At 47.6% G+C, this 68,433-nt stretch overlaps 1 protein-coding gene across 1 annotated transcript; it reads left to right on the top strand.

Moving 5' to 3' along the window:
- The first annotated feature begins 9,473 nt into the window (after positions 1 to 9,473).
- Positions 9,474 to 63,658, top strand: SLC15A1 (solute carrier family 15 member 1). The gene is made up of 23 exons (XM_060191785.1): positions 9,474 to 9,596; positions 25,393 to 25,409; positions 27,310 to 27,391; positions 27,487 to 27,628; positions 28,903 to 29,022; positions 33,190 to 33,289; positions 33,443 to 33,533; positions 36,501 to 36,584; positions 38,811 to 38,893; positions 40,994 to 41,080; positions 44,045 to 44,134; positions 45,391 to 45,435; positions 45,581 to 45,613; positions 45,696 to 45,784; positions 47,400 to 47,481; positions 49,262 to 49,381; positions 51,175 to 51,321; positions 53,554 to 53,603; positions 56,275 to 56,379; positions 57,413 to 57,518; positions 59,062 to 59,205; positions 60,819 to 60,926; positions 62,554 to 63,658. The coding sequence occupies exons 1-23, from the start codon at positions 9,593 to 9,595 to the stop codon at positions 62,764 to 62,766; spliced, it is 2,142 nt and encodes a 713-aa protein (XP_060047768.1). The 5' UTR covers positions 9,474 to 9,592; the 3' UTR covers positions 62,767 to 63,658.
- Positions 63,659 to 68,433: the final 4,775 nt, after the last annotated feature.

Below are 68,433 nucleotides of genomic sequence, written 5' to 3'. Positions count from 1 at the left end.
TGTGGCATCAATCTGTTGCCGCAAAAAGGCCATGAGCTTTTAAGAATTATAGGACCGTGGTCTGGGAGGTGTCGCAGTGGATAAGGCGTTAGACTCTCAAGTGTGAGGTCCCAAGTTCGATCCCCGGCAGCACATGTACCAGAAAGATATCTGGTTCCTTCTCTTTCCTCCTCTTTCTCATTAATAAATAAATTTAAAATGTTGAAAAAAAAGAATTATAGGACCTATTGTGAGCAGAAGAAGTAAAACAAGCTAGGGTCCCACAACTAAGGGTAGACAGGTAAGGAAGGGGGAATGTATCCATTGGTATGAAGAGGTGGGATCATATCTTAAGTCTAAGGAAAGCAGTCAGTGGATGTGATGTCCAGGGGAACAGCCATTTGTCTTTGGGGGTAGTAAAGGATGTCCGTGACATGGGTGATGTTATAAAGGGAAACATCTTTAAATTGTTGGCTGACAAAGGCAGGCCTATGGTGGCAAGACAAGATACACCAGTTAAGTTTACAAGAATATGTGAATGTTGTTAATTCACATAGGTTGGATATGGAGGAACTTCTTACAGTTTAATACCTTACCATATGAACAGATGATTTCTCATACGAAGGCTTGATAGTTGTAATCACTTACTTGTGAAAAAAAACAAAACTTGTAACAAGTTAGAGGTTTACTATAATTGACTTTGGACTATAAACAGACTCAGGTTACTTAGAGAGTTAATGCATGTTAGTGACAATGGTTTTAACATTTAGAGTATTTTGAGCAGACGGGTCATGCAAAAAATTTTTGGTCATTCAACACACTCACTCACAAAACACAACTGGCCAGTCATAACATAAGACATTCAGGGAAGGGGTAGGAAAGAGGGCTCTGTGAGCCAACTTTTGTAGGTTCTGCCATGTCATATTATGGATCCTGGTATGTATCCTTTATCTAGTCCTCTTGTAGTATTTCTTGTTCTTAAGGGATAACAGTGCCATCCTGCGGGGTAGGAACCCAGACAGATTTAGAGTAATTTTGAGGGAAAATGCATGCGAAACCCACACCTGAGGGTTTTGTCTATTAGGGGCCACATTTACCGGGAAGGTGTGGATTTGGTTCGATGACACTGGGGAGAGATCTGCAGAAGTGAAAGGTGCTGTAGTGGCAGGGGAAACTGAACACTTATCTACGGGGATGGAGCTCTCGGGGTGGACTGCATATGGTTTAAAGTCCTTAAATGCTGAAAAAATATCCTTTAACTCTCGTATCTCAGCCACAAGGTCTCTTAATGATGAGGTGTCAGCAGGGGGAGGAGTCGAAGGAGAGGAAGCCACAGGGTCTCTTAATGATGAGGTATTAGCAGGGGGAGGAGTCAAAGAAGCGGAAGCCGCAGCAAGAGAAACCGAACCATGTCTGTGAGGACAGCTGGGGAAGGGGTCAAAGGAGTGGCCGAACACGTGTCTGTGGGGACAGCTGGGGGAGGGATCAAAGGAGTGGCAGAACATGTGTCTGTGGGGCAGTGGAGGGAGGGGTCAAAGGTCGAACACCTGTCTGCAGGGGCAGTGGAGGGAGGGGTCGTGGAAGCGGAAGCTGCCACAGGAGAAACGAACACGTGTCTCCGGAGGCAGCATTTTTGGGGCTGACTGCAGATTGCTTAGGGTGTTTAAGTCTTAAGCAAATATCCTTTAACTCCCGTATCTCAGCCTCAAGGTCACTTAACCTTTTGGCAGGAGGCCTTGTACATATCCTGAAAATACTAAATATAGCCATGAGAACCCACGGTGTAGCGAAAATTAAAGCGTCTCTGAGATCGAAAGCCTGTCCCAGGAGAGAAGGATAGAATGTCTGGGACACCTCCTCATAAAACGGAAAAAATCCCATGGTGCAGGGAAATGCGGGGCCACAGAGTCAGGTGGCTGCCACTTACCTGTGTCTGGGCGGCTTTTCTGGACCTCAGGCTGGGTGTGAGTGCGGGACACGTCGGGCGCCAGATGTTGTTGAGCACGGGCCACGGAGAAGAGAGAGAGGGGGTCCGGAGCGAAGAGGAAACACAAGTCTTTATTTGCGCTGGCACCTCAGAGTTGGGTGCTAGAGAGGCAGGTTGGGCCACGTGGAGGTAGCAAAAATGGCCGCCTCACACAGTAACCTTTCCTGCGTCTGAACACCGGAGTGAAGCGCTGGCAAGAGAGCGAGGTGTGGAAGAAGAAGGGCTTTTATAGGAGCAGCTTTCGTGAGAATGGGAAGGGGGAGGAGTAACCATAGCACTCCAGGATAGGATAATGACTCTCGTGAGAATGGGAGGGGGGAGGAGTAACCAAAGCACTCCAGATATCGCGGGGATATAGACAATGCCCTGAGGGCACAACATGGCTGAACAGGCGCTCTGAGAATGTCCCAACTCTGGAGGGAACCAGCAGTAGCCTGAGGGGACAACATGGCAGATGTGACTGCGTCGGCACAATTTCCCAGCACTTACTTACTTACTTACTTACTTACTTCCTCTTTTTTCTTTGTTTCTCTTCTTTTTTTAATATTTATTTATTCCCTTTTGTTACCCTTGTTGTTTTTATTGCTGTAGTTATTATTGTTGTTGTTGGATAGGACAAAGAGAAATGGAGAGAGGAGGGGAAGACAGAGAGGGGGAGAGAAAGGTTGACACCTGCAGACCTGCTTCACCGCCTGTGAAGCGACTCCCCTGCAGGTGGGGAGCAGGGTGGCGGGGGGGGGGGGGGGGGGCTCCAACCGGGATCTTTACGCTGGTCCTTAAGCTTTGCACCACCTGTGCTTAACCCGCTGCACTATTGCCCGACTCCCTCCCTCTTTCTTTCTTTCTTCCTTTCTTTCTTTCTTTCTTTCTTTCTTTCTTTCTTTCTTTCTTTCTTTCCTCCCTCCCTTCCACCTTTCCTTCCTTCCATCCTCCCTTCCTTCCTTCCTCCTCCCTTTTCCTTTTCTTTCCCTTCATTTCTTCCTTTCCTTTCCCTCCTTTCTTTGTTTCCAAGTCACTTTACTGGGTGCACAGTGATTTACAAGATAGCTGTTGCGTAAGTTTCTCATCTTTTTGTGATAGATACACCACACCACACCCACCACCAGCTGAAGCCCTCCTCCCCCGCAGTGTCCTGGACCCCCTTTCAACCCCAGGCCCTTCCCCCTTCAGAGTCTCTTACTGCAACAGAGCACAGCTAGTCTAAGTTTCATCTTCATGTACTCTCTTGCATTTTCTCTCTCTTCCTTAATGTGGTTCCTTCAATGCCCATCCAAGACATAGCAGAGAAGACTTCATTCTCTTGTTTCCATTTGTTTACACAGTGGAGTAGTTTTCCACTGTACATATGCACCACAACCTTCTTTTTAGAAATATTTTTTAAAAGATATTTTTAAGGGACCAGGTAGTGGTGCACACATGCTACTATGCTCAAGGACCTGGGTTCGAACCCCTGGTCCCCATCTGCAGGGGAGAAGCTTCATGAGCAGTGAAGCAGTGCTGCAGGTGTCTCTGTCTTTCTCTTATCTCTCAATTTCTCTCTGGCCTATCAAATATGAGGGGAATTTTTAAAAATTTATTAAAGAGGGCAAAGGAAAGATAGAGCCTTGAATCAAAATTGGGACCTCATGCTTTCAAGTCCAGTGTTTTATCCCAGGCACTATTACAGCTTTCTTAACCACTCACCTGTCATTGGACATCTGGGTTGTTTCTGAGTTTGGGCTGCTACAAATAATGCATCTTGGGATAGGTGTTTCACAGTCATCTTTTGGAGACTTTCTGTCTCTCTGTCTCTCTCTGTCTCTCTCTGTATGTTTAAAATAGAGGCAGAGAAAGACTGAAAGAGTCCACAGCACTGAAGCTTCCTTCCATAGAAGGGAGGCTGGGCTCAAACCCAGGTCATATACATGACAAAGAAGCTCACTATCCAAGTGAGCTACCCCGCCTGCTCTGACAAGCCTCTCCAGCCTGGGGTCTGGGTTCTTATCAGCAAAGTGGTATTTGTGAGGCTGCGGTGTTGTTCACTCAAAGTTGAAAGAATGTACATTGTGGCTTCCTGATGTGTGTGGAGTTGACACACCCTCAAATTAGCCTCAGGTCACTTGCATCTTGCTTTCCCAGGAAGAATCCCCCTGACAATTAGAAAGATGTATTATTGTACTTATTGAGAAAGAGAATCCCCCTGACAATTAAAAAGACGTATTACTGTATTTATTGAGAAAGGGGAGAAAGAATTAGAACATCACTGTAGCACATGTGATGTTAGGGCTCCAACTTGGACCTCATGCTTGCGAGTCTAACACTCTATCCACTATGCCACCTCCTTGGTTGTTGCTTGGTTTTTTTTTAAATGTTTTATTTATTTATTGAATATAGAGACAAAAATTGAGAGGGAAGGCAAACATAGAGACACCTATAGCACTGTTTTACTACTTGTGAAATTTGCTTTCTGCAGGTGGGAACTTTTTTTTTTAATTATTTAATTATTGGAGACAGCCAGAAATTAAGAGGAAGGGGGAGGCAGAGAGACAGAGAGAGAGACAGAGAAACACTTGTAGCTCTGTTTTACTGCTTGTGAAACTTCCTTCTGCAGGTGAGAACTATTTTTTAATACTTTGTTGATTGATTGGACAGAGAGAGCCAGAGATTGAGATGAAGGGGTAATTAAGAGACAGAGAGATGCCTGCAGCACTGCTTCACCACTTGTGAAGCTTCCTGCCTTCAGGTAGGGACCAGGGACTTGAACTCTGTTGTTTTTTTAATAAAATGGAAACACCAACAAGACAATAGGATACATAGGGTACAATTCCACCCAGTTCCCACCACCAGAATTCCATATCCCATCCTCTCCCTTGATAGCTTTCCTATTCTTTATCCTATCCCTATTCTTTATTCCTATTCATTATGGGGTGCAGGAGGTGGAAGGTCTGGCTTCGTAATTGCTTCCCTGCTGAACATGTCTCTCTCTTTCCCTGGTGGGACGGGGCTCTAGGGAAGCAGGGCTCCAGGACACATTGGTGGGGTCGTCTGCCCAGGGAAATCTGGTTGGCATCATGGTAGCATCTGGAACTTGTTGGTTGAAAAAGAGTTAAGATATAAAGCAGAACAAATTGTTTACTAATCATGAACCTAAAGGCTGGAATATTGCAGATAAAGATTTGAGGGTCTCTGGGAGTCGGGCAGTAGCGCAATGGGCTAGGTGCAGGTGGCGCAAAGCTCAAGGACCGGTGTAAGGATCCTGGTTCAAGCCCCAGGCTTCCTACCTGCAGGGGAGTCACTTCACAAGTGGTGAAGCAGTTTGCAGGTGTCTGTCTTTCTCTCCCCCTCTGTCTTCCCCTCCTCTCTCCATTTCTGTCCTATCTAACAACTACAATATTAATAATAACTATAGCAACAAAAAACAACAAGGGAAACAAAAGGAAATAAATAAATAAATAAAGATTTTTTAAAAAGATTTGAGGGTCTCTGTTTTAGAAATAGCTAGTAGGTCTATTTTAGGTATATTTCAAGGAGCTGTGACTCTACTAGTTTTTGCCTGAGCCTGACATCTGATATGCAGTTATCTGATCAAAGTTACTGTCAGGTGTGCTCTGGTTCTTGCGCTCAACCAGGTACGTCACCACCTGGTGCCAGGGACAGTCTTATTTATTTATTTATTTTTCTTTAATAGGAGAGAGAGAGAGAGAGAGCGCCACCCTATAGCACTGAAGCTTCCTTCAATGCAGTGGAGGCTGTGCTTAAACCTGCACTGGATGAAGCAGGGCACTAGCCAAGTGAGCTACTCTGCAACCTGTTCTTTCCTTCTCCTTTGCCTTTCCCCTCCTTTTCGTCTTTCTCCCCTCCCCTTCCCTCTCCTCTCTCTCTCTTTTGATTTTTAGCTTGAACCTGGATCCTCATACATGATAATGTGTGTGTTCTACTGGGTATGACACCACACAACACCCTCCCTTTTATAAAAATTGTCAAGTAAGGGAGTCGGGCGGTAGCGTAGCCGGTTAAGCGGAAGGACTGGCGTAAGGATCCCGGTTCGAACCCCCGACTCCCCACCTGCAGGGGACTCGCTTCACAGGCCGTGAAGCAGGTCTGCTGGTGTCTATCTTTCTCTTCCCCTTCTCTCTCCATTTCTCTCTGTCCTATCTAACAACGATGACATCAATAACAACAATAATAACTACTACAACAATGAAAAACAACAAGGGCAACAAAAGGGAAAATAAATAAATATTTAAAAAAATTGTCAAGTATATATGACAGATAGTTTATAAGAGAGAGAACCAGAGGGAAATGTTAGCACACTACACTGAGTGGTACTGTTAGGTTCGGTAATCCAAAAAATTCACCAAGAGACCAGGGCGATGTAAAGACAAAGAGCTTTATTTACTAGCCCGGGATAGGGGGTAGGGCCGAGACCCCACAGCTGTTTTGGGTGCTTGACCCCTTATCTAAGTCTTACTAGGGTTTATATACAGTTCAGAATACATGGCTTACGTGACAAGGCACATGACAATGTTACAATTATGGTTATCTATTACATATGTATGGGGGAAGTGAGGGTCCTTTTTCTTTTTACAGCCTCTTATCTCTTTTCCTGCCTCCGGAGGTGTCTTCTTTTCTTGTGATCTCTCACCTTGCCTCAGGGGTCTGCAGCTGCAGTCTATCTTGAAACCCGAGATTGTTTGTGTAGCCTTCAGGTTGCTGGAGTCCAGGCCTGCCTATCTTTTAATTACCAATTTACATTTGTTAATTCTAGCTCAATTCCTACAGTACGTAGGATGAGGAGAAATTGAGAGGATAGAGCAAGAGAGAGAGAGGCGGGGGGCCAGCAGTGGCGCTCTCATTTAAGCACACATATCACGATGTGCAAGGACCAGGGTTCAAGGCACCCCCACACACACCTGCAGGGCAGTTGCTTCACGAGTGGTGAAGCAGGCGTGCAGCGCTCTTTCTCTCTCTCTCTTCCTCTCTATCTCCCTCCCCCCTCTCAATTTCTCTGTCCTAACCAATAAAATGGAAAATAAAAAGGAAAAAAGTGGCTGCTGAGAGCAGTGGATTTGAAGTGCCAGCACTGAATGCCAACAATAACCCTGGGAGAGAGAGAGAGGGAAATGGATGTCTGTAGTATTACGTCACCACATGTGAAGCTTCCTCTTCATAGCTGGGGACCGGGGCTTGAACCCAGGTCCTGGCGCATAGTAATGAGTGCTCAGTCACGTGTGCCACCACACGGCCCCTTTGCATTTCTCCTTAAATTCCTTTTATGATGAATGAGTTATTCCATAGGAGAGTTTCATGAAAGAGAGATGGAAGGAGGAATCAGGGCACCACTTAGGTACACGTGGCACTGGGATTAAACCAGGAACCTCAGGAGCGCAAGAGCTACTGCGCCGTCCCCACAAAGAGATCTTCCCCTCACCAGGCACAGTGACAGAGCAGGCCAAGAGCAGCCCCAGACAACTCTGGGGAGCACTGCCTCAGTTTCTCCCAGGGCAGTGAGTCAGGGGAATGACTGAGGGGGGCACCCACATGATGATGCTTTTTCACCCGGCCTGGGGAGATAGCATCATGGTTCTGCAAAAAGCCCCACGAGGTCCCAGGTTCAATCCCCAGTGCCAACATAAGCCAGAGCTGAGCAGTGTCTGGGCTAAAAAGGAACCTTCTGGAAGAAAAAAGAAAAAAAAAAATCACTCTGGGCACGGGAGACAGTATAATGTTATGCAAACAGACTCTCATGCCTGAGGCATCCAAGGTCCCAGGTTCAATCCCTGCACTACCTTAAGCCAGAGCCAAGCAGTGCTTTGGTTAAAAAAAAAAAAAAGTAAAAAAACAGTAACAAAACAAATAATACCTAAAAAGAAGGGGAGCCAGAAGGCGGCACACCTGCTTAAGCACACACATTACAGTGTGTAAGGACCTGAGTTAAGCCCCTGGTACACTTGCAGGGGAAAAGTTTCAGGAGTGGTGAAGCAGGGCTGCAGGTGTCTCTGTCTCTCTCCCTCTCTATCTCTTCCTCCCCTCTCAATTTCTTTGTCTCTAACCAATAAAAAATATATATATATGAAAACTACATGTCTTAAAATAAATAAATACATAAATACACCCTTCACTCTTAAAAAGGAGGCACATTGGAAGCCATACATGGCCACACCACTGGGTCTTGAAGACATCATGCCGAGCTAGAGAAACCAGACAGAAGGGAAGGGCGAGTGGTGCAGGCGAGTGAGGTGAGCAGAGCAGGAGGGGCAGGAGGGCTGGTGATCAGGGTTCCCTGTCCAGGAAGACAGAGTCACCCTGGGAGGAGGGTGAGGGAAAGCCATGCCCAGCGTGCCAATATGTGCCTTCCACTCTGTGGTCTAGTTTAATCTTACTGAGGAGCGGAGGCCTTGTGCACTCATGGTCTCACTGCTTTTTCATTCAAGTAGACACAGAGCAGGGGTGGAGAGAAACACCACCACACCCCACTGTGTGGTGCTAGGGCTTGAGTTTCTTAGTGTGACAAGGTGTGTGTTCTACCTGGGGAACTCTCTCCAGCCCTGGTGTGTGTGTGTGTGTGTGTGTGTGTGTGTGTGAGAGAGAGAGAGAGAGATAGAGAGAGAGAGAGAGAGAGAGAGAGAGGAAGCAGATCACTACTCAGCTCTGGCTTACGGTGGTGCCTGGGATTGAACCCTGGACCTCTGGTGCCTCAGGCATGAGAGAGGCTGTTGTGTGACCTCCAGCCCTAGCAAAGTGTACTGAGTACTTGAAGACCCCAGGAGCTCTCCTCCATCAAAAGCCCTGCTGCCTGCACCGCCAATCAGATGGGGGAAACCCTGGAAAGAGCTCAGTGGGTATGCAAAATGACTGCCACGCCTGAGGCCGCCGAGGTCCTGGGTTCAGACCCAGCCTCCATGGTGAGCCAGAGCCGAGTTAAAAAAAAAAAAGTGGGAGGTATTTTCTGCATTGTTGTCCTTTTTAAAAAAAGGAACTGGTTCTCAAACAGTTCTTTCAAAAGGTCTGGGAGGTGGCTCAATGGAGTGTTGTGAGTTCTAGCCCTGGCAGCACATGTACCAGACTTGGTGTCTGGTTCTCTCTCTCTCTCTAGTAATAAATTTAAAAAAATATATTTTAAAACAATTCTTTTTTAAAAAGGGGGGTACTGGAACTCTCCCCACCCCACCCCTCCCCAGAAAGGCCTCCGGGTTCCCTTTCACACAGGGGGACAGATCAGCACCCCACGCCTGCCAGCCACACAGAGTGTGGTGGGGTCCACCGAAAGGCACCGCGAACACCAGCTTGTTAGAAATCCAGATTCTTCAGCCCCACGCAGATCTCCTGAAGGTGGGATGGGAATGTGGGGCGGTTGGTGTTGGGGGGACCTTCGAGGAGGGTGCCTCAAGGTTGGCCCAGATGCTCGCTGGCCCGGGTGCTGGGTGACAGCAGTGCCGGGAGCCCACCCCCAAGCGCCGGGGGAGGATCCCTGGCCCGGAGGGGAACCCGGTGCGGGGCGGGGGGAGGAGCCGGGCGCCGGGCGCCCCGCCCGCACACCTGAGCGGCCAGGTGGCCGGGCTGGCTGGTCGCCGCGCAGACGGGCAACACCTCGGGGAGGCTACACGCTGCCGGTGTCCGTGGGGGAACCAGCACCGAGCCGCCACCATGGGTAGGTGCGCGGGCGCCCGGGACTGGAGGGCTGCGCCCACACGTTCCGCAAAGAGGGGGGCCTCGCCAGGACTGCGCCCAGGGTCCCCGAGGTCTCCGCGGTGGCCGGGGACGAGAGTGGCCGCGGCGGGAAGGGACCCGAGGACTTGACGGCGCGCGGACTCTGCGCTCCGGGGAACCCGGGCGGGGGGGATCTTTGGCCGAGCACCCTCACACCCCACTCGGTGCGAACCCTGAAACTGCAAGAATGTGGGCACTGATCTTGACCTGCCCACTCGGGAACCTGCCCTGCCGCCCTGCGTGCGCGGGGGTGGTGGTGGTGGTGGTGGCGGCCGTGGACTTGAGCTGAGCCGCTGGACGTCCAGGGGCGCTGGTGGCGCACGCGCCCGGCTGGTGGAGGGGCCCTGCCAGGGACCAGTGGAAGGGAGGGGGCAGCCTCACCACTGTCTCCACGTTTCAAGAGAAGACACAGGAGAATGGCATTTCTTTCTTTTTCTTTTTCTTTTTCTTTTTCTTTTTCTTTTTCTTTCTTTCTTTCTTTTCTTTCTTTCTCTTCCTTCCTTCCTCCCTTCCCCTCTCTCTCCTTCTCTTTCTTTTTAAAAAGATATTTATTTATTCTCTTTTGTTGCCCTTGTTGTTTTATTGTTGTAGTTATTGTTGTTGTTGTTATTGATGTTGTTGTTGTTGGATAGGACAGAGAGAAATGGAGAGAGGGGAAGACAGAGAGGGGAAGAGAAAGACAGACACCTGCAGACCTGCTTCACCACCTGTGAAGTGTCTCCCCTGCAGGTGGGGAGCCGGAGGCTCAAACCTGGATCCTTAGGCAGGTCCTTGAGCTTAGTGCCACCTGCGCTTAACCTGCTGTGCTACCACCAGGCTCCCTCTTTCTCTTTCTTTTACTTTCTTTCATTTTTCCCCTCTCAATCCTTCTTTTCTCTCCTCCCCCCCATCTCCCTCCCTCTCTTCATTCTTTCTTCTCCCTCTCTTTCACCCTCTCCCTCTTCCTCACCCCCCCTCCAAGGGCTGAGTGCCATAAAGCCTGGGCATCCCTGGCTAAGCCCTTTGGGTCTGGATTTTTCTCAGCCACTAGACTATTTTCACTGCACATATGAGTGAATTCACTAAGTGATTGTCTTTGGGGCTGGGGAGACAACGTACTGGTTATGATCTTCATGCCTGAGGTTGTAATGTCCCAGGTTTAATCCCCCAGCACCACCACCAAACAGATCTGAGCAGTGCTCTGCTATCCATCTCTCTCTCTCTCTCTCTTTGTGTTTGTGTGTACTCTCTGTCACTAAAATATAATGAATATAAATGTTAAAAAGTGGCCCTCAATGGGGGGGGGGCCACTGGCTGTGACCATGCCCCACGTGCACCCTGCTGGCTGTGTCAGCTGCGCCCATTCCAGAGGGTGCTCCTGAGCAGCTGCTGTCACTAATGGGTGCCCAGGGGGCTGGCTCCCCTCCCACCTCACTACGTCACTGTCACTAGTTTGCTCCTCCTGTTCCTTATGGGGGGGGACTCTGGAGCATGTATTCAGGCTTATGTCAAAGATGAGTCACTCTCCACTGTTCAGCTTGACCTTTTTCTTTCTATTCTTTCTTCTTAAAAAGTTTTTATTTATTATTGATTTATTTATATTAGATAGAGACAGAGAGAAATTGAGAAGGGAGGGGGGAGAGAGAGGGAGAGAGACAGAGACACACCTGCAGCCCTGCTTCACCACTTGTGACGCTTTCCCCCTGCAGGTGGGGACCAGGGGCTTGAACCCGGGTCCTTGTGCACTGTAATGTGTGCGCTTAGCCAGGTGTGCCACTGCCTGGCCTCTCTTTCTTTCTTTCACCAGGCCTCAGCTCTGGCTTATGGTGGTGCAGGGGACTGAACCTGGGGACTTTCAAGCCTCAGGCATGAAAGTCTCTTTGTAAAACTATTATGTTATCTACTCCTGCTTCTCTCTCTCTTTTTCTTTCTTTCTTTCTCTTTTTAAAAATTTTTTTAGTGTGAGTGTAGCAGGAGCCACACATTAGCAATGCCACTTTCCCGCGACATTCTTTTGTCCGTTTCTGTAGAGTGGCAGAGAAAGACCCCAGCACTCTGGTGCCACAGTACTTCCTCCGGGTACAGCCAGGCACCCAGGGCCAGGCCGGTCCTCTGTGTGGCGAGCCATTTTTCCAGCCCCTGTATTTCCCAGTATTCCTAAGGCAGCTCTACTCCCAGCCTCTGCTGTTGCCTAGTTATAATGATTAAACCCAAAGTTAACTTCAGAAATTTGGGAGTGAATGGGTGCTTTTTAGTTTGCAGATTAACCCTTCAGTAGTTTGTTGTTGTTATTGTTATTGTTGCCAGTGATTGTTGCCAGTTATTGTTATTGTTGCCTCCTCATTCTAGTAGAGATGGAAAATGCGTATTTCAACACGTTTTATTTTTAAACAAAAAATAATAATCCCTTCCTAATTGTTCAACTTCTCTTTAGTTTACTAAGTACAAAAAGAGAGAGGGTGGGGGTACATAGCATAATGGTTATACAAAGAAACTCTCATTTCTGAGGCTCCAAAATCCCAGGTTCAATCCCCCACACCACCATGAGCCAGAGCTGAGCAGTGCTCTGGTAAAAAAAAAAAAAAAAAAGAGAGAGAGAGAGCTCACCAGGTAGTGGTTCACCTGGTTGAGGACACATGTTACAATGCTCAAGGACCTGGGTTCAAGCCCCCCGGTCCCCACCTGCAGGGTGAAAGCTTTGTAAGTGGTGAAACAGGGCTGCAGGTGTCTTTCTTTCTCTCCATTCCTCTCAATTTCTCGCCGTCTCTATCAGTCAATCAATAAATAAATATAATAAATTTCTTAAAAGGAAACTTATTTTTTAAAGAGAGAGAGAGAAAAAAAGATTTGGAAAGTAGAAAAGACGCACTATTTATTATATTATTAATAGAGACAGAAATTGAGAGGGGAGGGGAGATAGAGAGGGAGAAAGACAGAGAGACACCTGCAGCCCTGCATCACCACTCCTGAAGCTTTCCCACTGCAGGTGGGGACCAGGGGCTTTGAACCTGGGTCCTTGTGCACTGTAATGTGTGTGCTTAACCAGGTGCGTCACCCCACAGTCCCTATAGTTGCACTATTGTCACCTTATGAGGACAGATCTTTAGATTGTCCCTTGAGATTGAAAGACAAACACTCAAAAACCTGGTGGCTACAAGGAGAGTCGCAAGGAGACAGCTCTTCACTCTTAGGTTGGCAAACCTCTCTGAAAGAGGGTCAGATAGTAAATATCTCAACTTTGGAGACCGTACTTTTTTTTACCAGAGCACTGCTCACCTCTGGTTTATGGTGGTGCAGGGGATTGAACCTGAGACTTCAGAACCTCAGCCATGAGAGCCTCTTTGCATAATCATTATGCTGTCTCCCCCGCCCTGGACCATACCTTCTCTGTGCCAGCAATTCAAACCCAACCTCGTAGTTGGAAAGATGTGAACAAATAGGCAGAGCTGTGTCCCAAGAAAATGTGATCTGTGGGGAAACAGAAAGAGCCCTTTCCTCAGTTCTGTCTGGGGATGGAGGGCTCAGGACAGCCAGGACTCTCCTGGTACTGAGAGACAGAACTGGGGGAAGGGCTCCTTCTCTTGTGACCCAAGAGGACACAACAGCCAGTGCTGAAGCCTCCCCAAGGACCGGAGTAGAGCCACCTCTGAGGCCAGTTAGGGCTGGGGACGCTTTTACTGAAGGTTTGGGGACATTTCTGTATTTCCCCTCATCCTGAACTTAGCCAGAGTCCATGCAATTTTTTTGACAGATATATTTATTATTATTTTAAAAATATTTATTTATTCCCTTTTGTTTCCCTTGTTTTTATTGTTGTAGTTATTTTTGTTGTTGTCGTTGTTGGATAGGACAGAGAGAAATGGAGAGAGGAGGGGAAGACAAAGATAGACACCTGCAAACCTGCTTCACCAGCTGTGAAGCGACCCCCCTGCAGGTGGGGAGCCAGGGACTCGAACCGGGATCCTTATCTGGTCCTTGTGCTTTCCACCACGTGCGCTTAACCCACTGCGCTACTGCCTGGCCTCTAATCACTGCTGTTCTTAACACCACCTTTGGGAGATCATTCTCAAACTCCTGACACTAATTTACCCAAAACATGGCCACCATCGGCAAGCCAAAGACTAGACTGTGCCAGTTCTTCCCGCCACCGTCTCATTTGGGGACTCTGTAGCAAGACGGGTGAGAGGAGGGATAAAGAGAGTCAGCCTGGGCCAGGTGGGGGTGCACAGGGTTCAAGCCCTGGGTCCCCACTCACAAGGGAGAAGCTTAGAGTGTTGGAGCAGTGCTGCAGGTGCCTCCAGCTGCCCCTTTCACCTGCGCTCTCTCCCTTCTGCATTTCTGTCTCTGTCAGAAATGAAAGGAAGAAAGACAGAAAGAATGAAAGAGAGAGAGAGAGAGAGAGAGAGAGAAAGCCACCAGGAGTGGTGGAGTTGTGTAGGTGCCGGCGGCAGGGAAAAATAAAAAAGGGTCAAGTTCCTGGAAGGAGCAAGGGGGGGAAGTGCTGAACTTCAAAGCATGAGGTCCCGTGTTTAACCCCAGGCATCGCATATGCCAGAGTGGCACTCTAATACTCTGTCCTTTGTCACATTAATGATGACATGAGAAGAGTAAAAGGGCCCGAGAGATGGCACAGTGGAGAAAGTGGTGACGTCTCAAGCATGAGATCCTGAGTTCCGTCCCTGGTACTGCCTGAGTTATGCCCGAGTGATGTTCTGGTTCTCTCTCCTTCTCTCCTTCTTTTTGCTCATAAGTAAAATTATCTGTGGTCCAGGAGGTGGCACAGTGGGTAAAGTGTTGGACTCTCAAGCATGGGGTCCTGAGTTCAATCTCTGGCAGCACCAGAGTGATAATCTGGATAACCCTCCAGATAACCCTGGAGGCAATTAAAACAAAAAAAAAAGAACAGCAGTGATCTGTGACACACCTGGTTTAGTGCACAAGGACCCAGGTTCAAGCCCCTGGTCCCCACCCACCTGTAGGGGTAAGGCTTCATGAGTGATGAAACAGGACTACAGGTGTCTCTGTCTTTCTCCCTCTCTAGTTCCCCCTCACCTCTCAGTTTCTCACTGTGTCTATCCGACAATACATAAATAAATAATTTTTTTTTAAGTAGAAAAACGGGAGTGACGGACTGGTGTGACACAGTGAAGGCTGATGGGCGTGGGCCTAAATCATTATTGCATATTTTGGGGACGGGGTGGCAGGGATGGAACCCAGGGCCTCACATACTCAAAACCTGGTTACTGAGTGAAGGTAAAAGCTAGTGTCCTTGAAGAAGGCCTCATCTCTAGGGGCAGGAACAGAAGCTCAGAGACCTCATCTCCCACACCATGGGGCGGCTGGGATATGTAATCCTTGGGAGACCAGGGAGCAGATTGAACAGCCCCACCAACTAGTTGAGCCACAGGGATCTTTCACGAGAGAGACAGACAGACAGGCCTTGTGTTCCAGACCCAGGGTGGGCGTGGGGCCGGCATGTGCCACCTCTGGGGGCCTCCTGGCTCCCTCATGGACAGGACACCTGGGTCCTCTCTTCCACAGGTGGGAAAGTGGGTAGGTGTCCCAGGTGAGGTTATAAAAGACTGAAAACAAGGGCGGGCTCAGAGGAACATTCCAGGCCGTTCCTCCTTGCTGATGATGGAGTAAGAAGGAGCAGGGTGTTTTCAGGGGGTGGCTCTCTGACTCATGTCGCTGCCTGGGCGGCAGAAGGAGGCCTGGGCCTGAGGTGTTGCAACTTCACCCCAGGGTTGTGGCTGGGCCCAACCACAGGCAGGTTGCTCACAGGGAAAGTGGACAGTGGGCCAGCTCACAGGGTGCCTGGCAGCGCTGGGTCTGATGGCCACGACAGGTCACTGAGGTATTTGACCCGAGAGCAGGCAGTTCTTCTTCTTCTTCTTCTTCTTCTAGCGTTTGCCCTTCTTCCGTAGCCAGTCAACAGCGTCAGGTTGAGCCTGATGTCAAGTTTCGAGACCTCCTTTGAATCTGGAGAGGTGGCAGTCGTTGACTATGTGGGTCATAGTCTGTCTGTAACCGCAGGGAGCAGGCAGTCTCCGTGGTTGATGCCAAGGGGAAGAGGAACCTCGTCCTCAGACTCCCCCCCAGGAAGGAGGAGGACCTGGTTCTTCAGGTTCAGCCCAGGCTTGCTCCCAAGCTGCTGAAAGGAAGGGGCTGAGATTTTGCCCCTGCTCCAGGCCACTGCTTTTTCATTCAGATAAGAGAGCTCAGTGAGGTGCCTAGTTACTGCCCATGGGGATATGCAAAAGCGAGCCTGGGCCCAGGCCTCAGGCTGGAAACTTCCACCAGTGTGCTTCCCTGAGGACACCCATTCAAAGCTCTCAGAGGAAGGACTTAAAAACTCCTGCGAGCCACAGTAAGAAGCTAAATGCTGGGAGCCGGGCGGTAGCGCAGCGGGTTAAGCGCAGGTGGCGCAAAGCACAAGGACCAGAATAAGGATCCCGGTTCGAGCCCTGGCTCCCCACCTGCAGAGGAGTCACTTTACAAGCAGTGAAGCAGGTCTGCAGGTGTCTGTCTTTCTCTCCCCCTCTCTGTCTTCCCCTCCTCTCTCCATTTCTCTCTGTCCTATCCAACAACAATGACAGCAATAACAATAATAACTACAACAATAACAACGACATCAATACTACTACTACTAGCGTTTGCCCTTCTTCCGTAGCCAGTCAACAGCGTCAGGTTGAGCCTGATGTAAAGTTTCGAGACCTCCTTTGAATCTGGAGAGGTGGCAGTCGTTGACTATGACATCAATAATAACAATAACTACAACAATAAAACAACAAGGGCAACAAAAGGGAATAAATAAATATTTAAAAAGGAAGAAGAAGCTAGATGCTGTCAGCGTGGGAGCTTCAGCCTGTGTGAGCTTGAGCTTGCACACAGCTAGCTGTGGATTTCTAGGCATTAAAGTCCCAAGTTTAGGAGTCGGGCTTGTAGCACAGCGGGTTAAGCGCACGTGATGCAAAGCACAAGGACCGGCATAAGGATCCCAGTTCGAACTCCCGGCTCCCCACCTGCAGGGGAGTCACTTCACAGGCGGTGAAGCAGGTCTGCAGGTGTCTGTCTTTCTCTCCTCCTCTCTGTCTTCCCTTCCTCTCTGTCTTATCTAACAACGACGACATCAATAATAACTACAACAATAAAAAAGGGCAACAAAAGGAAAAATAAGTAAATATAAAAAATAAATAAAGTCCCAAGTTTAATTAAGCCCCAGCACCATGTATATCAGAGATACTCCGACCTCCATCTTGTGAAATAGATAAAATACAAAGATTTGAACAAGAACCCTGCTCAGCTCTGGCTTACAGTGCCAGGAATTGAACCTGGGACCTCAAAGTCTCTGGCATGAAAGTCTGTTGTGTAACTACAGTACTATCTCCCTGGCCCAGTAAAATTGAGCGTTTTTTCTTTCCTTCCTTCCTTCCTCCCTTCCTTCCTTACTTCCTTCTTTCCCTTTCTTTATTACTGAATAGACAGAAGTTGAGAGGGGAGAGGGAGATAGAGAGGGAAAGAGACAGACACCTGCAGCCCTGCTTCACCATTTGTCAAGATCAGGGGCTTGAACTTAGGTCCTTGAGCACTGTAATGTGCGTGCGTAACCAGGTGCACCACCGCTAGGCCCCAAATTGAGCATTTCTCTAGATTTCAGAAACCTGGAAATGCTGCACCCTCTACAATGAGCCTTGGCACCACGTGGGGACGTCACAGACAAGACGCAAGAAGAAACATCATGGGTAGTGGCGTGGCTTGTGGTATCTCTCCTTCCCTCTGTGTCTCCCCCTCCACCCCCGTTTCTAAACTTAAAAAGGAAAAAGGAAAAATTGACCTAGGTCAGTGATATTGTATACCCACTAGATCTTAGTGCTGCATTTAAAAGACATAAGAAAGCTCGATTTACTTTAGTTTGTAGGACAAATCTAGCGGGGGTGTTTTGTTTTTCTTTCTTTTTTGATAGGGACAGAAATAGGGATGGAAAGGGGGGCCCGGGGGTGGGGGAAGAGAGACATCTGCAGCACACATCCACTGCTCATGAAGTCTACTCTCCTGCAGGTGAGGACCGGGGACTTGAACCTGGGTTCTCACACGTGGTGATATGTACATTGTACCGGGTGCATCACTGCCCAGCCCTGCTAGATATTTCCTAGTTTATTTGTTTATTTACTTCACAGGTAAGGTGCTGAGAGGTAGAAAGAGAAAGAGAGCCAGAGCACCACTCTGACAAACTTGATGTCAAGGATCCAACTCGGGGCCTCATGCCTGAGCAGCTAACACGCTGTCTGCTGTGCCGCCTCCCAGGCCTCCCAGCTAGAATCTCTAGTGAGCGATGTTCGCGCGCACACACCTCCGGAGACACAGCTCCCCAACTAGTCCTCTGCCTTTGTTTCTTCCTCTTTCTGTCACCAGGGTTATTGCTGGGGCTCGGTGCCGGCACTACGAATCCACTGCTTCCAATGACCACTTTTTGCCTTTCCCCCCGTTCCTTTTTTTTTTCTTTTTTTAAATATTTATTTATTTATTCCCTTTTGTTGCCCTTGTTGTTTTATTGCTGGTGTTATTGATGTCATTGTTGTTGGATAGGACAGAGAGAAATGAGGAGAGGAGGGGAAGACAGAGAGGGGGGAGAGAAAGAGAGACGCCTGCAGACCTGCTTCACCGCCTGTGAAGCGACTCCCCTGCAGGTGGGGGGCTGGGGGCTCAAACTGGGATCGTTACACCGGTCCCTGCGCTACTACCTGACTCTTTTCTTTTCTTTTCTTTTCTTTTTTGGATAGGACAGAGAAATTGAGAAAAGGAGGGGGAGATTGAGAGGGGGTACTTCACCACTCATGAAGCTTCCCTATTGGGGAGTGGGAACGCGAACCTGGGTCCTCATTCATGATCATGTGTGAGCTTAACCAGGTGCGCCACCCTCCAGCCCCCATCCCAGAGATGTCTCAGCCAGCAGAGCAAATACTTTTCCACAGGGAGGCTCTGGGGTCCATTCCCAGCATCCAACGGAGCATCATGGACTGAGGGGACCCCATGGACTGGGTACCATGTCCTGGCTCCAGCCTGATTGCTCTGACCAGAGAGGGTCCCATGGCCTTTGCAGTCCTGACTGAGTCAGCAGAGGACTGTTACTCTTATTATTCTCTTGCCGTGGAGAGAGGGAGGTCTGTTGTCACAGACCACGAAAGAGTGTTCCTGGTTGTGCAACTCGGGGAATTTTCCTGGTTTTTTGCACCTGGGCTGTGACCTCAGCGACTCTGCTGTGGTAGCTTCCCTCTGCCTCTGCATGTTGCTTCGGCCAGTGTCCCCAGGCCCTCTGGCTGTGATGAGAGTGTCTCCCAGCTGGGACCCAGCCTCCCAGTCCCCTTGGATGCTAAGGCAATGTAGAGCAGAGTAGTCTAGGGAACCATGTCTGCCCCCTCCTCCCCAGGAGTGGGCAGGGGTGTTCCAGGAGAGGCCATTGCCTTCTGGAGATCTCAGCTCACTCTTGTGAGGCACCTGCTACGAAGCCTGATAGAACCTTGTGTACTTATTTCAGTCCTGGTGTACCTGACCCCACATGCCCTGGAGGCAGCCCCTGTGTTAGAGGTGGAAATGAATGTTAGCAACTGGAGGTGTGGAAACCGCTGGGACGGTGAAGCACTGGACTGGCTTGCCCAAGGTTCCCAGTTCCATCCCTAGGACTGCATATTCCAGGGTGCTGTCCTACTTGGCTTCCCCCCATGTGAACTCTCCCCCATACATGACAAATAATAAAATTAATCTTAAAAAGGGGCAGGGGGGAGTCGGGCAGTAGTGCAGTGGGTTAGGTACACGTGGCACGAAGCACAAGGACTGGCGTGGGGATCCTGGTTTGAGCCCCCGGTTCCCCACCTGCAGGGGAGTCGCTTCACAGGCGGTGAAGCAGGTCTGCAGGTGTCTATCTCTCTCTCCCCCTCTCTGTCTTCCCCTCCTCTCTCCATTTCTCTCTGTCCTATTTAACAGTGATGAAATCAATAACAACAACAATAAAAAAACAAGGGCAACAAAAGGGAAAATAAATAAATATAAAAGGGGGGCAGGGGTGCCGGGTGGTGGAACACCTGGCCGCACTTCCCTGTCAGCATGCACAAGGACCTGGTCCCCGCCAACAGTGGGGAAGTTTCTTGAGTGGTGAAGCAATGCTGCAGGTGCCTCTCTATCTCTCATCCATCCATCTCCAGTCCCTCTTTTTTTTTTTTTTTTTTTTTTGCTTCCAGGGTGAGCACTGGGGCTTGGTGCCTGCACTACGAATCCACTGCTCCTGCCAACCATTTTTGTTTGTTTATTTTGTTTTATTGGATAGGACAGAGAGAAACTGAGAAGGAAAGGGAGATAGAGAGGAGGAGGAGGAGGAGAGAAAGACAGACACCTGCAGACCTGCTTCACCACTTGTGAAGCGACTCCCCTACAGGTGGGGAGTGGGGGCTCGAACCTGGGTCCTTGAGCTTTGTGCTATATGTGCTTAACCTGGTGAGCTACCACCTGACCCACTGCCCTTCCCTCTGGATTTCTCTTTGTTGCTATCTAATAAATAAGTAAATGAGGTATACATATTAAAAAAGGTGAGAGGTGGCACAGTAGAACTTTGAATTTGCAATTATGAGGGCCTGAGTTTGAACCCAAGCACCACATATGCTGAAACTGGCCTCTCTTGCTCTCCTCTCTTTATCTCTCTCACTCTCATGAAAAAAAAAAAAGATGTCTCATTTTTGTTTTGTTATTTTAAAGAAGGCAATTTGCAGAAGCAAATAAAGCAAGTAACAGTCTCCACCCCCCACCTTAAAATCATGTGTCAAATGAGGACTTTTATTATCGTTGTTTTTATTGCGGTGTGCTGAGCCCTGCCAAGTTCTGGCTTAAGGTGCAGGAATTAAACTCGAGTGAAACTAATAAGTACCAGGTCACTCAAACATATGGGTTAAACTGACCCTCTGGACAGCCCCTCGCCTTCCAGCCAGCCAACATGATTATTCCAAAGTAAGCAGAATTGTGTGATAATCTAAGTATTGTGATCAGACTTCAGACTCAGCTTGAACACTGTGAGTACCCTGGAACTTTGTAAGATAGCAATGCAGGTGACAAGAGTACCGAGAAATGCTGACCACAGTAAGATACCCAGGGAGCAGCTCTGAACTCTGCAGGAAGAGCCAGCAACCTCTGCCCCTTAATCATAAAAGGAGCCCTTTGGAACACACACCTTCCAGAATATATGCTTCCCCGACCAGTGCCTGAAAATCACGTCACAGTTCTTTGTAAGCATTAGCTTGGAGATTTCATTTTCCAAATTTAGTTTTGGGTGTTAGAGTAAGATGTAAAGTCTCAGGGTGGTTTACTCTTATTTATTAATTTCCTTTATTCTTATCACTGTTTCTTTCCTTTTTAAAAAAAAAATTCTTTATTGAGGGATTAATGGTTTACAGTTGGCAGTAAATACAATAGTTTGCACAGGCATAACATCTCCCAGTTTTCCACATAACAGTTCAACCCCCACTAGGTCCCCTCTGCCATCATGATCCAGGACCTGAACCCTCCCCCCACCCCCAGAGTCTTTTACTTTGGTGCAGTACACCAGCTCTGTTTTCTCACTTTTCCTAAAGGAGAGATAGGTGAAAGAGAGAAAGGAAGAGGCACCCGTAGTGCTGCGCCACCACTCAGAAAGCTTTTCCAGGTCCTGGAACATGGTAACGTGTTCTCTACCAGGTGCACCACGACCTGTTCCCCTTATTTATTTTTAAAATTTATTATTTATTTATTCCCTTTTGTTGCCCTTGTTTTGTTGTTGTGGTTATTATTGTTATTATTATTGATGTATATACCTCATCACAGACCCCTGCAAGCGTCAACCCGGCTTTGACCTAGCGCATTATGATTGGGCCCTCCTCAATCGCTACCGAACAGGCCATGGCCGGTGCGCCGCTATGTTCCATTGCTGGGGAGCCAGAGACGACCCGAACTGCCCCTGCAGCTACAGACAGACTATGACCCACATAGTCAACGACTGCCACCTCTCCAGATTCAAAGGAGGTCTCGAAACTTTACATCAGGCTCAACCTGACGCTGTTGACTGGCTACGGAAGAAGGGCAAACGCTAGAAGAAGAAGATTATTGATGTCATTGTTGTTGGATAGGACAGAGAGAAATGGAGAGAGGAGGGGAAGACAGAGGGGGAGAGAAAGTCAGACACTTGCAGACCTGTTTCACTGACTGTGAAGCGACTCCCCTGCAGGTGGGGAGCCGGGGGCTTGAACCACGATCCTTACTTCAGTCCTTGCGCTTTGTGCAAGTGTGCTTAACCCGCTGCGCTACCACCCGACTCCCTCCCTTATTTATTTATTTATTTATTTATTTATTCCCTTTTGTTGCCCTTTTTTATTGTTGTAGTTATTGTTGTTATGGATGTCATTGTTGTTGGGTAGGACAGAGATAAATGGAGAGAGGAGGGGAAGACAGGGGGGGAGAAAAAGATAGACACCTGCAGACCTGCTTCACCGCTTGTGAAGTGACTCTCTTGCAGGTGGGGACCTGGGGGTTTGAATCAGGATCCTTATGCTGGTCCTTGTGCTTTGCGCCACGTGCGCTTAACCCACTGCACTACCGCCAGACTCCCCCCCCCCCCATTTATTTTTAAGATTCATTTATTTGTCTTTCTGAGAGAGAGATAGACACCAAAGCCCCACTCAGGTCTTAAGGTCAGTCAATGAGCTTTCTCCCCAGTCTCTTTTCTGTGATTCTACTCAGCTTCAAAGTAAATCAAACCTTTGGCATTGGTATTTAGCAAATAACAGGTTTTAAAAATAATATTCAGCCAGAAGTTATAGGTGCCATGGCCTGGGAGAAGTATGAAGTCTCTAAGTTCAATCCCCGGCATCACGTGTGCCAGAATGATGCTCTGGTTCTCTCCCCCCTTTACCTAACTAATTAATCAATGTTTTAAAAGTCATAGGCGTAATCTTAGCCAAAGGGAGTCTTTCCCTGTGAATGGGAATTCTTAGAAATATGAATAAGTAATGATCACAGTGGAGTTCCCGGTGACCTCAGCAGAGTCGGGCTTTCCTAAGTCTCTGTTGCTTCTCTGTAGAAGGCACACCCCAAGAACCGGTCTGGTCATCTGTGGGGACGAGTCCTGGACACAGTGAGAAAACTGGCTTTGAATTCAGCCCATCTTCTGACTGGTGTTTTGATGTCCCTAGCCCTCATCCATGGAAACTTGTTTATTTATTATTATTATTTTAACTGCTTCTAGGGATTCAGTGCTGGCATTATGAATGCACTGCTCCTGGTGACCATTTTTTCCTTTTTTTTTTTTTTTTCTATTTTATTCAATGGGACAGAGAGAAAAATCGAGAGGGGAGAGGCAGAAAGACACCTGTACACCTACTTCCCCACTCAGGTGGGGAGCAGAGGCTCCAACCCGGGTCCTTGTGTGGGTCCTTGCGCACAGTACTGTGTGTGCTTGACTGGGTACGCTGCCACCCTGCCCCCCCCTTTCTTTTTCTTTTTCATTTTATTGGGATTTATAGTTTCCAGTACAGCTGCTGACATATGGGTTCAATGTCTTATGTCCCTGTGAAAGGTGTCTGCAAAATATTTTCACCACCAACTTAGGTCCTTTTCATCATTATACAACAAGACCCCTTCATCCCTTCTGTGTCCCTCCTTCCCCAGAGTCCTTTGCTTTGGTGCAATACACCCTCCCACACAGAGTCCAAGTTTTGCTTTCTGTTGTCCTTTTCTGTCCTTGTTCCTTTCTTTCTCTCTCTCTCTCTTTCTTTCTTTCTTTCCTTCTCTCTCTCTTTCTTTCTTTCTTTTTTACCGGAGCACTGCTCTGGCTTATGGTGGTGTGGGGGATTGAACCTGAGACCTGGAAGCCCCAGGCATGAAAGTCTGTTTGCATGATCATTATGCTATCTCTCCCAGCCTGTCCTTGTTTCTTAAATTCTACCTATAAATTAAATTCTATCCAGTATTTGTCCTCTTTTTGGCTTATCTCACTGGACACAGTGCATTGTAATTTTTAAAATATTTTTATTTATTACTGGATAGACACAGAGAAATCGAGAGAGGAATGTAAAACATTAATTCCCCAATAAAGAAATTTAAAAAATTTAAAAAAAAGAAATTGAGAGAGAAGGAGGAGAAAGAGAAAGAGAGACACCTGCAGCCCTGTTTCACCACTCATGAAGCTTTCCCCCTGCAGGTGGTGACCAGGGGCTTGAACCCAGGTCTTTGCACTCTGTAATGTGTGCACTCAACCAGGTGTGACACCACCTGGCCACTGTAAACTTTTTTTAAGATTGATTTTGTTATTAATGAGAGATAGGCAGCAAGTAAGAGAGAACCAGAGCACCACACTGGCACTTGCAGTGCTGGGGATTGAACTTGGGCCTCCTGCTTGAGAGTCCAGTGCTCTATCCACTACATCATCTCCCAGGCCGCTTTGTGGACACTCACATGGTGCCATCTCAGGGTGGCTGGTGTGGTCTTCATCTAACAGGTCACATGCCTGACGCCCTGCCCATGACTTCCTCGGTCCACCCTCCACCCTCAGAGCAGCCCCTTCTCACAGGTAGGCAGAGAGCCCGGTCTCTTTCTGCTGAGGAACTCGCCTAAGTTAGGGGTCACGGAAGGCTGGGGCTGTGGGGGCGAAGGGTCCGCCTCACAGCTCAAGGTGTTCAGGGCCATTTGGTTTGTGCTGGCTTGCTGGGATGCTCTGTCCTTTCCTTCCTTCCTTCCTTCCTTCCTTCCTTCCTTCCTTCCTTTCTTTCCTTCCCTCTTTCTTCCTTCTTCCTTCCCTCCCTCTCTCCCTTTAAAAAAATATTTTATTTACTCATGAGAAAGATAGGCAGAAAGAGAGAAAGAACCAGACATCACTCTGGTACATGTGTTGCCAGGAGTTGAACTCTGAACCTTATGCTTGAGAGTCCAGTGCTTTATCCACTGCACCACCGTCCAGACCATAGCCTTTTATTATAATTCCAAAAATCATAATAAACCAGCATACTCCTTAGACTCTGAAAGCTGGAGTGGTTTTATCCCAGGGAAAAGGGAGAAGTGATGGCTAGGGAGAGGGGTCTCTTTTGCTCCCCTCTTTCCTCTAGGCATAAGCATTTTTAGACCTCGGGGACCAGAGAGTGGGTAGCCTGGTTGAGAGCACACACTACCTTGTGTAAGGCCCCGGGTTCAATCCTCCACTCCGTAGCTGTAGGAGGGAAATTTCACAAGCAGTAAAACAGTACTGCAGATATCTCTTTTCCCCCTCTCCCTCTCTATCTCCCCTCCTTTTTCAATATCTCTGTGTCCTATCAAATTAGAAAAGAAAGAAAGAAAGAAAGAAAGAATGAATGAATGAATGAATGAATGAATGAATGAATGAATTTGAGATTTCTTCAACTTGTGAGCTAGCTTACTGGGACAGAGCACTGGGTCTGAGCCTGGCCCCCCGCTGCACTGGAGGAAGCTTTAGAGCTATGCTAGCTTTCCCTCCCTGTCTCTGTGCAGAAGGTTCTGGAAGGAAGGTGGGTGACACCCTGATTTTATCCTCACCTCAGCCCATGTGCTGTTGTCTCCTGTGGGCAGCTCCGACGTGTCTGCAGGAGGAAATGGTCCTACTGGGACTCTAGCTCTCCATCCCCACGGCCTCACGGGACGTGTGGCCTTGGGGGAATGTCAGAGGGGCTGACTTGGGGTTTGAAGAACTCGGCCCTCATTCACATTGGCTCTTTTGCTTTTTCTTTCAGGGATGTCCAGATCTCAGGTGAGTGTCCTCTTACGTCTCCACCAGTGGCGGGTGTGTTTCCCTCGGGGTGGGTCCCCCAGATTTCCTCAGCTCCGCTCCCTTCACTGACAAAGGCGGGCTTCCGGCACGGGCTTCCTGCTCTCTGGGGTGCGGAGAGTAAGTGGCTCTTCTCAGACTCGCCGTCCGCCTGGCCTGCCTGTGGGCTCCATGCGGGTGCACACACACATGCTTAGCACAGCCTGGCCTCACAGGGGCAGCAGTACTGGGAGGCCTCCTCAGGCCAGGTCTCTACTTACTCCTTTTCTTTAATATGTATGGCGTCAGAAATATTGATTGTATTAGGGCAGAGACAGAAATAGGGAAAGAGAGACACTTGCAGCAATGCTTCACCACTTGTGAAGCTTCCTCCCAACAGGTAGGGACGGGGGGCCTGAACCCAGGTTCACTTATATACTCTATTGGTGCACTGCTGCCCAGCCCTTGAATATTTGTATTTGATAGACCAGAGAGGAATTGAAAGGGAAGGGGGAGGAAGAGAGAAAGACAGACCTGCAGCACCACTTAACTGCATATGGAGCGTCCCTACTGTGGTTCAGAGGCTTGAACCGGGTCCGTGTGCATGACAATGAGTGTGTTCAACTGGGCATGCCCCTGCCTGGCTCCCTTCACTTGCCACTTTTCTCCTTTCTTCCTTCCTTCCTTCCTTTCTTTCTTTCTTTCTTTCTTCCTTTCTTCCTCTCTTTCTCTCTTCCTTTCTTTCTTCCTTTCTTTCTCTCTTTCTTCTTTTTCTTTATTGGAGGGTTAATGCTTTACAGTTGGCAGTACATGCAGTACTCTGCACATGCATAACATTTCCCAGTTTTCACAGAACAATTCAACCCCCCATCCCAGGTCTTCTGCTACCATGTTCCAGGACCTGGACCCTTTCCCCCACCCACCCCAGCACCTTTTACTTTGGTGCAGTCACTTGCCATTTTTCAAAGAGAGAGGGAATGAGAGAGGGAGTGAGAGAGGAGAAACTTCACAGCATCACACCCCATCTTGGAGCCCTCCTGTGCCTTTTGTGCTGTCGAGGCTTGAACCCAGGGCCACATGCATGTATGTGTACACTGCACCCAGTGAGCCTCTTCCTGATCCTTGGGCATGCTTTTTAAAATTTGGATAGAGAGAGATTGAGATGGAAGGAGCAGATAGCGGAAGAGACACTTGCAGCATTGCTTCACTGCTTGTGAAGCTTCCCCTGCAGGTGGGGACTAGGGGCTTGAACCTTGTGCACTGTAATGTCTGCTCTCAACAAGGTGCACCACTGCTTGGCCGTGGCCATACATTTTTTTTTTTTTTAATTCTCTGACTGGCAAGATAGCTCACTGGTCTAGTGCACCTGCTTTGTCTTCACACACCTAGACTCCAGCCCGTCCCCCCCACCTCACTGGAGCACTGGGCTGTCTTTCTGTCTAACCCTCTCTCTCTCTGTTTGTCTCTGAAAAAGCTGACGCAGAGGGGTAAAGTCCTAACAATAGAATCAATTAAAAAAAATAAAAAAGTGAGGAAGTGCAGGTGGTAGTGCAGCGGGCTAAGCGCAGGTCGAACAAGGACCTATGTAAGGATTCCCCCAGGCTCCCCACCTGCAGGGGAGTCGCTTTACAAGCAGTGAAGCAGGTCTGCAGGTGTCTATCTTCCTCTCTCGCTTTCTGTCTTCCCCTCCTCTCTCCATTTCTCTCTGTCCTATCCAACAATGACATCATCAACAATAATAACTATAACAATAAAAAAACAAGGGCAACAAAAGGGAATAAATTTTTTTTAAAAAAAAGTTAGATTCCTCAGAAGCCCTGCTGGGTGGTCACAGGAAGCTGTGTCCTGGCCCCAGGGCCTCCAGGCCACCCTTCACACCCTGAACCCCTCCTCCTCCCACCAGAATTGCTTCGGCTACCCCCTGAGCATCTTCTTCATCGTCGTCAACGAGTTCTGCGAGAGGTTCTCCTACTATGGGATGCGCGGTGAGTCCTGCCGGCAGCCCCCTCCTCCCCTGGGGAAGGGGGTCACATGATGGTGGCCAGTGCTAACGTGCTTCCTGCCCCCCTACCTCTAAAAGCACTCCTCATCCTGTACTTCCGGCGTTTCATCGGCTGGGATGACAACCTGTCCACTGCCATCTACCACACCTTCGTGGCCCTGTGCTACCTGACACCCATCCTGGGTGCGCTCATCGCCGACTCCTGGCTGGGCAAGTTCAAGTGAGTCCTCCCCAACCCCCACCCTGCCCCACTTTTTGTGTTAGCTGATAGGCCAGAGAGGGGTTCTTGGCTTTGTGGTTTGAGAGAGCATGGGGACAATGACAAGGAAATGTAAAGCTCTTAGGAGGGCATGAGGGTCCTGGCTCTGCTCCACAGAATTCACTTTACAGTCATGAATGTAGTTATGCAATATCATTTGGTATGAATTGAGAGAAGCATGCAGGAAAGTGAGCCCCATCCTAGAGGTTTCCAGGACTGGGAGGGAAATATAGGCTCTATATAGGAAGTGGGAGGTTCCTGCTGTCTTAGGGTTTAAGAAGACAATAGATAGTTATTGCTATAATCACATTATTTGGCAAATGGGTTAACTTTGAAAAATCCCTTTGTTAGGACTTGCTGTATCCTACACAACATCACCATAATTTATGTCCTTTGACATTGTTTGTATATAGCTCTGCCACCGGTTGCTTCTGTTCTCCCTGGTCTAGGCTTTAAAATATTTTTATTGTTGTTGTAGTTATTATTGTTGTTATTGATGTCGTCATTGTTGGACAGGACAAAGAGAAATGGAGAGAGAAGGGAAAGACAGAGATGGGGAGAGAGAGATAGACACCTGCAGACCTGCTTCACCGCCTCTGAAGGGAAGTCTAGGTTTTTAAGAGAGTTAACATATCAAAGACTCAGCCTATGTATTAAAAAGCCTCAGTCCATGCTTTAAAAAGTTTGAGACGTTCCATTTTCCCCCTCTCATATTAATTAAATAGTGATGGAACATTCTCTACCATTGTTGATCCAAGTTGAGGGCAAGGTCCTATGGTAGACCCCAGATTCTCCTGCCGGCTGCCGGGGCTCCGTGCTTCCTCTCCTAATCCATTGCTCCCAGCAGCCATTTTGTTTTCCTTTTTTTTTTTTTTTGGTATTTTCTTTCTGTTTTATTTGATGAGACAAGTTGAGGAGGGAGGGGCAGACAGAGTAAGAAAGACGCTCGCAGATCTGTTACACCAATCCGGAAGCTTCCCCCCTTCCCCACAAGTGGGGCAGTGGAGGCTTGAACCCCAGTCCTTACACACGATAAAACATGTGCTTAACCTGCTTCACCACAGCCCAGCCTCCAGGGAGTCTTTCCACACGCTGCCAGCTTCACCCAAGTCTGAGAAACAAGTAGCATCATGGCTGGATGTTGACAGCTGGAGGCAGGGGCCCTTTGGGTGGCGGAGGAGGGAGCGAGTTGCTTCTGGCGTTAACCTGGATTCTCTTCACCCCTTTGCACACAGGACGATTGTGTACCTCTCCATTGTCTACACAATCGGGCAGGTGGTCACTGCAATCAGCTCGATTCATGACCTCACGGATGCCAACCATGATGGCACCCCCGACAATATGGCCGTGCACGTGTGAGTGGATGAAGGCAGCTGTTCCCCACCCCACCCCACCCCACCCCCACCCCCACCCCCACCCCCGCGGTGTCTGCTCAATGCAATTTTCATCTTTTCCTCTCAGGCTTTTTTTTTTTTTTTAATTTGGCACCAGGACATGAACACAGGGCTTTGTGCATGTGTGATACTCTCCAGCCTGATTTTTTAAAAAATTTTAAATATATATATATTTATTTATTTTCTCTTTTGTTGCCCTTGTTGTTTTTATTCTTGTTGTAGTTATTGTTGTTGTTATTGATGTCATTGTTGTTGGATAGGACAGAGAGAAATGGAGAGAGGAGGGGAAGACAGAGGGGGGAGAGAAAGATAGACACCTGCAGACCTGCCTCACGGCCTGTGAAGTGACTCCCCTGCAGGTGGGGAGCCGGGGCTCGAACTGGGATTCTTACTCCGGTCCTTGCACTTCGCAGCACCTTTGCTTAACCCGCTGCGCTACCGCCTGATCCTTCCTCTCTCCATTTCTCTCTGTCCTATCCAACAACAACAATAATAACCACAACAGTAAAACAACAAGGGAAACAAAAGGTCCGATACTCCAAACTGAGTTCTGGCTTACTACTTGTATGACCTTAAGTCTGTTTCTCAACAAACTTCTGTGTCCAAGTCCGTTTCTTTGCACCTCCTCTCCTGTGGGACTAGTGTGGAATTTCTGGGGTGAGCTTTCTGTTGTCGTTATTTATGAGAAGAGAGGGAGGAGGAAGAAAGAGTGTCACTCTGGCACATGTGATGCCGCGGATCCAAATTGAGACATGACGCTTGAGAGACCAACACGCCGTCCACCATTCTATCTCTCGGGCCACTATCTTGTGTTTTAAAAGATTTGTTTATGAGAGAGAGAGAGAAAGAGAGAGAGAGAGGTGGGGGGAAGAGGGTGAGCTAGAGAGGGAACTCAGGACTTCAGGCTTGAGAGTCCAGGGCCTTATCCACTGCACCACTTCCTGGGCTGCTAGGGGTGAGCTTCTAGAATATTCCCTGGCAAGTGTTAAGTACTTGAGAAAGTTTAGCTACTTTCTCAAGTACTTTATTTCATGGAGTTAGTTTTGGAACATGCCAACTATTTTCACCAGAGTGTAGGGTATGTAATCAACTGGTCATGCTATTGCAATTTTTATTTTTTTTACCAGAGCATTGCTCAGCTCTGGCTTATGGTGATGCGGGGGATTGGACCTGGGACTTTGGAGCCTCAGACACGAGAGTCTCTTTGCAGAACCATTATGCTCTCTACTCCCACCCCATATTGTTCAAAATGGTTAGAGATCAGGGCTGTAGCTAGAGGAGCTGGGGTTGGATTCCCAGCACCAATATAAATAGACAAACAAATAAATAAACAAGGCTCGTAGTGACAACACTCGGCACAAGTTGTGTTATGAGACAACGAGGAGGCTGGAGAGGTAGTTCACTGTGTAGGGACTGTCCTTTGCCACATGCGCAGCCTGGTTTGAGCCCTGGCCCTGCATGCGGGTTGCAAGGCACCAGGGGAAACTCTGTTATTGTGATTTCTCTCTGTGTCTCTCTGCCTCTCTCTGAATAGAAAAGTGACCCAGGAGCAGTGATGCCACACATGTATGAAGCCCAGGCTCTTCCAATTAAAAAGGCAGGCACTCTGGCCAGGGAGATAGCTCAGCCTGGTCACACACCCGCTGGCTTGCCCGAGGCTCCGGTGACCACAGGCTCATTCATTCCTTGGCAGCTTCTCAGGTCAGGGCTGAGCAGTTCTCTTCCTCTCTCTGCCATCATAGAGATTGGTTGATGGATTGGTTTACTAGTGAAGGAGACAGCAGAGGAGAGACAGCCGTGTGACGCAAGGGGTTAAACTCGGGACCTCCTGTTGGACAGTCCAAAGCTTTATCCACTGCACTGATTCCCAGGCCATCAAGCAAATCTTTTTAGAAAGAGAGAAACAAAATCAAAGTTTATCCAAAAAGACAAGCATGGATTTTCCCCACTGGGGTTCAGTTCCACCATAACTTCACTGTTTCAAGTGGCCAGTTCTTTTCTTTCCTCTAGATGGATACAGGGTGAGAGACAGAGGGATACAGAGACAGAGGGGAGAGACACCATAGCACCGCTGCACCACTTAGGAAGCTTCCCCACAGCAAGTGCCCCCTTGTGGTGGCCTAGGGCTCAAACCCAGGTCCTCACACATATGGCGACACATGTGCTCAAATGCATGAGCTACCTGTTGTGCAAGCTTCCTCCCTCCCTCCCTCCCTCCCTCCCTTCCTCCCTTCCTTCTACGCAAGGTGGAGAGAGTGAGAGAGCCGACAGCATCCTTCAGGACAATGAAAGCCGGCTCAGGCCTCTGCTGTGCACCTGATGGAGCAGCGTACCGTCTAAGCGAGCTGTTTCACTGGCTCAATAATGTTTTAAAAATCTTTTTCATTTTATTCTATTGTAATGAGAGAGAGAGAGAGAGATACAGAGGACACAGAAATACCAGAGCACTGGTGGTGCTGAGGATTGAACCTGGGGCATTGGAGCCTCAGGCATGAAACCCAAGCACTTTTTTTTTTTTTAAAAAGTAACCTTTTCACTTTGTCTTCTGTATGTCAAAGCAAGACTGTCAATCAAGAAGACAGCGGAATAAACATTTATAAAGCCTGAACTACAGCACCGACTATCAATCTAAGAAAACTACAAAATGAGGGATGATAAATTCTAAGTGATTTTTTTTTAATTTCAGTAAAAGTAAACAATCCTCAATCCCTTTTTTATTATAAATAATCCCATTTCTTCTTCTTCTTGTTATTATTAATCCTGTTACAAATAATCTCATTTGTTATTATAATAGTATAAATATTTTTTGCCTCCATTACGCACGGTTCCACTGTTCCCAGTGGACTTTTTCTTTTTCTTTTTTTAATTCAGTTTTCTCCTTTTTATTTATTTATTTATTTTCCCTTTTGCTGCCCTTTTTTTTCATTGTTGTAGTTATTATTGATATTGTCATTGTTAGATAGGACAGAGAGAAATGGAGAGAGGAGGGGAAGATAGAGAGGGGGAGAGAAAGACAGACACCTGCAGACCTGCTTCACCGCCTGTGAAGTGACTCCCCTGCAGGTGGAGAGCCGGGGGCTCGAACCGGAATCCTTGTGCCGGTCCTTGAACTTTGTGTAACGTGCGCTTAACCCGCTGTGCTACCGCCTGACTTCCTCTTTTTTTTTTTTTTATTTCAGATTGAGGGGAAGAAAAATAGACATCAGAGTGTAGTCTGGGAGGTGGTGCAGTGGATAAAGCACTGTATTCTCAAGGATGAGGTCCTGAGTTCAATCCCTGGCAGCACATGTACCAGAGTGATGTCTGGTTCTTTCTCTCTCCTCCTATCTTTCTCATTAATAAATAAATAAATCCTAAAAAAAACCTCAAAATAGAAGAAAAATAGACATCAGGGACAGTACCATAGCACCCTCCACCCTTCATGGAGCTTCCCCTGGTGCTTTGCATGGTGTTCTTCGGTAGTGCCAGAGTCTTGAACTTAGGTCCTTGTGCTTGAAACAGTGTGCGTTCTGCTGGCAGGGGGTAAGCTATCTCCTGGTCTGTGTAAACAGAGTAATATCATATGTTATAACTTGACATTCTGTTTCTCAGTTATATATTGTTTTCCAATATCTGCTAATGACTCTAGCAATCTTTTATGATTGTGTCAGAGATAAGCTTAAACATCTTACATACCCAGTAACCACTGAAGTTACAAAAGAGCCCCATAGGGAGTGGGCAGTGGAGTGCAGAAGGACCTGGGTTCAAGGGCTTAACAATTATTGAACTAGTGCTGCAAGTCTCCATCTCTCTCTCTCCCTCCCTCCCTCCCTCCCCCTTCTGTCTTCCCCTTCCCTCTTAATTTCTCTGTCTCTATCCAAAATCAATCAGCATTTTAAAAAGAGCCACGTAATATACACCTTTGTCCTCAAGCTCTTGATAAAACCATCAACTCGAAGCCTTTGTGTCCAGGTATCATTCACCTTTTGTGGAGACGGCGTTCCCGTGAATTATCTTCCCTTAGTCCCATGAGTTTCTTCTCTGTTGCAACCCCATCCCCACCCCCTGGAAAGATAAACAGAAAGACAAGGTTCTGCTTTCAAAGATCTGGCAGTTTCTGCTTTAACTGCCCTCCCTCTCCCTCCCCAGGGCCCTGTCCATGATCGGCCTGGCTCTCATAGCTCTGGGGACAGGAGGCATAAAACCCTGCGTGTCTGCGTTTGGTGGAGACCAGTTTGAAGAGGGCCAGGTAAGATCACGTGCCTCCACAGAAACAATTCCCTACACACGGGAATCACATCCCACCCACGCAGTGTGTCCATCATCACATCGCCGGCGACACGGGACCGGCTGTTACACACCCAGAGTCACCACCCTCCCCCTTCTTTGTTCTTCATTATAGGAGAAACAAAGAAACCGGTTCTTTTCCATCTTTTATTTGGCCATTAATGCCGGAAGCTTGCTTTCTACCATCATCACTCCCATACTCAGAGGTAAACCAGCATCTGCGGGGCTTCTGTGCGTCTTTGCTCAGTTGTGGGGAGAAAGGCAGGTGAGCAGGGCCAGTCCTTGCTTTGTGTGTTTCGTTTCTCTCTTCTGCCGTTCTGCTTCAGCTGCCAGAGAAAGACTATCGCACGGGGCAGAGCAGAACACCCCTCTGGGCCCTGTGGTGTGGGGATGGAACCAGGGACGTGAGGCTCAGTGTTCCAGGCTCTGCCTGTTCAGCCTCCTCCCTGTTGTCCTGGGCTGCTACCTTCAGACCTGTTGTCCTAATCTTCTGCCAATGACATCTCTAAAGAGGATCAATCAGCTTTTTAAAATTATAGTTACTGGGGCCGGGTGGTGGCGCACCTGGTTGACCGCACATGTTACAGTGCCCAAGGACCCTGGTTCGAGCCCCCGGTCCCCACCTGCAAGGGGAAAGCTTCACAAGCGGTGAAGCAGGACTGCAGGTGTCTCTCTGTCTCTCTCTCCCCTCTCCATTTCTGATGATCTCTATCCAATAAATAAATAAAGATAATTTTTAAAAATTATAGTTACTGCAAACTCCTTCTTCTGGGCAGGAATACAAAATAAGTTGTGGAGAAGTCAGGCCTGGGGGGTAATGGGAGGGGCATCTTTGATATTTTTGTCTTCAAGGTGGCATCTTTTTTATTCTGTGCTTTCCACTAATCTCAGCTATTTCTTCTTCCTCTCCTCCTTCTTCTAACATTCTTCTTCTTCTTCTTCTTTTAATATGAGAGCATGGGAGAGAGAGAGAGGGAAGGAGAGAGAGGAAGCAAAAATTAGAGCATCACTCTGGTACATGGGATGTGGGGAATCAAACTCCAAACCTTATCCTTTTAGGTTCAAAGCTGTAACCATTGTGCCACCCCCTGGGCCACTTTAATGTCAGATATTTCTAAAAGAGCTGCCCCAGTGCCCACCAGTGGGTACCGGCTTCATGTGTCCCTAGTTTGTCCAGGCCACAGGGTCCTCTCTTTCTCCCTAGTGTGGTCCTGTGCTCCTTCCTCTCTCCCCAGGCCTGCTTCCCACACCAGGCCAAGGGGCACCCGTTGGGTTGGTCCTCTTAAGGACTATCTGGGGACAAATAAGAGGAAATAGGATCCTGGTATCCACAGTGCAAATCCAACTAAGTTATAAAATAGTGATATTTTATAGAGATTTACATATTTCTCGTATTGAGTAGTAGTTTGAGACTGACACTGAAACTTCATTCCTGCTTGATTTTTTTTTTTTAAAGAAAGATTTATTTACTTATTTGTTTGTTACAGGGAAAAGAGAGAGAACTAGGACATCACCACTGGTACATACAATCCTAGGGATTGAATTTGGGGACTTCATGCTTGAGATTCCAATGCTTTATCCACTGTGCCACTTCCCAGCATGTCCCACTTACTTTATGGGGAAAATGGAAGTACTATCTTTTATTCTTGCAACTGAGGAGTGGTGCAGTGACCACAGCACTGGGCCTGTAAACATAAGGCCCCCAGTTCAGTCCCTGGCATTGCATGTGCCAGCATAACGCTCTGGTTCTCTCTCTCTCTCTTCTCTTTCTATCATGAATAAATACACTTATTAAAGTAGCTTTTCTTCTTATGTAATATTCCCTCCCTTCCTCACCCTGATCCTCTGCCAGGTTCTACCAGGACGTGCACTGTGTGTGTTTGAGTTAGGGGTTGTGGTAAAGGGGAAACTGTTTTTTTACAAGATAAAACCATGACTCCTGTAAATATAAAAGAACACATGACAAAGATTTTATATATCTTACTAGCCAGTGGGGGAACTGAAAATTTCCTACACCCTATTCCAGTAAGACCTTGACTGACAGAGACTTGTGTCCTTTACAACGACGGGAGTTATTTTACGCTGCTCACTACCCTGTTTTCTACGACTTAACACCTTTTCTTTCTCTACAGAATTGTACAACAGGTGCTCAGATCAGACTATATCTGGAGGAATCCCCAGCCTCTCTGTTTCCCGTTCTATGGTCTTCATTTTATCCCTTCTCAGTCCTGGGATCTCAAAGCTAAAATAGATCAGAGACTGGCAAACTGTGACCCAGGATCAAATCCAGAAATCTGGACAAGACCGGTCCTTGTGTGTTTTCTGTGACATCTTTCACCCTTCAGTGGTGTGGCAGGGTCACCGGGACAGAGACTGGACAGACCAAAAATCCCTAAAGTCCTCAGTATCTGAATATCACAGAAAGTCTGTTACCCTCTGCCCTGGACCTTGTAATTGTTTTCTTTCTTTTTTAAAATGCTTATTTTATTCTTATTTTAATGAGCAAGAGACCAGATCATTACTCAGCTCTGGCTAACAGGGTTCTGGGCCCTGAATCTGCGTTCTCAGATCCTCAGGTGTGAGAGTCTTTTGCAACCTGTATGCTATCTCCCAGCCTAGTAATCATCATCTTATTTGGTTTTTCCTGTCCTCCTCCTTCACCTCTTCCTCCTCCTCTTCCTCTCCCTTCTTCTATAAGAGCACTGCTCAGCTCTGACTGAGGGATTGAACCTGGGACCTTGGAGACGTTCGCAGGAAAATCGGTCTCCGTAACCATTATGCTGTCTCCCCAGTGATCGTTTTCTCTGACATTAGTTCGGGACCATAAGTCATGGATTTTCATGCTACTTTTTATTCTCTTTACTGTGTGCCACTGTCTTCAAGTTACTGTATCCAGGTCATTTTTCTCTGCTACAAAAACCCTCAGAACCAAGAAAAATCCGCGGACCACAAGGCACCTATTGTCTGGTTGTGGACATCTAATTGGGGGCTAAGATGAGACTCTGTCTCTGTCTCCTCTCACTACCACAGAGCTAACTCAGCAGTCAAGGACATTAATATCTAGAAGACTAAGTGAAAACAATACCTTGAGAACCCAAGTGGGATTTTTAGGTGGTTATTACATGAGCATCACCACTGCCATAATAAATGTCAGTCTTGCCATTTCTCCCCAGTCCAGGAGTGTGGAATTCACAGCAAACAGGCTTGTTACCCACTGGCATTTGGGGTTCCTGCAGCTCTCATGGCTGTCTCTCTGAGTAAGTAGAAGCCTGTTGCACTGTTAATGGTCCCGTGATCCAGCCAGGCCCTCGCACAAGCTATTGTGACCAATTGTTTTGTTTGTTTGTTTCCAGCATACTTTTGTTATTCTAAATGTGTTATTGAATACCTTATTATCAGGCAACAACACAATTAGGTTCCTACCTACAAGAGGCACACAATTTTGAAGAGGGATTTGCAAAACAGCCAATTCAGTGAAGGACTGTGTGTCACGACAGAGCTCTGTACAGAATTTTCTGTCACCGTGGCTTAGTGAGTTTCTGAAGAAATCTTGATGGTGTTTCGCTGAGTTTTCAGGTGGCTTTCGTCGCTTTTTTCTAGTTCCACAGGAGAGCTATCTGAAATGGCTCCTACTCCATAGCCACGCATCCCGACTCCTTGTGATCAATTTTTAAAAATAGGTATGATATGTTGTAACACTAGGCAGTGTGATGAACCGACACCCCATGTTAACCATGCTCTGCAGGTTCAAAGAAAAAAGAGTTGACGTGCTATTTCAGAGGGGAGAGGTTTAAAGAGCTCATAGGAAATGGCGCCACTTGAGTTGGACAGTAAGAGGCTTGGTGCTGTTCAGGCAGACATAGATGAAGGTCATAGAATTTGCTAGACCATATCAGTCCCTGGTGGAAAACTTTTATTCTTTTTTTTTTTTTTTTTTTTTTTTACCAGAGCACTGCTTAGCTCTGGCTTATGGCAATGTGGGGGATTAAACCTGGGACCACCTGGGACTTGAGAGCCTCAGGCATGAAAGTCTCTTTGCATTAACCATTATACTAACTCCCCACCCAAGACTTTTATTCTTAATAGTGTGCACCCACCAACAGTTAATTATTTTTTAATTATTTATTGTATAGAGTCAACCACAAAGCAAGAGGAAAGGGGGTGACAGAGACAGAGAGACACTTGCAACACTGCTTCACCACTCACAAAGCTTTCCTCCCTGCAGGTGGGGACCAGGGACTCGAACCTGGGTCCTTGCACATTGTAACATGTGTCTTTAACCAAATGTGTCTCCACCCAGCCTCCCCCCCACACACACACACATACACACACACACATACACACCTACAGTTCTCTGGAAGACATGGCGGCGGGCCCCACTGCCTTGAGCCCAACCAATGAACAACAGCAATCCTGTCCTTCCAGAGCCTCCTCCCCAGGAGGAACACGTGTCTATGACCTGCATTCACTGACGACTTTGTTCCTGGCACTGACTTTTAGGAAGCATGAGGGGTTATCTTTCATGAGGAAATAAAGGTATCTTCACTTCTTAGGACTTCTGTAACAAAATATCCCAGGTGGTGTGGCTTAAATAACTGAGATGCACCTACTGCCTTACAGTTTTGGAGGCCGGAAGTCCAACCACCTGCGTCTCACAGGAATATATCCCTGTTGGGTCTTTTGCAGTCTTCCTTCTCCTTCATGTAGCTCCCTGGCCTGTGGCAACGTCACTCCAGTCTCCTGTGGCCTTCCACAATATGCACGTCAGTGCCCCAGATTCTTTTTTTTTTTTAATTTTTTTAAATATTTGTTTATTTATTTATTTTCCCTTTTGTTGCCCTTGTTGTTGTTTTTTGTTGTTGTTGTAGTTATTGATGTCGTTGTTGTTGGATAGGACAGAGAGAAATGGAGAGAGGAGGGGAAGACAGAGAGGGGGAGAGAAAGATAGACACCTGCAGACTTGCTTCACCGCCTGTGAAGCGACTCCCCTGCAGGTGGGGAGCTGGGGGCTCGAACTGGGATACTAACTCCGGTTTTTGGGCTTGACCGGGACCCTTACTCCGGTTTTTGCACTTTGCACCACCTGCGCTTAACCCACTGCGCTACTGCCTGACTCCCAAGCGTTATTTTTAAATGTGTACAATACTACACTAATCTGTTATGTGAAAATTCTTATTTGTTTTTTTCTGCCTTGGAACAGGAACAGAATTTGTGCTTACATAGCTGTGCTGAATGTCTTAGGAGCTGCCCCAAGTGTTGATGAGTGCATCATATTGGGTTTCAGTGTCAGTACCACAAGTCTGACAGCACTCAGACTCTCCTGTGGGTATTAGCATCAAAAGCACTTTCTAAACTGGGAGACAGGTAGATAAGTCTACCTGTGACTAGTCCTACTATTCCTGGAACAGGATGATAATTCAAATCAAAGTTGCAAGGAGTACTCTGGTATGCCTGGCTGACATATCTTCTCTCACCTTTTCCAGTTGTATTTGTCATTGGCAGTGGAATGTATAAGAAGGTCAAACCCCAGGGCAACATCATGGCTAAAGTCGCCAGATGCATCGGTGTAAGTATTTCAGTGACTCTTACAATGGTGCGTCATCACTCAGGCATCTGCTGGCTTCTTTAAATTCATGAATGGTGTCTTGACTTTCCTTGAAACATTATGTTAGTCTTCTGAGTGTCTCTTGTGTCTATTTTCTGTTTTTATTTAATGTGGCACCAGGGAAGGAACCCAGGACCAGTCACATTAAGTGGCAAATAAATAAATACATTTTATTTAATTAAACTCACCAAATGGCAAAGGGAGCAGAAAGGGGAGAGTAGCAGTGGCTTCTGAATCTATGAAATAAGATCAGTGGTGAAATGAAAGCAAGGTGACTCTTGATCAGTTAAAATGCCGATCAAGCCGGGGTCTAGTCAGGCAGCCGGAGAGCAGAAGCAGAAGGGTGTGGCCACATGCTGTGTGTCGTCTAGTCTGAAGAACTGAAAGTGTCAGTGACCCAACTTTCAGGAAGTAAGGTAAAAAGCAAAATTCTCAAAAAGAGCACAGCCTTACATATGAAGACGATCAGTGCACTATATTGAATACAACAAAAACTTCAATTCATCATGAAAATAAGAGAGCAGTGAATAACTTACGGTCCCAGCGTGTATGTGGTACAGCCTCCAGGCTTGTTTTCAAAGGCTGTTGGTGGTGGGGATGCACAGAACATGGTTTCTTTGGTGTTCATGTCCATGGTGCATGTCAGTGCAAGCATATTTAAAGACAGGAAGTAGATGTTAAGGAAGGATCTTCAAGTAACACAGTCAAATAATGATTCTTACGTGTACTCTCCTTTTTCTAGTGAGTTCTGTAAAACAGTGGTTCTGCAAAAGACTTTCATGCCTGAGGCTCTGAGGTCCCAGGTTCGGTCCCCAAGATCACCATAAGCCAGAGCTGAATAGTGCATGCTCTCTCTCTGTAGCTCACTTGCTCTCTCTCTCTCTCTCTCTCTTTCTCATTAGTGTTAAATAAAATATAAAAATAAATACTGATAGCAAAAGGGTAGGCTTTTTTATTTTTATATTATTTTTGCCTCCAGGGTTATTTCTGGGGCTCAGTACCTGCACTATGAATCCACTGCTTCTGTGGCCTTTTTTTTTTTTTTTTCTTCAATTTTTGGATAGGACAGAGAGAAATTGAGAGAGGAGGAGAAGATAGAGAAGGAGAGAGGAAGATAGATACCTACCGACCTTCACTGCTTGTGAGGCTACCCCCCTGCAGGTGGGGAGCTGGGGGCTCGAACCAGGATCCTTGCACTGGTCCTTACACTTCATACTGTGTTTGCTTAACCCTATGTGCCACCACCCAGCCCCAAGGCGGCAGACTTTTTAATACTCTTTAAAAAATGTTTTTGTCTTATTTATTTTTTGGATAGAAACAGAAAATGAGAGGGAATAGGGAGAGAGAGAGAGACACCTGCAGCACTGCTTCAGTGCTTATGAAGCTTTCCTCCTGCAGGTGGGGACTGGGGGCTTGAACCCCGGGCCCTTGCACATTGTAACATGTGCACTCTGCGGGGTGCACCACCACCCCTGTGCAATTCCAGACATTGAATTCATGACTCTGTCTTCTGTGCCATCTCCCAGACTGCATAGACTACGTATTAAGATATCAGCGGACTGGTGGAGATAGCATAATGATTCTGCAAAAAGACTGTCATGCCTGAGGAAGCAAAGGTCCAGGTTGAATCCCCAGTACCACCATAAGCCAGGGTTGAACAGTACTCTTGTGTTAGAAAGAAAACAAAACAGCTTTCTTGAGTTAAGTGAAATATTTGAAAATGAGTTTCACCTGTTTTGCTTTTTAATAAGGTCACCAGAAAACTTGGCTTGAGTTGTGTCTCTGAATATGTCTCTCACTCAGCGCCCCTCTGTACAGGAGCAGGCCGTAAAAGCAAAGCGTGCCTTTCTGGTTTGACTGCAGCTCAGCTGCCCGCCGTTAGGAAGAGAGGAGCAGAAATGAGTGCAGGTCACGCCTTTCCCGCCAGCATGCTGTCTGCGCACATCAGACAATTCCATCCTCGGCTCTCCTCCTGCAAACACCCTTTCCGCTGAGACGTGTTTCCATGATAAAGCAGTCGGTTCTCTTTTGAAACTGAGTGAATTTTCTTCTTTCTTTCAGTTTGCCATCAAAAACAAGTTTCGGCACCAGGGTTTTAAGTGTGGCGGCAGAGAGCACTGGCTGGACTGGGCCAGAGAGAAATACGATGTAAGTGAGCGTGATTGCTATGCTGGCCACTCTACCCCTCTAAGTGAAAGTCGGTCGCAACTTCTACTGTTAGGCTCATGGGGCAAGGCCATCAGCTACATCCCCCAGCTTCATCATCATCATCATCATTTTCTTCTTCTTCTCCTTCTCCTTCTCCTTCTCCTTCTCCTTCTCCTTCTCCTTCTCCTTCTTCCCCTTCCTCCTCCTCCTCCTCCTCCTCCTCTTCTTCTTCTCCTTTCTCCATCTCCTTCATTTTTTTTTTTTTTTTGCCTCCAGGGTTATTGCTGGAGCTCTGCACCTGCACTACGAATCCACTGCTCCTGGAGGCTATTTTTTCCCTTTTGCTGCCCTTGTTATTATTATTGTTGTCATTACTATTCTTGGATAGGACAGAGAGAAATGGAGAGAGAAGGGGAAGACAGAGAGGGAGAGAAAGATAGACACCTGCAGACCTGCTTCACCCCTTGTGAAGCTAATGCCCTGCAGGTGGGGAGCCAGGGCTGGAACCAGGAATCTTAAGCCAGTCCTTGAGCTTAACCCTCTAGGCTACCACCCAGCCCCCATTCTCCAGCTTTTATTAGCATTCTAAATAAGACTCAGGGAGAGTGTTGTTTTTTTTAATGTTTTCCTTTATTTATTATTTCTTGGGTAGAGAGAGAAATCAAGAGGGAAGAGGGAGAGAGAAGGAGAGAGATAAGACACTTGCAGCTCTACTTTACTCCTTGAGAAGCTTTCCTCCTGCAGATAGGACAGGGAGCTTGAACCCAGATCCTTGCACATTCTAACATGTGAGCTCAACTGGGTGTGCCACTGCTCCCCTGCCTCCTTTTTCTGTTGAGAACATAATTTATCTGGACACATCGTCTTCTCACTTGCTATAACCTTGCATTGGTTGTGTGTAATTGTGAGGACATAATTAGTTTGGATGTAGGAAAGTTAACAGGTGATGGCAAGACTTACATTGAGTGGATTAAAAAATTATATGCTTGGGAGTCAGGCGGTAGTGCAGTGGTTTAAGCGCAAGGACTGGCATAAGGATCCCGGTTCGAGCCCCCGGCTCCCCACCTGCAGGAGAGTCGCTTTCACAGGCGACTCTCCATTTCTCTCTGTCCTACCCAACAAAGACAACAATGAATAACTACAACAATAAAAACAAGGGCAACAAAAAAAGGAATAAATAAATAAAATAAAATATATATTTTTTTTAATCTGCTTATTTGAAAGAGAGAACTAGAGCATCACTTGAGCACAAGCAATGCTGGGGAACGACTCAGGATCTCATGCTTGAGTCCCACACTTTTAGCGTTTGTTTGTTTGTTTCTTTGTGTAGGTAGAGGCTGAGAGACAGAGAGGGTGAAAGAGACCACAGCACTGAAGCTTCCTTTAATGCAGTGGTGGCTGGGCTTGAACCCCGGTCACACACGTGGCAAAGAAGACACAGTCCATAGACGGTCCAGGTCCAGGATTTTCTCCTCTGGGCCATCTCCTGAGCCATCACTTAGTGGATTTATATTTACCTTTGACACAGATGTCTACTCATTTTATTGTTTATTTTTGGCAACCTACGCTTCACACCACTGTGATCACATCACTCCTGGTACATTTTTTTTATATTACTTTTTAAAAAAGATTTTATTTATTTATTTATTCATGAGAAAGAGGAGGAGAGAGAGGAAGAACCAGACATTACTCTGGTACATGTGCTGCTGGGGATTGAACTCAGGACCTCACTCCTAAGAGTACAGTGCTTTATCCACTGTGCCACCTCCTGGACCACGGTGCATTTTTTTAACTTAAAAAAAAAATTGAGATCAAGAAACAGAGAGAAGAGACACTACAGCATCCGCCATGCACAGTGTTCCCGGGTGGTGCTGGGAGCTTGAACCGGGTCCTCACACTTGGTGAATTGTGAGCACTGTAGGGCATGCATTCTACTGTGAGCCACGTCTCAGCCTTTGACTCATTTTAAATACATTAGGAGCTTGGAGTTTTCTAAAGAGGTCCATGGTTGATGTCCAGAAGAGAAGCAATTACAGAAGCCAAAACTCCTTCCTTCTGCACTCCAAAAAAATAGCTTTGATTGATACTCCCAGAAGGGGAAATGTTACGGAGAAGATGGCCAGAGGGCTCTGAACTCCAGTTCTACTTGGAGCATGAATTGTTGTGACCAGGAATCTTTGTTTTTGCACTATCACTGAGAGAAGAGATTCTGGGGAACGCCTGAGGAAGAGGAAGTCAGGCACTGTTTCGCTTATATGTAAGAGGGAACAGGAAAAAGGAAGGACAGCTATGGAATGATTTCACTCGTAAGTGGAATATATAGAGAGAACTGAAACAGGGCCGGGCAGCGGGGCACCAGGTTAAGCACAGATAGTACAAAGTGTAAGGATCTGCACAAGGATCTCAGTTCAAGCCCCGGCTCCCCACCTGCAGGGGGGGGTCACTTCACAAGCGGTGAAGCAGATCTGCAGTTGTCTGTCTTTCTCTCTCCCTCTCTGTCTTACCCCTTCTCAATTTCTCTCTGTCCTATCCAAAAATAAATAAATTTGAGGGAAAAAATGGCCATAGGAGCAGTGGATTTGTAGTGCGGGCACCAAGCCCAGGCGATAACCCTGGAGATTGAACACATATACATATGCATATACACATATACATACATTCAACCCATAACTGTGATTTTGGGAGAACTATGGGGTTACACATGGGCTGGGGGGTGTGCACAAAACTTTTGGGTGGAAGTGGGGTGGAATCACACCCCTATTTTCTTACTGTGTTGTACATCACTATTAAATGACTAATAAAAAATCAAACAAAACAGAAAGAGAAACCGGTAGGTGGGCTCCCGGAAATGGTTCATCATCTCCCAGCCGGCCTCTAGTCCTAACTGGCTCCCAGCACTGGGCGTTGCTGGTGGCTGTGGGCGGTTCATCTCCTCCCTCTCTCCCTCCCTCCCTTCCCCTGCAGGAGCGGCTCATCTCTCAAATCAAGATGGTCATGAGGGTGATGTTCCTGTATATCCCACTCCCAATGTTCTGGGCCTTGTTTGATCAGCAGGTAATGGGAAGCTGTTTTTCTCTGTAGCTTTGTCAAGCAAACATTCTTCCGGTATTAATCCCCCTTGCCAAATCATACTTAGTATTTAGCTCCTTAAAATATTCACCTCCACTTGTTTTTAAATATTTTATTGATTTATGTGTTTTGGATAGGGAGAGAGAGAGAGAGAGAGAGAGAGACAGACACCTGCAGCCCTGCTTCACCACTGGAGAAGCTCCCCTCATCCCCTCTAAGGTGGAGACTGAGGAGTTGAACCCAGGTCCTTACACACTGGAGCATGTGCACTCAGCCAGCGCGCCACGACCCAGCCGCCTTTCACTTTCTGTTTTTTTCTTCTTTCCTCTCTTTCTCTTTTTAGTTTTATGTTCTTGATCACTCTTAGGTCCCATTGAACTTGCTTAAACAACAGGCTCCAACTCATTCTGTCCACATGTCTGATGCAAAATGAAGTGGGCGAGTGAAGGAGTCTTGAGACAGATCTCATCAAAGAACCAAGGACAATTGTCAACCAAACCTGGGCACATTCATGAGCTAGGACTTCTTTAACAGTGATAGAGCCTGGTGAAAAGGCTCTCTTTTTAGTGTGATCCACAAAAAAATCTCAACTTTGAGCAGGGATGGGAGGTATGTTTTACTCTCAGAATGGAATGCTTGGGGTGTGAATGACTGCTGAATGTGTCCTCATCAGAGTGGGGCCAGGCGGTGACATACCTGGTACAGTGCACACATCACAGTGTGCCAGGGCCTGGGTTCAAGCCCCATCTGCAGGGGGGGAGCTTCACAAACGGTGAAGGGTTCTGGTGGTGGGCATTATGTGGAACTGTACCCCTCTTATCCTATAGTCTTGTCACTATTTCTATTTTATAAATAAAAAATTTTAAATATAATAATTGTGTAGTATGCTAGCACTTGGCTTGATTTGTTTTATTATTATTATTTATTATCTTTATTCATTTGATAGAGACAGAAATTGAGAGGAGGGGGGAGATAGAGACACCTGCAGCCCTGCTTTACTACTTGTGAAATTTTCCCCCTGCAGGTGGGGACTGGGGCTCAAACCCTGGTCCTTGTGCTTTGTAACGTGCGCTCAACCAGGTGCGTTACCACCTGGCTCCCCACTTGGCTTGATTTGTACAGCAGAAATGAAAGTCTGTTCAACTTTATGCAGTGGAGCTGGGAGACTCAGTTGGTACTGAAACCATGTCTAAGTCCCCTGACTTCTCAGACCTCATTTCTAATCTGGAAAATACTTTCAGGGCTCCAGGTGGACACTGCAGGCGACAGCTATGAGCGGGAAAATTGTAAGTGCAGAACATCAGGGTATTTTTACCTCCTCCAGTCACCTTCCCTTCTCTAGTGCTGTCACCCCCTCCCCCTTCTCTGCCACGATGTCCCCCGCACCCTGACTGCTCTCTTACCCACGGGGCTTCCGTTCTTTCTTTGCAGGGAGGAATTGAACTCCAGCCGGATCAGATGCAGGTAAGAGCAAACCCCGGGGTGGCCCCTGGAGCTGGAGGAGCGCAGCGCAGGGCACTGAGGTCACACGGCCCTTCCCCTGCAGACTGTGAACGCCATCCTGATCGTCATCATGGTCCCCATCGTGGATGCGGTCGTCTACCCTCTGATCGCAAAGTGCGGCATCAACTTCACGTAGGTGACCACGGCCTGGGCTGGGGCGGGCCTCCCGGCCTTAGTGTCAGGGCTTTGCAGACAGACCGCATCCCCTCCACCCTGCCTCCAAAAGGAAGCTCTCACCTCCACTCTCACCTGCTCCGTGGGAGGGCTTTTAAAGCATGTATGGGGCCAGGCCATGGTGCACCTGTTTGTGCACCTGTTTGAGCGCAAACGTCGACATGTGCAAGGCCCCAGGTTCACATCCCTGCTCTCCGCCTACAGGAGGGAATCTTCACTAGTGGTGAAGCAGGTCGGCAGGTGTCTCTTTTTCTCTCCCTCCATCTCCCCTTCCCTTCTCGGGTTTTCTGTGTCCTATGCAATAAGATAGAACGAAAAAAGAAGGGCGGGGAAAAGGTCACCAGGAGTGGTGAATTGCTAGTGCCAAGCCCCAGCAGTAACCCTAGTGGCAATAAAAATAAAAACCTTGCCCAGGTGGGGGTAGGTGGCATAAAATGACTATGCAAAGAGACTCATGCCTAAGGTTCCAAAGTCCCAGGTTCAGTCCCCCACACCACCACAAACCGGAGCTAAGCAACACAAAAGTGTGTTGCCTGCATTTCTGAAAATCTACCTTTAAAAGGAAGGGGCCGAGTGTCAGCCCACACAGCCTCTAATTGAGGTTCTCCTGTCTCTGTAGATGATAGAAATGTTAGCTGCCATAGGGGGGCCAGGCAGTGGTGTGGTGCACTGGCTTAAGTGCACATGGCATGAAGCACAAGGACCGGTATAAGGATCCCAGTTCAAGCCCCTGGCTCCCCACCTGCAGGGAGGTCACTTCACATGTGGTGAAGCAGGTCTGCGGGTGTCTGTCTTTCTTTCTCCATCTCTGTCTCCCTTCCTCTATCAATTTCTTTCTGTCCTATCCAATAACAACAACAGGAATGACAACAACAAGAGTAACGACATGGGCAACAAAATAGAAAAAATAGCCTCCAGGAGCAGTGGATTTGTAGTGCAGGTGCTGAGCCCCCAGCAATAACCCTGGAGGCAAAAAAAAAAAAAAAGAAAAGAAATGTTAGATGCCATCCAAAGCACCACTCAAACAGTAGATACTGGAAATCGCATGCAAAAATCACAGAAATCACTGGGGGGCAGGCGGTGGCACACCGGGTTAAGCGCAGATAATACTAAGCGCAGGAAGCCGCGCAAGGATCCCGCTTCCAGCCCCCATTCCCCACCTGCAGGGAGGAGGCTTCAGAAGCGATGAAGTGGAGCTGCAGGTGTCTGTCCCTCTCCCTCTCTATCTTCCCCTCTTCTCTCATCTTCTCTCTGTCCTATCCAATAAAATGGCAGGAGGCAGAGAAAAAAAACGGCCACCAGGAGCAGCAAATTTGTAGTGCTGGTACCAAGCCCCAGCAATAACCCTGGAGGGAAATAAATAAATAAATGAAGTTACAAACGAGAGGCTTCATTACATTTATCCTTGTCGGTTTTGTCTATGAAAAAAACTGCAGAGTGGCTGTGTCACCACGCACTGGGGAGGAGGGGGCTTATTAGGGGACTCTGGTGGGCGAGGAGGTGTCCCTTGGGGGCTCGTCGTCAGCCTGCCTGGGGGACACTGGTGGAGGGTCACTCTCTGGCTTGTGCACAGCTCCCTGAGGAAGATGACAGTGGGGATGTTCCTGGCGTCCATGGCCTTTGTGGTGGCTGCCATCGTGCAGCTGGAAATTGACGTGAGTCGCCCAGGGGTGCAGTGGGGGGTGCCTGGAGGTGTCCTCTCCCCAGGATCAAATGGGTCAGGGCAGAGCTAGGTCTTGGCCAGTCCCTGACATGCTCCTGGGGTGGAGTTGGTCTCTCAGGGACATGGTGGGAATAAAGTCAGATAGAAGCCAAGCTCAGGGCCAGCCGGGGGCGCACTTGGTTGAGCAGACATAGCAACGTGCAGCGACCCAGGTTCACACCCTTGTTCCACACACGCAGGAGAGAAGCTTCACAAACCGCAGGTGTCTCTCTTCATCTCCAGCTCCTCCTTTTTCAGTTTCTCTCTGTCTCTATTCAATCAATAAGATACATTTTAAAAACTTTTAAAATAAAAGAAACTAAGCTCAGTGGTCCGGGAGGTGGTGCAATGGATAAAGCACTGGATATTCAAGCATGAGATCCCGAGTTCAGTCCCCAGCAGCACATGTACAAGAGTGATATCTGGTTCTTTATTTCTCTCCTCCTATGTTCCTCATTCATAAATAAATACAGTCTTTAAAAAGAAAAGAAACTAAGCGCACAGCAGCTCTGAAGGAGGTGCCATGTGTCTGTTGACCAAAAAGTCATGGCTGTGAAGCAGAGCAGAGAGAGAGATTGATTCTTCAGAGCAGTTGAGACCCAGAGAGCATCAGATTCTCTGAGGACTGGCATCAGCCTTTCTGAAATCTTGATCTCAGTCCTAGAGTTTGTGGGGTGTGGGGGTTATCGACACAGAGACATATCATTCAGCAGAGATAAAAGGGCAGCAGGATGGGGAGACAGCATAATGGTTCTGCAAAAGACTGTCAGGCCTGAGGCTCCAACATCCCAGGTTCAATCCCCAGCACCATCCTAAGCCAGAGCTGAGCAGTGTTCTGGCCTTTCTCTCTCTCTTGTTTAAATAAAATATGTAAAAAATAAAAAATAAAATAAAAGATAAAAGGACAGGGTTAACTACACAAAAGATGAGAAGGTAACATAAGGTATCAGAAAGTGGGGGCCAGGTGGTAGTGCAGCGGATTAAGCACACATGGCACTAAGTGCAAGGACCAGTGTAAGGATCCCGGTGGAGGGGGTCACTTCACAGGCAGTGAAGCAGGTCTGCAGGTGTCTATCTCTCTCTCCCCCTCTCTGTCTTCCCCTCCTCTCTCCATTTCTCTCTGTCGTAGCCAACAGCAACAAGAACAACAACAGCAACAAAAAATGGGGAAAAAATGGCTTCCAGGAGTAGTGGATGCAGGCACCGTGCCCCAGTGATAACCCTGGAGGCAAAAAAAAAAAAAATTTCGTCATGGTGAAATGTCCATAGCATAAAATTAGCTGTGCGTGCGTGCGTGCGTGCATGCGTGCGTGCGTGCGTGCGTGCGTGCGGAGAAGCTGATGGCCAGGAACAAGAACAGCCCTTTTCGGTTCACTTCTATGTTCTGTATAAGCCTCACTTGCCTTTTTTTTTCCTTCTCCTTTTTAATTTTTGTTTAAAGATGTATTTGTTTATTAGTGGTAGAAGCAGAGCATCACTCTGACACATGAATGCTGAGGACTGAACTCTGGATCTTGTCCTTGAGAGTCCAGTGTTTTATCTACTGCCCCACCTCTCAAGCCAAACCTCACTTTCTGTGGTACCATGAGGAGCATGGGGGGAGCTTCAGGGTGGGTGTGGGTCTCCCCTCTGTGCAGACATGAAGTCTCCCTCCACGTGAGTGACCCAGCTTGACTATTTCCTATCTGCACTGAAGGCTTCACTGCTTATTTGTTCTCTTTCCTTTTGCTCAGAAAACCCTTCCAGTCTTCCCCCAAGCCAACCAAGTTCAAGTGAAAGTGCTGAACATAGGAAACCAGAACATGATGGTCTATTTCCCGGGACACGCAGTGAATGTGAGCCAGATGGGCCATGTGAGTAGCGGGGTCACCGCTTCACTTCCCTTCTCACTGCTGGGCCAAAGCTGCCAGGTGGGGACTGGAGAAGCCCCTCTGTCATTCCTGAGACAGGCCCGAAACGAGATGTCACAGTAACTCAGCCTCATCCTGACTTTGCTCTAGACCCAGTGGCCCCGTGCTTTTTTTGTTTTGTTAGTGATTTAATAATGACTAACAAGATTATAAGATCACAGGGGTACAATTCCACACAGTTCCCACCACCAGAGTTCCCTGTCCCATCCCCCTCCATTAGAAACTTCCCTATTCTTTATCCTTCTGGGAGTATGGACCAAAATTCTTTATGGCGTGCATTAAGTGAGAGGTCTGGCTTCTGTAATTGCTTCTCTGCTGGACATGGGCACTGGCAGGTGGATCCACACTCCTATCCTGTTTCTGTCTTTCCCTGGTGGGGCAGGGCTCTGGAGAGGTGAGACTTTGAGACACAGTGTGAGGTCGTCTGCCCAGGGAAGGTCAGGATGAAATTGTGATACCATCTGCAACTTGGCGGCTGAAAATATAAATATATATATCAGATATAAAGCAGTACAAAATGTGATTGAACATGAACCACAAAGTAGGAATAGAGCAGATGGAAATAGGGATTTTAGGGTGGGAAGAAGCTAGGAAGTCTATTTTAGGTGTACTCCAAGAGATACATAACTTTAATAATTTTTACTGAAAGCCTGATAGCTAACATGAGGGTAAACTAAAAATATTGTCTGGGAAGATGGCGTCAGCATTGAGAATAGGACTAGAAAGCTGGATTGGGGCAGAGAGTAGCTCCCAAACATGAGGAAAGTATATAAATACCACTAACTGTTTACCCCTCCATCTGACCCAGGGCCCCTGTCTATTCACATTTACCACAAGGGCCTATATAACCTCTGAGGCCCTGTCAGTCTGAGTTCGCAGTCCATAGCCACAGGTGGGAACATTCTAGACTGCACTTATTTCAGGACCAGCCTTCCTCAAGTGGCAGAGTTGACGGACCCAGACTCCCTTCAGAAAGTGGGGCCATCCCTACCAAGGTGGCTCCGTCTCCTGCATGCATCTCCTGGGGTGTCTATAAAATGCAGATTCCTAGTTAGGAGCTCTGAAACTGCGTGTTCACCCCACCCTTGAGGGCTGTTGTGGCTGCCAGTTCCTGGAGCTAGGCCTTACTTATTCTGTCAAGCCATTTTTCATTGGTTTTATTAGTGGTTGACAAGATTGTACGATTACATCCCTCCCACCACCATGGTTTTGTGTCCCCACGCTTCTTCCAGTGATAACCACCATAGTTCTCACCAAAAAAAGACTTTGGTTATTCTTCTCCTTCATTGCTGGAGCTTTGCTCTCCAGGCTGGCTTTTTTCAGGTACAAAGCGAGAGACCAAGATCAAGGGAGAGGGGAAGAAACCACAGCACCAAAGGTTTCTTCCACTATGGTGGGTTCTGGGTTCCAGCCTGGGTTGGCTGCTGCTTGGTAAAGCAGGCACACTTTCCAGGTGAGCTCCCCTGCCAGCCCTTTACCAGGATCAAAATACCACTCCACCACTGAGGCAGTGAGCTTGCTACAGTCCATGAGGGCCCCATACGGTGCTAGAGTTTAAACCCAGAGCCTTGGTCGTTGGAGAGGTGTCCACTGAGCCACCGCCAGCCTCCCAGGCTCGGAATGCATTGCTTAAAGTCTACATATGAACTCGGAATGTCAACCAGTAGTCCATGACACTTACACACTGCAGAATGGTTCTCTGTGGTATTGACATGACCTCTCTCCTCCCGTTGTAGACTAAGTCCTACATGACTTTTGATGCAGACAAACTGAATATAAACATTTCTGGCATTGGCCAATCAGTAACTACTCCCGTGGTCTCCAACTTTGAGAAAGGCCAACGCCATACTCTTCTTGTCTGGGATAGCAATAAGTACCAAGTGGTAAGTACTGGATGTCTACAGCTAAGTCTGCGTGTAACACTGGAGGTGGGCCTTTGAGTGGCGTGCCTTTGTCTTAACTTCTGCATTGTACTATCATAGATCATTTTTAATGTTTTCCTTTTTCAGAGACCCAAGTCATTTGACTTCCAATGAACGTTTGACTAGTCAGTGAGAAGTGCTGACACAAATTTTATAAACTTAGAAAAGATTTTTTTCTTTCTTTTTTCCTTTTTCAGGAATTTTAAACTTTATTCAGGAAAATTGAGAACAACCACATTTTAGGTCAAGAGAGAGAGAGAGAGAGAGAGAGAGAGAGCCTTTACTCACATGCTGACAGGCTCACCTAGGCAGAGAAAGAAGGCTCAGAAAAGATTTTTTTTTTCTAGGCATGATGTAGTGTGTGTGTGTGTGTGTGTGTGTGTGTGTGTGTGTCTATGCATCTGTGTACAATCACAGGGAAGGCATAGGTACATTTTCAGGTACATACATTTTTTCTCATACATTTGAGGCAATATTTAAAATACATCATAAATCATAGTCGTTCATAGCTTTGCACCAGGTAGTTAGAAAACTAAGGCAGTATCTGAAAAGTCATAGGAAATATATCAGGTAAAAGTGGAAGGGGGAGGGGCATGCACTCAGTAGATAATATATGCTACCATGCACAAGGACCCAGGTTCAGACCCTAGGTCCCCACCTGCATGGGGGAAGTTTCACAAGCAGATGTCTGGTACATGTGCTGCTGGGGATCAAACTCAGGACCTTCTGCTTGAGAGTCTAAGGTATTATCCACTGCGCCACCTCCCAGGCCACTCCTTCTCTCTGTCTTCATCTCTCTCTTCATCTCTCTGATATCACCCTCTATCAAAAAGTGGGGGGAGTGGGAAAAAAAACATTTAACAGCATAATAGAGGTATCTGTGTGTATATGCCACTTAGGTTATAAAAAAAAAAAAAAAAAAAGCTGCAAACGGGCCAGGCAGCAGTGCAGCGGGCTAAGTGCACAGTGTGACGCGCAAGGATGCGCCCCCGGCTCCCCACCTGCAGGGGGAGTCGCTTCGCAGGCGCTGAAGCAGGTCTGCAGGTGTCTGTCTTTCTCTCCCCTCTTTGTCTTCCCCTCCCCTCAATTTCTCTCTGTCCTGTCCAACAACAGCAAGAGCAACAACAATGGGAAAAAATGGCTGCCAGGAGCAGTGGATTCCTAGTACAGGCACTGAGCCCCACTGATAACCCTGGAGGCAAAAAAAAAAAAAAAGCTATGACTAAGGGTGATGCACCCAGTTAAGCATACATACATATTAATAATCATACATACATATTAGTAAGCATACATACATATTAATAAGCACAGGGACCTCTGTTTAAGCGCCCGCTCCCCATCTACAGGGGAGAAGCTTCATGAGTGGTAAAGCAGGATTCCTGGTGTCTAGCCTTCTCTCTCTCCATCTCCCCCTCCTTTTTCAATATCTCTCGGTCCTATCTAATAAAAATTAGGGGAGTAAGGCGGTAGTGCAGCCGGTTAAGCACACATGGCGAAAAGCGCAAGGGCCGGCGGAAGGACCCCGGTTTGAGCCCCCGGCTCCCCACCTGCAGGGGAGTCGCTTCACAAGTGGTGAAGCAGGTCTGCAGGTGTCTGTCTTCCTCTCCCCCTTTTCTATCTTCCCCTCCTTTCTCCATTTCTATCTGTCCTAACAACAACATCAATGACTATAACAATAAGAGAACAAGGGCAACAAAAGGGAATAAATAAATATTTTTTTAAAAAATATGAAAAAAAGAAAAAATTGCCACCAGGAGTGGTGGCTCTGTAGAGCCAGCATGGATCTGCAGTGAGAACCTAGGTGGCAATAAAAAAATAAAACACTATGAAGGTGTACTTGAACAAGATGGAGTTGTGGGTATTCTGCTAAATAAAATTAAAGGAGCTTCTATAGGATTGCTATGTGTGATTAAGACTTCTGAGTCCCTTCTTAAATTACGAAGTTATTGAGTGGCTTGTTCAAAATTGTTTGAGAGCTGTGTTCTATGGAACCTTGGGAGAGCCAACATGAAGCTGTAGATATTGACGCTAATTCCAAGGACAGCCACTATCAATGGATAACCCCCCTTTCCATGTTATCAGGATGACCCTTAGCTCCCAAGATAATGTCACCAACACTTTCTTTCTCTAACTCTGGAATATTCATTTGAACTTACTCTAACATGTTAGATCTGAAAATGTGTTCTTTCTCAGGTAAATGATGGCCTTAACAAGAAGCCAGATAAAGGAGAAAATGGAATCAGGCATGTATATTTCTTTAAAATATAAGCTTTACCAGCTTCTTGTAGATAATGCATACCCAGAGTCAAGTTCAGACACAGCAAGAATATAGACTGGCTTCTCCCGAGACCGTAAGGCTGGTTCAGTATTCAGAAAGAAATAATCAGTATATTCCTTCACTTTAATCCACTAGGGAGAGGAGTCCATGTCATATTAATTGATGAGCAAAGATCACTTGATGAAATTTAGCGTTTGTTCCTAAGAAAAACTCTCAGCGAGCCAGGAATGGGAAGGAACATCTTGAGTGGGAAAAGAACTCAAGCAACATGATACTAAGTGGCGAATGTCTAAATGTTCTCTGTCCATATAGTGTTGACTCCATACAGTGTTGACTCCATACAGTGTTGACTCCATACAATGTTGACTGACTCCATACAGTGTTGACTGACTCCATACAGTGTTGACTGACTCCATACAGTGTTGACTGACTCCATACAGTGTTGACTCCATACAGTGTTGACTCCATACAGTGTTGACTCCATACAGTGTTGACTCCTTACAATGTTGACTCCATACAATGTTGACTCCATACAATGTTGACTATCTACACTTCCTTGGCATTTCTGTGGGTGACAGTGGGAAGAGAAAGGGAAAGAAGCAAACACATCTAGATGTGGAGGGGAGACATGCAGCTGTCTCCACTCACGGACGACACTATCATCTGCACAAAAAATCACAAAGATTCTTACAGCAAAAGCTTCTGGAGTCAATAAGTGAGCGTTATAAGGTCACACGAGAGAAAGTCAACAACCGTAAGACACGTCATAATTCTAAAGCAATGAATGATTAGAAACATTTCAAAACTCAGCCATAGGCAATTGCTCAAAAAAAGATGAAAGACTAGTTATACATTAAACAAAACACACATAGGATGTGAGACCAGCAGTCTACAGACAGCTTGTCAGATCAGTAAAGAGCTCATTATGGATAGAGTTGCGCTTACAGTCCTTTGTCAAACTTAGGATTATAATTCTCCCCAAACTGATCTATCTGCTTACTGAAGTTCTGACCAGAGCCTTAACACTTAGTAGGGGGTTTGTTTATAGTATACAACCTGGTGATTTAATTGATAGTTACTACAATAAATTTATTGAATGTATCTGCCAGCCCACGCAAAAGTTACTTTTTCTAAGTGATGAGAATGCTTGTAAAAAGCTTCAGTAGATGTTAAGCATGCTATTGTCAACAACACGGTCTGTGAACTCTTTAGAAAATATGCCTCTTCTGTCTGGAAGTTTGGACCTGTGACCAATAATATCTCTCCACTTGTCCCAACCCCTCATCCCTGGCAATTCCATTTCTTCTCACTGTTTCTGTGAGTTCACTTTTTTTTTTTTTTTTTTTAGATTTCCACATATAATTCTCCCTCTGGCTTATTTCACTTCGTGCTAAAGTTACATCGATGTTGTTGCAGATGGCAGGGCCTGAGCTTGATTCGCGGAAAGTTCTCCCAGCCCCTAGAATTTGGTGGATGTTATTGCCTATTGCCACCGAGCTGATGAAACTCACTCGCGGAGCTTAGAGATGCAGGAGTGACATTGCTCTCTGCAGCATTTAGTTGGACACTGTTCTTGCTTCCTGTTCTCTAAATCCGATAATCCTCCATAGGAAGGATTATCTGACAGGAGAAATGCTCTCCCCCCCAGGGCCGTTCAAGAGTGCCAGGGTCTTCACTTGACCATCTACCCAGTCACCCCTACTCAGTCCATGACTACTCAGTCAACAAAACTGTGTGAAACTCTGACACAAGGGACTTGGCACTGACTTGAGAACTTGAGACCCCAGGCCAAGTCCTATAGGCTGTTCTGTTCCTAGCTAGGTTCTAGTGAGGTGCTGGTCACTGCTCCCCCGTCCCCCTCAGGCCTGTAGACTCAGGTCTCAGGCTCCTGGTTAGAGACCTAAAAGCATGTGTTTTATAGGATTAAAAAAATAATTAAAAAGTAGAGGGATCAGGTGGTGATGCACCTGGTTGAATGCACATGTTACAATGCTCAAGGACCCAGGTTCAAGCTCCCATCCCCAAATATAGGGGGAAAGTTTTACAAGCGGTGAAGCAGGTCTGCAGGTGTCTCTCTGTCTCTCTCCCTCTCTATCTCCACCTTCCCTCTCCATTTCAGGATGTCTCTATACAATAAATAAACAAAGATAATTTTTTGAGAAAAATCAAAATTAGAAAAAATAAAAAGTAGAAACATAAACCAAGTCTCACAAACACCAACCCTTCAGTCAGCTGGTTCTCGTGATCCACAAGCGCGTTGTGTGTAGTTGCAAGACAGTTCCTGGCACTGAGCTGTGCTGAACAAATCCCATTGTGAAACGGACTTCACGTAGCTTTATCACATTGTGAAATGCTAGGGGTGCAGTTCACACTTGCGTGTATGCAGCGACTCACCATACCCACCCTGTTTTCCAGAGCGCCCCCACCTTCCCGATACACGCTTGTGGGTGTGTTCCGAGGAGTGGGTGAAAAGCAAACCTATGTCTGGTCACTTTTTGTCTTCCTGCCCTTGAGCCTTTTCCTAAGTATCTTCAGTTCCTCTGGAAGGGCGCTCAGCCCTTCTTCAGATGCACGTTCCGTGAACTGGGCTCATTATTCCATTGTCCAGTCACAAGACAGATGGTTTTCTGTTGCAGATTTGTAAATAAGTTCGAGCAGACCATCAGCCTCACAATGGCTGGGAAAGACTATAACATCACCAGTCACAATGCCAGTGAATACCAGTTCTTTCCTTACGGCAGGTAAGTGCCTCCTCTGGAAACTTCCCTCTGAAGTTCAAAGGTTTCAGACCTTTTTCTTTCAACAGTAGATGGGGGTGCAGAGAGGGAAGAGGCTGGGAGGTGGCTCCGCGGGCAGAATGAGAGCTTTGCATGTGGGAAGCTCCAGCCTTGGTACTGCAGATGATGGAGCAGTGCTCTGCTCTTTCTGCCTCTCACTCCTAAAACTCTTTTTTTTTTTAAAAAAAATAATAATAAATTGGAGCCAGAGAGATAGCTCACTAGGCAGAGCATGTGCCTTGCCTGAAGTCTAGATCTGAACTCCCAGGCATAGAATGCGAGAGTGCCAGGGAAGCTCTAGAGCCGTTCTCTCTCTCTCTCTCTCTCTCTCTCTGAAAAAGCATCTGGGAGTGGTAAAGTTACACATGTGTAAGGACTTGGTTCTACATAAATTGAAGGACTGAGAGACAGCTCAGAGTTTGTGCACCAGACTTTCATGTCTGAGACCCTAAACGTCTGAAGTTCAGTCCCTAGCTACTACCATATGCCAGGATTGAGCATTGTCCCTCTCTCTCTCTCTCTCTCTTACTCACTTTCTCTCTGTGTCCTTCTTGCTCAGGTAATTCATTGGGACCTTCAAATTTTTTAAATAATAGGGGGCTGGGCAGTAGCGCAGCGGGTTAAGCACACGTAGCGTGAAGCGCAAGGACGGGCATAAGGATCCTGGTTTGAGCCCCCGGCTCCCCACCTGCAGAGAGGTCGCTTCACAGGCGGTGAAGCAGGTCTGCAGGTGTCTATCTTTCTCTCCCCCTCTCCGTCTTCCCCTCCTCTCTCCATTTCTCTCTGTCCTGTCCAACAACAACAACAACGATAAATAACAAGGGCAACAAAAAAAAAAAAAAAGGGAAAAATAGCCTCCAGGAGCAGTGGATTTGTAGTGCAGGCACCGAGCCCCAATGATAACCCTGGACGCAAAAAAAAAAAAAAAAGTTTTAATTTAAATAATAAAGTTGAAGCTTTTAATATTTCCTAACCTCTCTCACCATCTCTCTCCTAGTAAAAGCATCACAGTCACCTCAGCAGGATTTCCAGAAAGTTGTCGAACTTTCAAGTCCCCCTACCTCCAGTTTGGCAGTGCGTACACCTATGTGCTCAAAGCGGAGGTCAGTGATGAGTCAGAAACTCTACTGAAACTTGGTTGATTTGAGTCCCGCATATGCCTAAGCAAGAGCAGTCACCCACTAAGTGGTATTTTAGAGTGCTCAGAGTGTTCAGTAGGGCTAAAACTAATTCTTTAGCTCATCATTGACTTCATTTCACCGCTAGCATAAGATAAAACTGGCTGACTTGCTGAGTACAAGCTCAAGTTGCTCAGTGTTAGAAGCTGTCTGGTAGCCTCTCAGCATAGCCTTTTAGTTCTGAGAGAAGGCTGTGCTTTCAGAGAACCTTTCTTTGGGTCTACCCCCCTTAGCAGAGATGAGGAAAATGCCAGCAGACATATTTTCAAATGCTGCCAAGGCCTTCCTACCACAAGTCTCTTCACATTCAAAAATGCATGCACTTCCTCAGTAAAGTATATGAGACCACGAGAGAAGTGCAGACTTAGGGGCTGGGTGGTGGCACACAGCACAGTGTGCAAAGGCCCAGGTTCAAGCTCCTACCCAGGTCTCGTCCCCAACTGCATGGGGGAAGCTTCAAGCAGTGAAGCAGTGCTGCAGATGTCTCTCTCTCTCCCTCTCTCTCTCTCTCTCTCTCTCTCTCTCCTCGATCTTCCCTTCCTTCTCAACTTCTGTCTGTCCCCATTCAAAATAAAAAAGAAAATTATCTTTTTTGGGTAAAGACAGCCAGACACCAAGAGAGTAGGGGGGAGATAGGGAGAAAGGAAGAGACATCTGCAGACCTGCTTCACCACTCGCAAAGTTTCCCCTCTGCAGGTGGGGACTAGGGGCTTAAACCTGGGTCCTTGGGGATTATAATGTGCACTCCACCAGGTGCGCCACCACCTGGACCAATAAAAAAAATCTTTAAAGTGTAAACTTGGGATGGGGGCAGGCAGTGGCGCACCTGGTTGAGTGTTCATATTACAGTGCACAAGGACCTGGGTTCAAGCCCCTGGTCCCCACCTGCAGGGGGGAAGCTTCACAAGTGGTGAAGCAGGGCTGCAGGTGTCTCTCTGTCTCTCTCCCTCTCTCCCCCCCTCTCAATTTCTCTCTCTCTATCCAATAATAAATATATATTTTTTTAAAAGTGTAAACTTGGGGGCCAGGTGGCGCACTGGATTAAGTGCACATAGTACTAAGTGCAAGGACCCACACAAGGATCCCGGTTCGAACCTTTGGCTCCCCACCTGCAGGGAGTTACTTCACAGATGGTGAAGTGGGTCTGCAGGTGTCTATCTCTCTCTCCTCCTCTCTCAATTTCTCTCTGTCCTATCCAATAAAAAATGGAAAAATTGGCCACCAGGAGCAGTGGATGTGTAGTGCAAGCACCGAGCCCCAGTGATAACCCTGGAGGCAAAAATAGTGTAAACTTAATTTCGAGCAAGTTTTACTCTAGAAGCAATCTGGCCGCTGTTGATCTGACGTCCCCTCAGAAGAACAGAGAGATCTCAGTTGGACCTCCTTGCACATCAGCACACATGTCCCTGTTGTCTTACAGTCTTGGTTGAATGCTTTCTGTTCACGCTTGTTTGCCTCTTTGGCCTAGACTAACGGCTGCCCTGGTGTGGAACCGTTTGAAGACATCGCCCCCAACTCGATTAACATGGCCCTGCAGATCCCCCAGTATTTCCTCCTCACCTGCGGCGAGGTGGTTTTCTCCGTCACAGGATTGGAGTTCTCCTATTCTCAGGTTTCTGGCTTCTTTTCTTGGTAACCATCATCCCACCCCTCCCCTGCCTTCCAGAAATGCTACTGGTGCTCCAGGTGAATCTGAGGTAGTTGGACACTGATACTTAAAAAAAAAGCCTAGGCAGTATTTTTAGTGACTCCCACAGGACACACTCATTTGAGATCACTCAGCCTTGTCTTGGTGGGACAAGACAGCACTGTCCTATTCTCACAGTTGGGCTCTGGCAATGCTGACTCCTGAGTTGGAAAAACTTATCAGAAGTGGTCTCAGCATCATGCCAGTGGACTCTACCTTCTAAGCAAACAAGTGGTATCAGCTGTTTGTCACAGTGGCATTTACAGGCCTGTGTCCTTCTGCCTCTAAGGGAAAGTCGCGCTCTCTCTTCAAAGTTAGCAAAGAATATTGATTTGGTGAATACCACACCCGTGAGGTAAATCCTGCTGATACCAGAATCAGAACTTCATTTCTGAAATGTTTCATCAAAGCAGCCGATAGTCATATCCCCACAGTGTCCACTTCCTTCAGGTTCTGCACTCAAGGTTACAACTGTGAGGTAGACCCTTCTTTTCTGTGATGGCCTCATGATCAGGGGAGGGAGGTGACCGATATAACACAAGTGACAAGAGCTTGAAGAGAGGTTTTGGTGATGGAAGAGCCAGCTCAGAGCCCCCTGAAAGCAGTCTCCACTTGAGGGGGAAGAAACAGTCTGCTGAGTGATTTCACTTGGAAACTACTGTAGAAACAGAATGGGCGAGGGGGACAGGCGGTAGCGCAGTGGGTTAAGTGCACATGACGCAAAGCGCAAGGACCGCGTAAGGATCCGGGTTTGAGCCCTGGCTCCCCACCTGCAGGGGGAGTCGCTTCACAAGCCGTGAAGCAGGTCTGCAGGTGTCTGTCTTTCTCTCCCCCTTCTGTCTTCCCCTCCTCTCTCTATTTCTCTCTGTCCTGTCCAACAACAATGATATCAACAATAATAACTACAACAACAATAAAACAACAAGGAGAACAAAATGGAAAGTAAATAATAATAATTTTAAAAGAAACAGAATCAGGGGAGCCTGGCAGTGGCGCACCCGGTTAAGCATACATAGTACTAAGCAAAAGGAACAGTATAGGGTTTGAAACACCCCTCCCTCCCCACCTGCAGGGGGAAGCTTCACGAACAGTGAAGCAGGTCTGCAGGTGTCTCTCTTTCTCCCTCTCCATCTCCCTGTCCCCTCTCAATTTCCCTCTGTCCTATCCAATAAAATGGGGGAAATGGCCACCAGGAGCAGTGGATTCATAGTGCTGGCATCCAGCCGCAGTGATGACCCTGAAGGCGAAAAAGAAAGAAAGAAAAGAAAAAGAATTGGTTCCATCTGTTGATCTGTCCATATAACCAAGATGGCAACTTTGCAAGGATGTGGAAAGTAGAGAGACAAGACCTGAGGGAGTCACATGTGCTCTTGCAACAAAGAGGGTTTGATGTCTCTGGCTGTCCGAGCGATGACTTATCCTGGTGACATTTAAGCCTAGTGACCCTTTGGTGTAGACAGATCAAGTGGACGAATCTATGCGTTGTGTCCTCCAGCTCTGAGTGGAGCTTAAGGTTGGGATCCTCTTTGCTCCCTCAGGCCCCTTCCAACATGAAGTCCGTGCTCCAAGCAGGATGGCTGTTGACCGTGGCTGTTGGCAACATCATTGTGCTGATTGTGGCAGGAGCAGGCCAGTTCAGCGAGCAGGTACGCACAGAGGGTTGAACTGTGTGTGTGTGTGTGTGTGTGTGTGTGTGTGTGTGTGTGTGTGTGTGTGTGTGTGTTGCACCAGGGTGAGGGGCAGCCTGCCTCGCTCTCTGTATACATGTGGGCGTCACAGCTGCCGGTCAGACCCACCGGCCGTGTGGTGGTTTCCGGGCCATCTGATGACCAAGTACATCCTGATTATCATTATTATTTCCACTTGTTAGTCCGAAATTGACAGCTACCATGAGAACAGGTTAATACACATACACTTACTGGGGTAAAATAAAATACTTGAGCTGGGGAGATAGCTCTGCAAATAAATACATACATAAATAAAGCCTTTCATGTTGGAGGCTCTGAGGTCTTGGGTTCAATCCCCAGCACTACCATAAACCAGAGCTGAGCAGTGCTCTGGGGAGCAGGGGAAAGGAGGGAAGAAAAAGAAAAACCAGTGTTTCTAACTTTAGGGCACATATCCTACTTGCCCCAAATAAGACATCATCCCCAAAACTTCCTGTCCCAAAGTCAAGGCCACCCGAAAGCAGCACAGTCTTTCCAGTTAAGTTAGGAGTCAGTTAAGTTAGGGAGTCAGGGAAATAGCATAGTAATTATACAAAATTGTTCATACCTGAGGCTCCAAGGTCCCAGATTCAATCCCTAGCGCCACCGTAAGCCAGAGCTGAGCAGGGCTCTAGTGACAATAAAGTGATTTTTAAAAAATTATCATTTTAAAGTATTTTTAATTACTTTTTATTTGACAGGACAGAGAGAAATTGAAAGGGAATGGAAGACAGAGAAGGAGAAAGAAGGGGCCTAGCCATAGCACACCGAGTTAAACCCTTATGTAAGGGCTGGGACAAGGGTCCCAGCTGGAGCCCCTGACTCCCCGCCTGTGGGGGGAGGGGGGCTTCACAAGTGCTGAAGCAGATCTGTAGGTGTCTATCTTTTCTCTCTCCCTGTCTGTCTTCCCATTCCCTCTCAATTTCTCTCTGTCCTATCCAGAAAAAAAAAAAAAAAAGCTGTAGGAGCGATGGATATCTAGTGCAGGCACCGCTCCAGCAGTAACCCCGGAGGCAGAAGAGAGAGGGGAAAGGAGAAAGACACCTGTAGCACTGCTTCACAGCTCAGGAAGCTTCCCCCCTGCAGGCGGAGACTGGGGCCTTGAACCCAGGACCTTGCACATGTAACTTAGACACTTCACCTGGCACCACCACCCAGCCCCTAAAGTGAGGACTTTGATGAGAGGAGGCTCCGTTCCTCGCTTCTCATCGCAGAGCTTGCCCTCACCCCACCTGTTTCCTCACTGCCCCTGCTGGGTCCCCTGTGAGCTCTGCTGAAGCTTGTGGCCCCGGGGTTCCCTCAAAGGAATAGCAAGGGCTCTTCCCCTCCAGCAGCCCCCTCCCCCCCCCCCCCCCCCCCGTGTTCTTTCTTTCCCGAGTGACCTTGTGGGAGTGGCTAGAGCATCCCCACTCTTTCAGCCTTGCCACCGGTATCCCTACGTCTTGTGCGACGTGCGGTCCTTATCCGTGAGCTTTCAGTGTCCCTGCCTGTAGCCACAGCCCGAGCCCCTGTCCAGCCCGGCCCCTCCCTCCCACTCTAACCTGTGCTCCCACTCCGCCCCTCCAAGTGGGCCGAGTACATCCTGTTCGCTGCCTTGCTTCTGGTCGTCTGCATCATCTTCGCCATCATGGCTCGGTTCTACACCTACGTCAACCCGGAGGAGACTGAAGCGCAGTTCGATGAGGAGGAGAAGAAGAAGAAGAACCTGGACGGTGGGAACCTGGACTCTAGCAGCCCGGGCGATGTGAACCTGGACAACGTAAAGCAGACGAAGATGTGAATGGCGGGAGGATGCATGAGTGGACGGACCCCAACAGGCCCTCAAGCCTGCCTCCTGGGGGCAGGGCTCTTTCATGGCTACAAGACTTGACAATTGCCAGCCAAACGCAGATGGTTACTTTCCATGGGCCTGAGATGCAAGAAATCTTTTTAGTTTTTAAATAATTGTCTTATTTAAAACACACACACACGGTCTGGGAGAAGATGGCTCAGTGGATAAAGCACTGAACTCTCAAGCATGAGGTCCTGAGTTCAAGCCCCAGCAGCACATGTACCAGGGTGATATCTGGTGTTTTCCCTCTCCTGTCTTTCTCATTAGTAAACAAAATCTTTCACACACACACACACACACACACACACACACACACACACACACACACTTTTACAACCAACAAAGAGACCTTGTATTTAATTCCTTCTCTACTGCAAATGAACTTGTGCTGGATGAACTTAATTTTTCCAAAGGATGACGGAATTCTCTCAGACTGTGCGAACAATTCAGAGGCAGGAGCCAAGACGAAACGTGAGTTTGCGGGCTTGACAAGGGCGTATCACAACCACCAGCGAGTACTGACTGGTAATGACTCTGCCTTTCGGATTTCATTCTGTTTCTCCAGTCTCTACCTTAGTTCAAATTATGTATAACTCAAAAGAGCACACAAGAAAGCAGCAGTAATTATTATTTTTTTTCTTTCGAAGTTTCAACAGTATAAATTCACAGGCCAGTAAAATAGCTCGCTGAGATAGTGTGCTGCTCTGCCACGCACTCAACCCAGATTTGAGCCTCCCCCCCATCTCATTGGAGGACATTTTGGTGCTCTGGCTTCTTTCTCTCTTTCTCTTGTGGTCCCCTGACTCTGAAAAAGAAAATAAAATAATTGCATCCTTAAAAATCTGTCTATGTGTCTTTGGATTGTGTGGGTGAGAAGCCTTTCCCAGTGTGACCTGATTGTAAAGGCTCTAACATGCTTTTGAAAATTCAGTCAGAAGGGGGCCTGGTTGGTGGCACACCTGGTAGAATGCACACATCACAGGTGCCAGGCCCAGAACAGTTCTACTTGGATCCTCCTTAGAAGCAGAGCCACGGTTCTTAGATAAACTGGCGCCCAGCTTTGAATACTGAAACTGGCTCTAGGTTAGGAGCAGCAGAGGCCCATGCTGGACACCCACATGCTTCGTGCGCTGACTCATCATTGCACTGTGGAGAAGGGGGGAAACGAGGGAGGGAGGGAGAAATTCAAAATTCAGAGTGAGAAATACCTATGTGATCATCCAACCTGAATACCTTTTCTTTTTTTTTCATTTTCCCTTTTGTTGCCCTTGTTGTTTTTCATTGTTGTAGTAGTTATTGTTGGTACTGATGTCATTGTCAGATAGGACAGAGAGAAATGGAGAGAGGAGGGGAAGTCAGAGACGGGGAGAGAAAGACACCTGCAGACCCACTTCACCGCCTGTGAAGCGACTCCCCTGCAGGTGGGGAGCTGGGGCTCGAACCCAGATCCTCAAGCTGGTCCTTGTGCTTTGCGCCACATGCGCTCAACCTGCTGCACTACCGCCCGACTCCCCCTGAATACCTTTCTAAGGATTAAAGTCTCATTCTCCAACTGGGGCCTTTCTTCTCTGGACACACCCCACTCACTGATCCAAGCAACATCGAGTTCCTTCTAGTGCCTTCTGCACCTCAAACAAAAGGAAAAGCAGGGGGTCGGGCGGTAGCGCAGCCGGTTAAGTGCATGTGGAGCAAAGCGCAAGGACCTGAGGAAGGATCTGGGTTCCAGCCCCCGGCTCCACACCTGCAGGGGAGTCGCTTCACAGGCGGTGAAGCAGGTCTGCAGGTGTCTGTCATTCTATCTCCCTCTCTGTCTTCCCCTCCTCTCTCTAGTTTTCTCTGTCCTATCTAACAACGTCAACATCAAAAACAACAACAATAATAACTACAACAATAAAACACCAAGGGCAACAAAAAGGAATAAATAAGTATTAAAAAAAAAGAAAGAAAAAGCAGGCCTGAGACTCTGCCTCACCCCCTCCCGCCTGCCCGGAAACTCCATCTGGCTCACTTTTCTGTGTCAGAACTGGGGTCCCTCCTCCGAGCTTGGCTGCATCTCTCTACTCCCTCGTCCGTCAGTGGGTCCTAACTACTGAGCGTTCCCTCCATCAGTGTTCTCTGGGACACCTTGCCTTCCATCCGGTCTCCAGAGCAGAGCACCGAAAGCCTCTGGGCTGTGAGGGCTGTGATTTAATGAGCCTGATGAATGAATGAATTCAGCTGTGATTTAATGAGCCTGATGAATGAATGAATTCAGCTTTGAAAGACCCACTTGAAGGGCTGACTGCTTCTTCCTCTGGTATCTGTCTTGCACCTGTGATGGAGGACTCAGTACTCATAACGCTGAGCCGTCAGTTCTCATGACCCCACTCCTTCCAACACCCAGAGAACTCACCCCAACGCCGGCGCACTCTCTGCCCCTAACTCCTCACAGTCGCTGGGGAACCCCAGGCAGCTCTTGAACTCTGAGACCTGCTCTCTTCTCCTAGGTGGTGAAGAGACCCTGGACCACCCGAGGTCTCGCAGCCTTTTGTCTGAAGGGTCTGTGTGTCCAGGCAATGTCCAGGGTTCACCTAGGGCTGGAGAGACGGCTCAGGTGAAAGGTACCTGCACCGCCGTGCATGCCACCTGGGTTGAAGCCCAGCTCCACATGGGAGGGGCTTAGGCCACGGGGGAAGTTTCAGTGCCGTGGTCTCTCTCTCTGAATGAAAACGTGGCCGGGATGGAGAGAGGGATGTGCGGCGGCACACCTGGTTAAGGGCATGTGTTACCATGTGGGAGGACCCAGGTCCGAGCCCCTACTCCCCACCTGCAGGGGGGAAGCTTCACCAGGGTGAAGCAGTGCTGTAGGTGTCTTTCCCTCTCTCCCCCTCCTCTCTCAGTTTCTCTCTGTCTTATCAGATACAAAAGATGAATGAAAAAGAGAAAAGAAAAAGTGGCCTGGCGTGGTGAAATTGAGCATATGTGAGGCCCTGATCCCACTATAAAGTTTAAAGCAAAGAGATCAAAAGAAGCCATTCAGTTTCCATGTTGGACAACAATTTCATCTATGTGTTCGATTTGAGGCTGCATTTTTAATTAATTAATGTACTTTGATGCATTATTTATTTATTTATCTAGCCACTAGGGTTTTCGCTGGAGTTCTACTCCTGTGTGATTCCACCCCTCCCTTTGAGCCCTTTTTCTCTCTTAGGAGTGAGAAACAGAAAGAGTGAGAGACTGAGAGAGAAGGAGAGGCCACCGCTCCATCACCCCGCTTCCTCCAGTGCAGGTGACCCCATGTGCGAGTCTGGGGCTCGAACACGGGTCCTTACACATAGTAAAGTGTGCATGCCACCAGGTGAGCTGGATTTTAAAACAAAACAAAACAAAACAAAACCCTGATCCCAAAGCTCACTAACTTGCGAATACTGAATGAAAACGGCCCAGCCCCCAGCACCAGCCCTTGGGTGATGTGGAAGGTTCTCTGCCCTTCAGGGCTGAGCTTTATCAATCTGAACCTGAGCTATTTTAAAAAAATATTGTACTTAGGGCTGGGGAGATAGTGTACTGGTTCTATAAAAGAACTTTCATGCCTGAGGCACCAAAGGCCCCAGGTTCAATCTCCAGCACCACCATTAGCCAGAGCCGAGCAGCTCTGGTAAGATAAATAACTAAGTAAATAAAATATATTTGTGATTCAGGAGGTGGCATAGTGGATAAAGCATTGGACTCTGAAGCATGAGGTCCTGAGTTCAATCCCTGAGAGCACAAGTACCAGAGTGATGTCTGCTTCTTTCTCTTTCTCTGTCCTTTTCTCTCTCTCTCCTCTTTCTCATTAATAAATAAATACAATATTTAAAAATATGTTTTTAATTTATTTGAATGGGAGAGATACAGAGAGGCCAGAGCACTGCTCAGCTCAATAAAAATGGAAAATGGCCTCCAGGAGCAGTGGATTTGTAGCCCAGGCCCCAGTGATCACACTGGAGGCAAAAAAAAAAAAAAAAAGGTAAATCTCCCTTGGGTCCTTAGTTTGATTTGCAGACCTAGAAACATTTTTTTTTTCCTCTAAGGAATTCTTTTTTTTATTATTATTTTTGTCTCTTGCTGGGGCTTTACCTCTCTGGGCTAACTTTTTCACAGAGGGAGAGGAAGAGGGAGAAAGAGATGGGGAGAAGGGGGGAGAGGGAGGGGGAGAAGCAGGGAGTGGGAGGAGAAGAGGGGGAAGGAGAGGGAGAGGCAGAGACACCACGTGCCAAAGCTTCCCCCGGGGCACTGGGGGGTTTGACGTCACACATGGCAGCGCAGGCACCTTCCACAAGTGAGCTGTTGTGTGCAGGGCAGAGAGGAGACCAGGAGCTCGTGGCTGAGCGGGACACAGTGCAATGTCTTTATTGATCGGAGGCAACGCCTTTATATCTTTTGAAACGGAAGTGGCAAGTGGGAAAAGGAAATGGCTAGGATAGGGGGTGGAGAAAAAGAGTGTGAAGGTAGCAAGCTTCCATAGCAGCTGTTTCGAAGGTTCTAACCTGTGGGGATTAAACCAATACCCTGCAGGCAGGGCGGGTCTCAGGCAAAACAGTGATTATGTAAATAAACCACAGCGTCAAGCAAGCAATGCAGGGGACCTGGCGTAATGACCAACAAGCTGTCTCACCGGGCCTTTACTTTCTTTTCGTTCTCTCTCTTTTTAAAGATTTATTTATCAGTAGGGGGAGACAGCATAATGGTTCTGCAAAAAGACTCTTATGCCTGAGGCTCCTGAGTCCTAGGTTCAATCCCCTGCACCACCATAAACCAGAGCTGAGTAGTGCTCTGGTAAAAACAGAGTATTGACTTATATGAGAGAGAGCCGGAGCACCACATGCTGCCGGGGATCAAACTCAGGACCTCATGCTTCAAAGACCAGTTTTATTTTATTCTATTTGATCTTTTACCCAAATATTGCAGCCTAGCGCCACCCAGTCTCAGGTGTGCCTCATTGGAAATCAACACCTGGCCCCTTCTCTCCTGAACTGCACTCCACCCTCCTCCCCTTCCCTCCATGAACCACTGATTAGTCTTCGTCCTCAAGTTCCTGATTGGTTTCATTGTTGCTGTTTTTATAGAGACAGAAACTGAGAGGAGAAGGAGGAGACAGAGACAGAGAGACACCTGCAGACCTGTGTCACTACTTGTGAAGCATCCCCACCCCTGCAGATAGGGAGTGGGGGAAGCTTGAGCCTGGGTCCTTGTGTGGGGTGATGTGTGCTGGCAACCTCATGATTGTCTGTTAGTTCACCTGCGTGTCCTCCGTGCAGCCCTAGATCACCTCACTCAGGCCCCCAGCGGGAAGGCAGCATCCTCGCTCGCACATGAGGGCCGGGCCTGGGCGGGCAGCGTGCAGGAGTGTGTGCACCTGTCCTGGGGTGAAGCCCAAAAGAGACTGGGGCAAAGGTCACACACAGGGTCAGGCTGGGGACACCTCCTCAGCCACTTGGCTCAGCTCGATCCTGGCAGGAGCCACCAGCCCCAGCAGCCATCGCAGCTGTTTCCTGTGTCTCCGATGCCACAACTCCAGGAGCTGGGCGGCACCAGGATGCAGTGGCTCGGGCTGTTTTGCCAAAGCCCCCCGCCCCCAAACTCCGTGAGGTAGGT

This window comes from Erinaceus europaeus, chromosome 5, assembly GCF_950295315.1.
Source record: "Erinaceus europaeus chromosome 5, mEriEur2.1, whole genome shotgun sequence".
In the NCBI taxonomy this organism is placed as follows: Eukaryota; Metazoa; Chordata; class Mammalia; order Eulipotyphla; family Erinaceidae; genus Erinaceus; species Erinaceus europaeus.
Note: the sequence above shows the minus strand (reverse complement) of the source record. Positions and strands in the feature narration are given on the sequence as shown.

Excerpts from the sequence above, each read along its gene's own strand:
- SLC15A1 (XM_060191785.1), top strand. Across the intron at positions 45,614-45,695 it reads TCCAGCCGGATCAGATGCAG|ACTGTGAACGCCATCCTGAT; the intron begins GTAAGAGCAAAC and ends CTTCCCCTGCAG. Across the intron at positions 60,927-62,553 it reads CAGGCCAGTTCAGCGAGCAG|TGGGCCGAGTACATCCTGTT; the intron begins GTACGCACAGAG and ends CGCCCCTCCAAG.